At 32.1% G+C, this 65,481-nt stretch overlaps 1 protein-coding gene across 1 annotated transcript; it reads left to right on the forward strand.

The window, feature by feature from the left end:
* Positions 1-14,868: 14,868 nt before the first annotated feature.
* repo (homeobox domain-containing protein reversed polarity) lies at positions 14,869-36,654 on the forward strand. The gene is made up of 2 exons (XM_072523314.1): positions 14,869-15,373; positions 35,706-36,654. The coding sequence occupies exons 1-2, from the start codon at positions 14,952-14,954 to the stop codon at positions 36,448-36,450; spliced, it is 1,167 nt and encodes a 388-aa protein (XP_072379415.1). The 5' UTR covers positions 14,869-14,951; the 3' UTR covers positions 36,451-36,654.
* Positions 36,655-65,481: the final 28,827 nt, after the last annotated feature.

Below are 65,481 nucleotides of genomic sequence, written 5' to 3' on the forward strand. Positions count from 1 at the left end.
TTAAAGGTTTCTTATATGACTATATTTTTCTTCGTTTTTTATTATGCACAATACGTTTTATATATTACCATACAATATATAAAAATAACTGCTATATGAATTAATTTTATTTAACTTTTGACTTAAGAAACCCTCCGTCAATATATTTTTGCTCTAAGCGTTTTCTTTGCATAATTTATGAACTTTTAAGACCATTTGGGCAAAATTTTTTAAACGTTTTGGTCTCCATATAATATCTATTTACGCTCGAACCTAGTCACTACGGTACATTATCATTTACTTAGTTCGCTTTCATTTCTAAGCGGAGCTGGCTCTTCTAATTATATTTCTACATAGACATCTCCATTATAGACTCATATAATATGCTGATTCCTAATATTCTCCTTTTTCATATTATTTCACATACCCATGAAAATATTTTCATTTCCACCACATTTTTTTTCTTGGTGTTTTTCTTTTTATGTTTCCAATATTCGGTGCCGTACGTCATATCTAGTCTTCAGGCGGTTTTAAAGAAGCTGTCTTTTTTCACTTCCTTCTATTTCTTCACTCTAACACTACTGCATTCAATCCCATTTATTTCCCCATTGCTTCGTAATACTGATCGTAGATTTACAAGTAATTTACTGAATTAGTAAAGTTATCATCTTATTTGTAGTAGTAACACTATTTTTAAATGAACTAACTTTATACTGTTTTTTTCCACTATTTAGATCTTTTTCTTTAAGAGGTCTTGTTTTTCTTTTAAGAGGACTCTATCGTTGGTATGTCTAAATTTATATGAGCATTCTTGTTTGTAAGGTAACACTCTTCTTCGTGATTATCCGTGGCGAATGTGGGCTATTATTGCAATCTTTATGTTCACTGCAGCAGCGCGTAAAAGCTGCACTGACCTTGTGTTAAACTAGGTTCTGAGGTTCTTCGACCAGGATGTTTTTCTTCTTTCTTGACCTCGTTTTACAAATATTTTTCCTTGCAGAATGGCTTGTAGGAGGGCATATCTGGATTCATTTCGCATCATGTGTCCGAAGTATTGTAACTTTCGAGATTTGATGGTGGTCAGTACTTCTCGGTTCTTCTTCATTCTTCAGAGGACATTCTTATTTGTAATTCGGTCAGTCCACGGGATTTTAAGTATTCTCCGATATAGCCACATCTTAAATGCTTCCAATCTTCTGCACATATCTTCGTTCAAGGTCCACGATTCGACGCAATAAAAAAGGACAAAGAAGATGTATCGTCTTAGCATTCTTACTTTTATACCAAGAGAGAGGTTCCTGGCTCTTGAAGAAGGCCCCCTTTCGGTTGAAGGTGAATCTAGCTATCGAGGTAGTTCTAGTTCTTCACTCTTTCTACTGGGGTTTGGTTGACATAGAGTTGATCTTCTGTAATTTTTTTTTCTTGCTAAGTCAACATGCTATAATCATATTGTTTCGACTGCTTTTCATTGTAGTCTATGATATTGCCATTCTAGTTGCTATTATGCCCATAACTTAATACTGTAAGTCTATCACGTTTAGTAGTTAGTTTAAAAAGAAAGATTTAGTTAGATAAAGCTATAATCATATTGTTTCGACTGCTTTTCATTGTAGTCTATGATATTGCCATTCTAGTTGCTATTATGCCCATAACTTAATACTGTAAGTCTATCACGTTTAGTAGTTAGTTTAAAAAGAAAGATTTAGTTTTCTACTGAGAGCTAAGAATTGCTTTCTAAGTACCAGTACTTTTCTTTCATTTTAATGGCAATTTGTTTACGCTTTTTACTTATGTTATTTTAAAGCATGTGAATCCTCAAACAAAAATATTTTCGTATTTATGATTTGAAGTACTTTATTAGCGAAATTTTCTATGAATGATCAATTCATTTATATATTTCAACCTAGTTTTTTTTTATTAAACTCCTAAGCTGTATTTATACCACTGAAAACTGGTCATAGTTTAAATATCAATTCTTCTTTGACTTAAATTACCAAATGATACTTAAATTCTAAGACCTAATTCTTAACCCTATGGTATCCTCTTATTTTATCTAACAACTACACACTATAGCTAATATACAACACAGGACTATGCTGTGCTATTACACTAGTTAATAATTTACACTAACTAAAATGATTTTCTTTGTTTTAGTTTTCTTTCTAATCCAATATTATCGAAGAGCTAGATGGCCTCAATGTTAACATGACAATGGAGCTGTTGTTCGTGACTACCTGCCATCTTGATAACTGTATCTACATCTTTCATCTCAAGGTCCTTGTGGTGGTCGACATTTCTAATATACTAAATAGTATCAACAATATTCCTTAATACTTGTTTCTGGAATCTCTGGATGATCTGGATATTAATTAAATTAGCACAGCCCCAGAGTTGACAACCATACGTCCACACCGGTTTTCGTATTTGTATAGAAGTTGTTTGTTATGTATGAACAATGCTGAAATGTTTTCCCATCAGCCAATACATTTTCTTGTAACGGATACCTAGTTCTTCTCTTTTCTTTTTAATATAGACTTTCCAGCGAAGTCTTGCACCGATACCTAAGTATTTTGCGGAAGATGTATATGGTATTTGGGTATCACAATTGGAATGTTTTGAAATTTTTTACTTGTAAAATTAACTTAAATTAATTCAGATTTATTTATTTATATACAGTTGTAATTTTTCTGTTGCTTATTCGCTAGTATAACCTACTGTTAGGATAGTAATATCACTTGAAAAGATGGCTATATTATCATTTTCTAGTTCAGGTATGCCGTATGTGTATAACAGGTAGAGGATCAGAAATAATATTCTTCCTTGAGGGACTCCAGCTTTGATTTCTTTTAGATCTGTGTACACGTTTACTTGCTTAATTCTGAAATATCTGTCATATATGTATGACTGTGATATTTCTGAATATTATTTAGGCAACGGATTATGAATTTGTAGATTAAATATTCATGCCATACTTTGTCTAACGCCTCAGCTACGTATAAAAAGATTGTAGAACAGACTTTCTTTTCTTCTAATGATTTTTCATTTATGTTGATAACTCTGTGTGCGTGGTGGATCAATTAAGTGACAAATTTATTTTATCAGTTTTTGGTTCAGTTATCTAAGTCTTTTGTTAATACATTGTTAATATATTTTATTCTATTGTGTTATTAAATTTACGGGGTCCAATGTTAACATTGACCTTTACTTTACTTTTTCTTGCTATATTTGACAATCCATCTTCAACCTATATGTTCCATTAAATCGTATGCTTATTTGCTTTAGTTTTTTGAGCATTTTCTTGTTCCTTCCATTGCTCGATCTGGTTACCACATGTACTAGTAGTTCTTAAACGCATTGTATGGAAATAAGCTATAATTTTTCTTTATCTAGTATATATTTTAATTTGGTAATACCTCTAAATAGTTTATTTCGTAAGTTTTCTTCTAAATGTATATATAACGCATAATACGCGTAGATATTCACTCAGCTGCTTAACTTAACATTTTTGTTTCAAACCCTAAATTGTTCTTTTTACTACACGGAAAAGCCTTGATCTTGGTCAGAATTCATGCGTGCTTTTATTTCTGGTATGCTTTAATTTCCGATCGGTAATTATTGATCTATCGTTTCGATGATTCAACTGCCCTAATAGTTATATTACCTTACTTTATTTTTAAGTGTGTTGTCTGCAGTAAGCGTTCCTTGCAAATACGCTTTTTTATGATTATCATAAAGAAGTGTCTTTTGTGTTTTAAAAAATATAAAAGTTCTTTTAAGACGCGTTTTTAGATCTTTAAAATTATATATTTTAATGATGGTATCACCGCGAATCGCATGTTGTTCAAACCTTGACCAATGATTCTAATATCTTCTTTTCGCGTCTTTTAAAAAATCGACTCGCTCTATAAATTTAACTCTAATCCGTTTTGTTTGTAAAGGTTTGTTATAATTCTAATATCTCGACTGCCGAGGTTCTTACCAATAAGTAACTTAACAAGTTTTTGCTCTTGAACCTTGTCGAATGATTTCTCAAAGTATATAAAGAATAGATCCTCTTGTATATCCGAACATCTGTTAAACTCTTAAAAAAACTTTTAGACTGTGACTTATTGGTGCAACAGTTTGATTATCGGAACACTATGGTGTTTGGTTTTTGGGCAATGTGACAAATATATCATTGACCTGGAAACAGACCAATGGACCAAACAAGCAATACGGCCAGAAAGAAACCAGAAGTCTTCTAGGTTCGACGATCTTCCCTCCGAACTGTTCAAATTAGCTAACAATACCTAGCAATACAGAAGCATGCCCGAAGCATGTATATAGCGATTGGAAACTATACTAAAACAAGTTTTAATTGAAAACGATTAATTGGCAACATCGCACTTAACGAAGCACTTAACGATAACTTAGCAACGAAATCATATTCCACTTATCGATTTTACAGAGGCGTACCAAAAAAATTTGAAGTAGTTATTTAAACACAGAAGTAATTACGTAAAAATTAAATCTTAGACCGTAGACCGATATAATTATTAAATTATCATGTGTACTTTGACAGGTATCTTATAGTTGTCTAACAAAATAAAATAAAATTTTATTGTTATTATAGAGTACCTAATACAGTACCTCAAAAAACAGAAACCTTTGCAAAATTCTTAGTTTTTCATTAGATTAAATCTGAAATTTTAAAATACGATCTTGTCGTTACACTTCATTTTCTATTTATAGAATTGCTATCTGCTGTAAACGTTATATTTGCTTTTTTTTTAATTTGATTTGAATGGATTTAATTATTTATTTAAACACATAAGTAATTACGTAAAAACTAAATCTAAGATCGATATAATTATTAAATTATGTGTCTTTTGACAGCTATCTTATAGTTGTCTAACAAATTAAAGTAAAATTTTATTCTTATTATAGAGTACTTAATACAGAACTTCAAAAAACAGAAAACTTTGGAAAATACTTATTTTTTCGTTAGACTATACAATCTTAAATTTTAACATACGATCTCGTCATTACACTTCATTCTCTATTTACAGAATCGCTGTGTGCTGTAAACGTTATATTTGTTTTTTTTGTAACTTGATTTGAAAGTTTCCTTGTGTTTACTTGTTTTATACTCCAAATAAATTAAAATGAAGTAAGCTAAACTATTATCATGTGAGTACCTGTATATAGTAGTGCATTTGTTTATTTGAGTAAATTTTTGAAATATGAAATGAAGATGGCACTAACTACTAAAGAGTTAATAGCTTTGTTAGAAGAAGGCTCAGATTGTGAAAATGCTGACTCACCTAATGTGGGTTAGTTGCCGCTGGAATTAGATGAAGTTTCCGATGTAGAAGACATTGATGATAATACTATTTGTGAATAATAAATAAAATCGGATATTGCAGGTTCATATGAAATACAAGTAATTGACGATTCTGATTATAATATTCTTCTGAATCACAGATAAAACGTCCAAAGAAAAAACCAGGCAAAAATAGTAAATCCAAATTTGTCTCAAGTTATTATTATCAACAACAGATACTTCTTCGTACTCAGTAGTAATTCAACATCAGTCTGATTAATATTTAGTTAGACAATAAGCAACAACCATCATCCAAGACAGCCAACCATGGAGGCAAGTCATATATTGAAGTTTTTTCACTCTTTTTTGATAAACAAGTAATTGAGAACATTCTACATTTTACGAATATTTATGCATCGCAGAATAACCGTCACGATTTTGGAATGAATGACATAGATTTAAAAAAATTATTGGCATATGTATATTATCTGGTTTACACTCAAGTTTACACGCTTCAAGTTGATATATATTGGTCGAAGGATGAGGATAAAGAAGTGCACATTATAAAAGAAAGCATGAGCCGACATAGATTTATATTTATAATTTATAATAGTGAAGAAACATGTAGTACATGGACATTAATCTAAATTTGTTTTACCAGATGAAACCAGATTCGGCAATATTGGCCACATTACAAAAAGAGACGATAGTGCAAGAATATCGGATGTGCATAAGTAATACATACTATGTATTTATGTAAAAGGTGTAGAGTGCATCTACATCCCGAATGTTTTGAAAATTTTCAGCTTAAAATTTAATAAACATTTAAGATACAATATGTTCCTTCATTAAAAATTGTACTATTTTTCCTTGAAAATGAGACAAAAAATCTTTTTTGTTGTAAATTAGTCTTAATTTATGTGTTTTTAATCCAATCTAATAAATTAATTGTCAAATTTCTCTTTGTTTATTTATCGCCCTAATGGGTTAATACTATAAAAAGAATAAACTTACCCTAAATTTACTTTACTTACCTTAATACTATTTTAAAGTTAATAATAAAGTCTATTTAATAAATACATTCCCAATAAATAGAACACGCTACGCCTATGCACATATTGAATGTTGGAACGAATAAACTAAAATATCAAATTTCTCTCATTCCCATTCTTTCTAAGAACGTAAATATATATAGACCTGCGAAATGTTGATAAGTTTTCTATGTTTCAAACTATTAAATGAACTTGTCTAACTATACGCTCGTGAATCGCACCAATTGGTATTGTTACGGGGACAAATTTTATGGGACTATCTTACTTTTTCTATTATTTATATGGGCGAATCATAGATAATAAAAATGACCCCGGTAAGAATTTACTTCTGAGATTTCGCATGGTTGCCGTTAGCTCTTAGTTCAATTTGTAGATTAGTCACCTTTAATTGAAAATTGTCGGACTATAGGGATTATTTGCTCAATCCACAGAAATGAGGATTAACTTAAATGTGAAAATAATTACTATTTAAATGGGAATAAGCAACAATTAAAGGTTAAAGTAAGTTTATTGACGTTGCAATTTCCACTTCGGAAATCGTTCTCAATACAAATATTGTGAAAATTATCGAGGTATAAATTGAAAATTAAATAACTTATTTATTTGTTACGTTAATTTTCATAATTTACTTTTATCTGTGTAACGTATAATGATAGTTTAGACATATTATATACTTACACTTTAAAGTAGAATATTTTCTTATTTATTTTTGGATACTTTGGATTTTAATATATAAAATTAACTTTCACCCAATACTCTTTATTCGACAAATAGTGATAACATGGATCCAATTTTTCATCAATTTTCGGTGAACATTTTGCCTTGCATCTGTGTAGGTGTAGGTGGTCTTCCTCTGTTCCATTTACTATTCTTAGTCTCCATTTGGTTAATTTCGTATCCACCTTCCATCCTTCATCCTTGACACGTGGCCAGTTTATCTCCATTTCAATCTGCAAGCTCTCTCCATAATTTCACAACATCTGTAACTCTGGTTTTTTTCTATTCCGGTAGAACAGTATCGATAAAAATAAATAAACATTGGACCCTAAAATTGCCAATATTGGGTTACTACTAGGAAATATACTAAGTCCTATACTATACTTATATACAGTAGATCTGGAAAGTAATGTTAAATGTAGTGAAACTATTTTTACACAGTAAAACCCCGATTTCCCGTACGCGAGAAATGTTTTAACAATGTTGATCTAATAAAGTTTTGGAAATCGTTCACCATATTGCGCAATTCTTACAGTGGCAAATGCATAAAGTGGAATAAAAGAGAAGACTTTCAAAAAAGCTTTTTACAAAATAATGACGTTAGAAAAAGATGAAAGCCTTATGAAATATGAATATAAAGAAACTACCATAGCTGAACGAACTGCATTAGTGCGCAACACCGATGAGTTTGAAGAAATTGATGAAACCGAAGTTGAGACATGAACACAGTGTGCCAAAGATGAGCCAGGTTATTAACTCCCCAGCAACGACGATATTGTGGAAGGAGTTTTGAATCAGACCGGTACGTCACTACCTGATTTATTTGAAAATAAGAATTAAGACGAAGAAAATTATGGGAAGGTATCAATAAAACAACTAACAAGGAGGCTTAGGAAGCTGCCAATGTTTTACTAGACTATTTTGTGCAATACAAACCTTCAGGCCTTGTCGACATTTTGAACTTGAGTAGAATACGTCAAAAGGTTAAAATTATCGAAGACTTTTACCAAATGCCAAAGTGACTGACTATTTCAACAGCAATTCTACATCAAATATATAAACGCTTTATGTAAAGTTAATCAACATACCTACGTTTTTATTTTTCTGTTTGGTGTAAAAATTTATTTACGTGGAATTCTGTTTTTTTGTCGTATATCTTTTTACGCAATAGAGAAGTTAGTTTGAACTTATCAGATTTATAATTTCTGTTTAGATAGTGCAAACACTCCTGACCACGGCGCAGTAGACGAAATTTAGTTTAGTCCCCACTTGCATGCGAAACGCACTGTACTATGCAACGTGAAAGGTAGAACGTTTCAGTTTGGTACAATAGAACATTTCTGCCTTTACGTGAATTTTGACTCCGCCTTCGCGCAGCTCCATGGTCAGGAGTGTTTGCACTATCTCGTACATAATAATATTTAAGAAATTATCCGTGCTTCTGTCAGGTGAGGTCTATTGTGGCTTATCTTCAGATTAAAGTTGTACTTTTATTTCAACCTTTTTAAAAAAGTCTATTATGGTCATTGGTGATACTTCTACGAAGTCGCCATATTAAAAGCTCTACACTCTACAAATAGTCTATATGTCACACTAGCACTATCCAGATAGATGGGTGATTGCACCCGTACCATAACCAAACCTTTTAATGTGTTTTTGTACTGTCTATTTAATGACTTTTTATTTTGACTATTTTGTAGTAATATTTTTTTTTAATTTGGCACAAATTCAAAACACCGTTACATTTAAATAATTACTTACATTAAGGTATTATATTATAGTATAGCTCTGGATATGACTTTGTAAGCCGAAAGCGATCAGCTAGGAATGCTTTACACACTTATAAAGTAAGTAATTTTCTTTCGATTCATTCATTTGTTCATAAGTGTGTACATATCAGTACTCCTTTGCAATTGTAGTAAATAAAAATTAAAAAAAAAAAAACGAAAACTATGTAAAATATTTTGATTTATTTTGATTTATTTATTAAATAACTATCTAAAACCCTACTTAACCCTCAAGCTACCACCACCTTCCCTAACAGACATAACGTTGGGAGGCTTTACTTGTTGGTTTTATATTACTTGCGAAATGGGCCATCCAGTGCCCCACTTCAGCTCATTTTGAGGTTATGCCTCTTTAGTAGGAGAGTATGTGCCTTTCTCCCTTGTTTACGTTTTTTTTTGTGATTCATCTAGAATTGCTTCTTCTCTAAATGTGTCCAACGACCCATTGACCTTGGTTTTTGATTTTGATCACTAGCTCTCCGCACACTGTGATTTTGTGTATGCCAGACGATTGGGTACCAATTTGACAAGCGGTGTTTGCTTACCTCGCCGGCCTACTATCCGGAGGAACTGGCCACCAAACCCCCAGGAAACGCGGTTGTTTCATCTGGGGTACCCGTCGAAAAAATTGCTGTCCTCTTATGCATGATCTAAATTTCACAACTTGGAAAAAAAATTGATTAAACGCCGTGAAGTAGTAGTATTTAACCTAGGGATGAGGCATGCATTCTTAGGTGTATAATGCTTTCACATGCCTCATGTATATGTATTTTTTTTCTCCGTTACCTATCTATTCTATTTTTTTAACTAACCTATTCTAACTACTTCGCGTGACAGGTCCAGAGCAATTCCAATTTTAAGTTTGATTCATATAAAACTTTTCAAAGTTTGTTTCTACTTATCGTGGGCAAAGCAGAATCGTCAGATCTTGTAAAACTTTATTGAAAGTTGGTATTTGCTTGTTAAAAAAAAGATTGGATTATTCTATGAATGGCATTTTTAAAACAATCATTCAGCTCGACTTTTAATAATTTTGGTCTCCCTGGTCTCAGTTGGGGTGAAGCTATACCAGTCAATTTTTCCTATTTTAATCCTTTATATGTAGTTGGTTTTCCATATCCCATTGCTAGAGACGACATTTTAACTATACTCTCAACGGTATTAGAAAGATTCTGTTACCAGAAACAAATGTAAACATAACACTCTATAAGTAAGTATAACACTCTTTTTATTACGTAATAAATGTGTATAATCACAAGATGATTCCATATTCGATAAAAACACTAACTTTTGACTATCACAAAAACTACACTATAAGCGTTCTGATTCTAATTATAATAAACTAGCCCCAACGTAATTTCTTGATGTACATCTATAACCTATCTACATACTTATCTCATCATTTATTATTCTATCAATAGCACGTAAAAGACGATTTAGGGTATACGGGTGATGTACACAATTGTTTACCTATATAGACGACAAAATAGTACCTAAATCTGAAATATTGCTATTTAGGTCAAGCATAGATACTAAATTATTCTTTTCTGAGTTTTTTGAATTTACTCTATGTTACTTTAAGTATAGTATATTTATATATACTATAGTTATTGAGTGGTGAAACAAAAACTTAAGCAGTAGAGCTGAGAGTAGAAAAAACCGTTGTTGATATTGAAGGTTAAAGTCTTCATATTTTATATTACTATACGCATGAGAATATATTTATATGTGCTTGAGAATCAGGTATTTACACAGTTTTCTATTGTTGACTCTATTAAGCGCATTGACCCATATTTTAGAGATGAAACCATGTATTTTTTGATAATATTAATCCTCCACTTTTCATTAACTCGCCTTCGGAAGGCCTGCATATTTTTCTTTCAGATGTTGGTTGTATAGTTCTCCTCTTCTGTATTCTTATGATGTTATAACTCGTGAAAATATTCTTCTTCTTCAAGTGCCATCTTCGTTCCGAAGGTTGGCGATCATCAGGGCTATACGTATTTTCGAAACTGCTGACCGAAACAATTCGTTGCTGCTACAGCTATACCATTCCCGTAGATTCTTTAGCCAGGAGTTTCGTCTTCTTCCTATGGACCTTTTTCCTGCTATTTTCCCTTGCATAATTATTCGAAGCAGTTCATATCTTTCGCCTCTTGTAATGTGTCCCAAGTATTGCAGTTTTCGTTTTTTGATCGTAAATATGACTTCATTTTCTTTATTCATTCTTCTCAAGACCTCGACATTTGTGACTCTCTCGGTCCATGATATTCTCAGGATTCTGCGATACATCCACAGTTCAAATGCCTCTAATTTTTTGGTATCAATCTTTTTCAACGTCCATGACTCCATTCCGTAGAACAGCACAGAAAGTACGTAACATCTCATCAGGCGAAGTTTCATTTCAAGGCTCAAATCTCTTCCGCAGAACACTCTTTTCATTTTAGTGAATATGGATCTGGCTTTTTCTATTCTTATTTTGATTTCTGCTGAGCTATCGTTGTCTTCATTTATATAAGTGCCTAAATATTTGTATTTGCTAACTCGATCGATAATTTCATTGTGTAAATATAAATTTTGGACATTTTGTGTTGATTTCGATATTACCATAAATTTAGTTTTCTTTATGTTCAAAGATAGTCCATATTCTTCGCTGCAGTCTGCTATCTTATTCACCAATGTCTGTAGCTCTTCAAGTGTTTCTGCGATTAGAACGGTGTCGTCGGCAAATCTCAGATTGTTTAATCTAACACCATTTATTTTAATACCTACGGATTGCTCAGAGAGTGTTCTATTCATTACGTCTTCGGAATAGAGATTAAACAGGGTTGGTGACAGTATACACCCTTGTCTCACACCTCGCTTTATTTCAATTTCTTCAGTGGTATTATTCTCTACTCTCACTACTGCTTTCTGATTGTAGTACATATTTGCTATTAGTCGGATGTCTCGTTTATCTGAATTCTTTTCTGTCAGGAGTCTGATTAGGTGATCATGCCGCACTTTATCAAAGACCTTGTTGTAATCTATGAAACACATGAATACATCTTGATTTATGTCAAGACATCTTTGAAACATAACGTTCAGTGCAAACAACGCCTCTCTTGTTCCAAGTCCATTTCGGAAATATTAATATGAAAATATTACTTCCATTTATTTAGAATGCTTTCGTCTGAGAGCTTATTTTTGTCAGGCATCTCTCTAAAATGGTCTGCAGTACCTACTATTCAAATTTTTGAATTGCTCGTTTTTGTCTCTTTTATCTTTAGCTCATACGTTTCCCATTATGTCTTCTGTCCATTTTTGTTTCCACTCTTTTTTTATTGTTGTAGCAGTATTTCGAGTTATTTCCTGCACTCTTTCTGGAATCACTCTATGTGCGTTGTTTCCTATGTTCTCCTATTGACTGTTTTACCGCTTTTATTATTTAGTCCTTGTCAGGTTGCCATCGTTATTACATCTTTGGTTTATATGCCACACTTTTCTAGGTATTGCTTATTTTTTGTTTTAAAGTCTTAAAGAAAAGAAACAAAAACATTGAACTACCTGTCAAACCCTTCACATGAAAAACATACTGCGTTTAACAAGGAGAGAGCCGCAACTGGAAGCACACTAAGTAAAAGGAGAAAATGACTAAAACAATAATTTGAAAAGGTAGAAAGTGACCATAGACACAATTAAGATAGAACATTCTTTAGTAAGTAAGACAACACAAGAGAGGCTCGCATCTAAGGGCACCCAACGTTTTTAGAGATAAAAATGAAAAATTGCTCATCACTCGAAATAAAATATTGGAAAGATAAGCTGAACATTTTAAAAATCTCCTTAATGTTCAAGGTTAGAAGGACTTAGCAATTCTATAAACAATTCATTACATAAATAAAATCCATTAAATAATAGTAAAGACCTAGGAACAGGAAATAATGATGTCTGGCTGGAACCAATGGCGTAAAAAAAGAAAAAAGGAAAAAAAAATACTGTTTTATATTCTATTAAAAAGAACACTAACATATGCCGAAGAAATAGTTTTTGATTAACAATGTGGCTTCAAAACTGAAGACAGACAATTCATTAAATATTTACTATTTCACAAATGCTTGAAAAGTATGGGACATCTAATAAAGCCGTACAGCCGATTTTATAGATTCTAAAGATCCTTATAATTCAATTAATAATCTAAAACTATGGAACGCAATGATTCAGATACCTAGCTAGGTAATGCGAATGTGAAAAATAACCTCTTTGCACAAGTTATAATAGGAGGTAAAACATCAAAGACTTTCTGTGTAAACTCTGGGCTAAGACATTGATATCCGATATCCATATTCTTATTTAATATAGCATTGGAATTTGCCATGAGAAAAATGTATCCGAAGATTAAGTCAGACATTACTTCTTGGGGAGCAAAGATTGTTCTTGCCTCTGGTGATGAGCTAGACGCAGTAACAGAGTCAAATGTAGAAGTTTCAGATGTTTTTCTTTAATTTTGAAGAAGCTGTAGCCAAATATATATTGCCTTGAATATACCAATAAATGCAAATAATAGTCTTTTTTAAATTACAAAATACATGGTCCTTGGAACGACAGCGAAGAAGACATCATATTATCATAAATAACCATAACTTTGAGGTGGTCAAAATATTCAAATACCTAGGGGTAACAATCACCTATGACAATAAAGTAGAACGTGATGTTCAAATAGTAGTAATGTCGAAAAACAGATATTTCTCTACAATACAACTTTTATTGATGTCAAATGTCTCTCAGTAGGTACCAAAAGCAAAATCTATAAGGCCCTAATACGATCCACATTGACATACTGAAGCGAAACATGGACAATAAAAAAGAAATAAATAAATTACTGATCTGGAAACACAAAATGCTTAGAATTATAAATGGATCTTGTAGAGACATCATAATAAATGAATGGAGGTCCAGATACTTCAACGAATTAGAAAGCTAATATAAACATAAGATAGTTACCTAAGATAGTTCAATAGACTTAACGGAAAGGACATGTGATACGGACTATGGGCAGCAGATTAATAAGCAATGTGTTTAGGAAAAAATATATGGGAAAAGAGCTGTAGGATGGTCTAGAAAAAGGTGGGAAAAGATGGAAAGATCTCAGAGTGTATCTGTAGAAAATGGGTGTGAGATGGTAGGAAATAGTGTAAGAGTGACACAAAAAATATTAACGTCATAAACGATTCTGGAAGGGCAATAAAAGATCAACACGCATGTGATGTATATTTCAATTTAAACAAAAAATTTAAAATCTCTTTACAAAAAAGAGTTATGACTACTTTCTCTTAAAAATGTTATAAAATTTTTGACACATTACGAGGAACAAAAAATAAATAAATCATAATAGACGGAAACAGAAATACAAGCACTTGCAAAAGTTTTAACAAAATGAAAGTACCTACATAAAAATCCAAATAAAATTATTTTAAAAATGTCTAAATAATACGAAAATAAACAAAAATAATGAATAAATTTACTTGAAGAATTAAAAATTAGTAGAATATCAATATTTTTTAGATTATGTGTAATCTAAACACAGGTTTGTAAAATCATATAAACAAATTAATAATTTAGTTTCCTAGTGTTCAGTTATTTATAAATAATATTTTTAAAATTCTTTAATTCTTCGACATAAAATTGTACACAGAAATCCTTAAATTATTTTTGAATCACGTTCCCACAAGAAAAAGGCAATTATTTCAAACCCACATCATTGCGATCCACGTGACCACCATCAAATATAACCTAAGAAAATTACAAAAACCAACAATAGGACCTGTGGTGCCCTTATCTCGACATAGTATTCACATGGTTTTCATTCAAACAAAAAGGACCCGACGCCTTGTTTCGCGCGTAAGCCACATCCCTCAACGCTAGAGCCAATAGCGTGAAGTTTGACGCTGAAAACGAGGATTACAATTGGACAGAATTCCTGGTCCTAATTGAGCTTGTTAAATATAAATTGACTAAAATAATAATGTCAGAAGTCAGTTTATCTGCTTAACTGAAGCTCGTAGCAATTGTTTGATTAAAAAATTATCGGTAAATTGAAATAGATTGTTCTGATTATTTCGATTAATTAAAAGTATGGAAGGTGCGCCGTTTGACGATCAAAGTTTTAATGACTTCAACAACCAACCTTTGCCATCTTTGGCATCGACTCTTCTAAACAAGAATCAGGAAAACCTTAATGTGCATTCTATACAGGTGATGCTCGGGATTCAGCAACAGCACGACATGTTTGGAAACATGGGATCACCGATGGAATACAAAGGCTCCCCTCAAAAACTGGACGCGTCTCCCATACACCATCAAGATTTGGGGATGTACTCACCCGGAATGGAAAATATTAACAACAATTCCAATGGTGTAAAGAGAAAAAACGAAGATGTAGTGCTACTTCAGTCGCATAATTTAAGTTCTACTGAAATTGGCAGTACGCAAAATACAAGTACGAAAAAGAATGACAAGAAGAAAAATGATAATGGAGTTAAAAAGAAAAAAACCAGGTAAGTCAGTTAGTTCTACTTTATATATGTTGAGAAATTATAAAAATTTAATGATTTTCTTTAAGTTTATTTAAATTTATATTTTATTTGAATTTGGGGAATATATTTTTCAATTAATTTTTATAGTTGATTTTTTTTTTGGTAATTTGCTTCTTTTGTTCATTTCCGTGTGAAAATGCATGGTTCAAGTTTACTTGAACTGGTTCTTTACTTTAATTAAATTCTATTTATTTGAGTCTATCATCTTACATAAGTAATCGTTTCACCTTTGTTTTGGTCTCATTTTTCTCTGTTGCTTAACGTATATTTTTTATGTTGTTCATTTGTTCGATTTGTGTTTTTATAATCTGTTGTATATTACCTTTATAATCTATTTTGTATTACATTAAATAATATATGGTACATATTAGGTAGTTTCTGATCTTAAGTATTTTCAAAGTGAACTAGAGGTTTGAAGGTAATATATTTTTCGATTAATTTTTTATTCATACCTTTAGTTTTTCGCGCGAAGTCTATTAATTTTGATTATACTACAAATATTCTTTTTCTTTGTTGCATGACATCTTTTTTAGTTTATCCATTTGTGTTTTTATCTAATTTATCTATTAATTTTCTTCACAAAACTTTCTTCATAACGTTTTTAAACTATATAAATACTGTTTCCATAAAAATGTCGATTTCTTGAAGGTCAGCTTTACTTATTCGCTCTTATTTTTATTACGTTTTTGTCCATTTTCTCATTTGATTGTTCCAAATACATATGTATAGGTATCTATGAATTATATAAATTCCGTTATATATACAAGTTATTCTAGTTAGTGTTTGATGTTAGTCATATATTTCTAAATTATTCGAATCATCTGTACCTCTTCTGTTGATTTTTTTGTTTTTAAATTTGTCTAAATGCTGATATAAGTAGATTATCTTTAATATCTTGTGCTAATGCATTATATTTTAAGTCACCTTGTATGATAGAAAAGTATTTATATAATACGCCAATTTTTTAACTAAATTGTTGACATATGTACATTTTTGTAGTTTTTATCTTTTAATAAGTAGAATTTAATACTGATAATTAATTATTTATTAACTACGGTACGTATTATAATATTTTATTTTAAAATCTCTTTTTGTTTTATTTGTATTGCAAAATATTTAGTTTTTTAATTCAAATCATATCTTATTGAATACCTATTATTTAGAATTGTTTAATAATATATAATTTTCGTTTTCTGCCTTTCTAGCATCCGCTAATTATATAGATTTGTATAGGGCAATATAGCAAATATCGAATTCTTCTATTTTGGACTAGATTAGACTACCTCTTTGTCTTATGCTTGTTTCCTGTTGTGTTCGTTTGTTAATTATCTTCTTTTTTTTATCATCGCCAATTTATTTTTGCTGATATTTTTCATTTTATATTTACAAGATCCACTTATACATTACTCTTATGAGTCATATTTGAGTTTGTTTTATTAGGAAAAATACCTTTGTTAAGATCTTCAATGCTGAATATTTCTGTGTAAACATTTCAGTTATTTTTGTTGTTACCTGTCTTATGTTACCTGTTACCTGTTTATGTTACCTATTATTACTTGTTTTATTTTCTCCCCGTTGTCATGTTTTATCAACAGCTACCTTAATAAACTCTTTACAATGTTCCAGTGGCGGACTAAACCCAAAGCGGGCCTTAGGCAACATTGTAATTCCGGGCCTATTTTTCAGTCATGATACATACTTTGCATTTGGTAACTTGGTTTCAAAGCATATAGTATGCAGTTCTATTTAATTATCAGATTCCAAAAAAAAAACGGAAAAAATAATATACATGTACAAAAATTAATAAAAATATTTTATTAAAACAAACAATAATACTTAAACAAATATACCTAGATTGATTAGTTATATTGCCGTTTTTCTCACTTTTAATTCTGCACACTCGTCAATTAGTTTGTCATAATTAATACAGTTATTTAATAACTCTTTCTATATAAAGTAATGATAACCTAGTTAATTTTTGTAGGCCTAATGTAATTTTATTTTTTTTTATTCTGACTATTACTGAGAATGATCTTTCACTGCTTGCATTGCTTACTGTAAGGGTAAAATAAATTATCAGAATTGTGTTTAAATTTGGGATAATTGCAATAATAGTTTTTTCCCTAATTAATGACTACATGGATACAGGCTAAATAATATTTTCTTTACTTATAAAAGTCTTAAATTGTAATATTTTATTTTTTAGTTCTGCTAGATTTAAATCTTGTTTATACAACAAAAATATTAACTTTAAAATGTTCACTAAATCGTATTTCATGTTCTGAAATTTCACCATGAAATAGTTTTCGTATTTTCTGTCGTTTTTTATCATTAGTATACGCAATATCTTTAACGTTTTCTGCTTCGTTTGAATGAATCTTACTCAATGAATCATATATTAAGGCTGCTGCATTTGTTTTTTTGTTGAAGAGTCTTGTTTAAAACATTTATTTTATCTAAAATCTTTTCCCATATAGTAAGTAACAGTACATACTCAAATGTATGGTTTTTCATGTTTGTTTGAGCAAATATGACTTAAACAATGTTTAATTTCTTCATAAATTACCTTTAAACATGTCACAGTATCGGAACGAGCAGACCACCTGGTAATACTCAAGTCTTTGAACCTACCTAATTTTTGTAATGCATTCCACCTATGTGTAGAACTTAAAAAAAGTACGTAAAATTCCTGACCGATATTGAAAAAGGTGCAAATTTTCATTTTTAATGTCAGTTGACAGAAAACATATTTTGTTTTATTCTGGATTGGAGTCCGTTATATTTGAATAACGGAATTAAACGTATTATCATAACGCTGTCCCCGCTTCATCATTACTTTGAGATGATTTCACTTTATATTTTTTCCTTTTTTGTTTTATCTTCACAATCAGAATTACTTGGTTATTCCTGCTGGTGTTTTTTCAAAATAGTTTCGTACACAAGTGATGTTCCTGGAGTTTGAGCAGTTGAAATCTGTGAAAATGATAACGATTTTTGTAATTGTTCTCCATTTCCAGTTCAAAAATTTGTCCAACGATCTTTTTATTTGTTTTGTCCCCTTTATCTCGATTTTCCTTTGGTTTTTTTTTCACTTCCATTGAAATGTTTAAACTCATTTTAAAGACTACTTACTAAAAAGAAAGAAGAAAATTATCACAAACCAAATCACAATACACTCGCGAGTATGGATGGATAAGTACGGGAACGCTCATCCAACCTTGTCGACTTTATCAATCAACGATTCGGTATAATTTGGACACGTTTTTCTGTTAAATAAAAACAAAAATTAATTATAAAAATAAAAAATTAAATACCTAATTTTCGGGTCCCAAAAATTACGAGCCCTAGGAACATGCCTAGGTTGCCTAGGACTTAGTCCGCCCCTGCACTGTTCCTATCATATTAAGTTATTAATTATGATAGGTCTTACAGCTATCTGTATATTTTTGATTAGGTCTAATGCTAATGTTTTTATTTTATCATATTGTATCGGTTAGGCATATTTCCACTTTTTCTTCTCTTATTATTCACTTCAACATTGTTAAAACCTTTTATATTTTTATACCTAAATGTTTTATTCATTCTTTGTTTGCTAGTTTTTTTTATTCCGGGCGGCGCGCGCGGCTGTCCAGCAGCCGTTTGTCTGTTATACATCTTCTATTGACTATCATACAAGACATCGAGACAAGGCAGATCTGTTAAATGCTAACCAAGGCTCTAATTACATTTTGAAGTATATTTTTGGCAACACTTTTCTCTCCGTGTGCCATGCATCACATTAACATAATGGAGTTACACTTCATTATGTTAAAAGCTTTTTTTATTGCCTGTTTTATTACATCGGTGTAAAAATCGTTGCAGATAGTTTTCATTGTCTGCTACTAGCACTGCATAGCATAAAATGTTAACCTCGTTTTCTCCCATTCTACACCCTTTTTTTCCGTAATTTTCTAAATATTTCATCCATGGTAATGTTAAACTCTCACTGGCGAAACCAATTATCAGCAGTTATTGTTTGAGTAAATCCCTAGTTTATTCTCACCCTTTTACAAGTTTGTGCAACAAACCACTTGCTTATTGTTAAACATTGTTTAAACATATTGTAACTAACGTTAAATAAAGTGAAACATACAAAAAATTCGATTGGTTTTGGTTTGCTGTATATATGTAGTTCCTATAGGCCGATAATTTGATACAGTATTTATCTATTACAAAGAAATCTTTGAATCGGACATAGTCAAACGTTCTCGCTAAGTCAGTGATATTTTATTTCGATCGGTTTTTTATACTTAGTTAATCTTACAATTATTTTTATGTATCTGAGGAATAAAATAGCGTCTATATAGGAGGTGATTAAAAAATCTTATTGTTGACGATAGTGATGCCACCGTTCCAGTCCTTAGTAGCTGTCCGCATTATCCATTCACTATAAGTATATGTTGAATTGAATTGGGCTTAGTATGCAGCCTTGTCTCACACCCTTGGTGACACTGAAACTTTTGGTTAGTTCCCCATTTATTCCAACTCTGGCGTAATTGTTATTGTATGGGCTTTTAATTAGCAGTATCAGATAGACGTCTAAAAGTGGTCGTACGTTTCAAATGTCTTCCCTATTACCACGTCCGGGGACGAAATCTGTTATTCCTCCGCAATTTCAGGAAGTAGAAAGGACTTTATCCTCTCTAGAATTATGTGTAAAAGTATCTATTAGTAAGTTTACATCTATGTAATTTGAGGCTATTTTCTTATAGTTTTTCTTAGGGGTAAGAATGGTAGAACTAGTCCGCCATTCGTTTGAGATTTTATGGTAAAAAATTATATTATGTTTCACTAAACTTTTTGTCTCTTAGCTCAGTAATTCATTTGGAATGCCGTCCTCTCCGAGTCTTTTTCTATTAACGACTGTTGGTTTTTGTTTTATGTAGGGCATTTCAATTTCAATTTTTTATTAACTACGGTTTTATTCTGCTACCTTATTTCTTCTATTTCTTTTGCTCTATATAAGCCATTTAAAATATTTAAATGGGAACCAATACATTCGAGACCTCGAGGGGCAAAGGTGCAGATGGGAAGACCGTGACAGCGATGATATGAAAGAAAGACCATTCTAAACTGAAGGGACAGTCCTACTGGATTACAAATCATGCGAAATTCGTTCGATAATAATAGTTTTATATAATCTACAGTTCCAGTACCAAGTATTTCGCAAGCTTCTTATTTTACGTTTTCTGTAATTTTTTGCAAACAGAAGAAATGATATCTAGACCGATATTATGTTCTTTGTTAATAATTTCGTTTCTATAATCCTCTTATTATTTACTTATTCAGTTTTTTTATTGTTGGATTTCAAAACTTCTACGTTCATTTTTCTACTTTAACTGCTGGTTTGGGTTCTATGTCGACTTAAATTTATTGGCGACTGCAAATATTATGAAGGACACAATATTTGCAGCGCAGGAAAATATTTGTAATTAAAAATTATAATGTCAAAATAAGTGTTATTAATATACATTGTACTCACTGCGCACGTATTAACTGTAAGTTCTCTCTTAATATTATGTTTGCGTTGAACTGTTGCTTAATTCCTGGCCCATCTTATTGCTTATGCAGGCATTAAAACGTATTAAGACGACGATAGTTTGTTAATTTGTGTTTGTATTAGTTGCAATATTTTTCTATTTTAATACACATTTTTTATTTCCTCTTCTGACTCTCAAATCTTTATTTTTTCTTGTTTTCCTGTTTGTTTCTATTATTTCTGTTTTGTCAGCCCTTCTGACTTAAATAATATCTCAAATAATCTTTTTTATATTTTAATAAATACTCAAAAATCTAAGATTTTTTATAGAGTCCCGTTTTGTACTATTATTTATGCTATACGTTGCTCACTATTAATAAAATGCTTAAAGCCTTCTTAGCTAACAATTACGATATAATATAAAAAGTTTTTTTTGTGCGGTAGTTCTTAGCTCAATAAAAAAATTAAAAATTCTTTAAATGGATAGAGAATGCCTGTGCGACGATCAGACCAATAATAAAATTTAATTTGTAAATATATTAAATAATAATAACACGATGAAAGAAACAATGATAATCGAAAAGTCAAAAATTCAATATTAAAAAAATCATATGCAGAGATATACAATTAGAAGTGCGAATTCCTGAAATATATCGTAATTAAAGAAATTCAAATTAACAAGTTTATATTATACCTTAGATTAAAACTACCCTGTGTTATATATATATATATATATATATATATATATATATATATATATATATATATATATATATATATATATCAATGTAAAATGGAAAAATCATAACGCTATAACAATCCCTATCTTCACATATACGAATAAAAACTTAAAAGGAATACACTTTAAAAACAGTGTTTATACTTGAAGAAGGGTACATGAAAGATGATGAAGAGAAATAACAAAATAGAACATACAAACGAAACAAGATCTCAAAAAACTTAATTTGGTGTAGACAAACAGAAAAGTTATCAAGTTGACAAAAAAATTCTAGAGCTGAAGGAGAAAGCGGAATGTGAAGCTAAAAAAAGTAGAAAGATCAAGATCAAATAAGTAAATAAGCAAAAAAAAAGAGGAAAACATGAAAAAAAAAAAATAAATAAATGACAAGAGACAGGAAAGTGCTGGATCGAATAGAGCACAAAAATCTGGCGATTGGAAAAGCATTAAGGATTAAGAATAACAAGGACATAATTTTAAATAAATTTTTACAGTCCTTATACAATTTTTTAATTTTAACACTAATTACCATTAAAACGCTGATAAAAGTGATTCGACTTTCTGTTATTTGCCTAAAAAGGACGCGTGCTAAATTATTAAGGGTTTTTATAAAAAGGGGAATAGTTGAGGAATTTCTTAATATATGCAGGCACTTTAGTCACGCTTATCGTACAACTGACGCCCTGAACTTCACAACTGGTGGTATAAATGAATTGGAGCATTTGGTGAAAATCAATTGACCATGTAAATATTTCGCATTAATTACATTACAGTTCAAAACTAATTTATTAGGCATAATTTTTACAATTCACGATTAGGGATGGAATTGTATTACCATGTTCTGTTGATTTCTTGATACTAATTGAAACGGCTTTACTGTTTTATTAGATTATGAATGTCCATCTTAAACTATTCCTAAAAATTTATTTAGGATTTCCTATTAAAAAATGATTAAGAATTTTTTTGGGATATTAATCTAGCTAGAGCTGAGAAAGTAAGTGGGAAATACTCTTTTTTTTCTAATTTTTTTGTTAAGCCTTAATTTATCTGAATATACATAGACAGAAAAAGTTAGCAACTAATTTGAAATATTGCTGCTCCGCATAAGATGAACTACTTTGAAATAAGCTCTTTATTTAGAATCAGGATAAATTAAAAAATAACAGAATTACGTCATGACTAATGGCGTAAACATGTATTAAAAATAACAGAATAACATCATATTAGAACCAAAGATCTAAAAAAAGATGGTGCAGTAGACGGTACAGTAGACTAGCGCGAAGCTTCATGCTATATTTTCTTTATTTTTAAAATTCAACTAATATTTTTAAAACTAACTAAAGTGCATTTATTATTTATTTATTAGCTATATTTTACACAAATTATATTATGATAATTATGTGTGCTCCTAATGCCACCTGCTAACGTGTTAACAAAGCATACGATGTTTATTTTTGACAGAGCTGTCAAATTCAGACGAAACATTAAACTAATAATAAAATACAAATAAATATCTTTTGATAGTAAACTTAATTAGCATATAAACTAAATACGATGTTTAAGTGTCATAAAAATTTAAACAGATGATTCAATATTGTTATTGATTGGATGATATTTAGGATTTTTAAATTTTGCCAATCGTTACCAATCGAATATTTTATTGACAGTTAATCTTTTAACTTTTTACTTCAATTTTTATTTTAAACCTTCTTCTTCTTCTTCTTTTTATATAGATATGACTCTGTCTATTTTCCAATGTGCCTCCACTAAGTTGTCGTTCCATCGTTTTCGTGGTCTTCCTACTGATCGTCTTCCTATTGGGGAATCGTCTCTTGCCGTCTTCACTACTCTATTTGTTGTCATTCGGCTTATATGATCGTTTCATTGTACTCTTCTATTTCTCAACCAGTTCTTAATGTTCTCCATCTCCACCTTGCATCTACGTTGTATATTTGTACTTTTAGCTTTGTCACATAATGTCTTACCATCAATTTTTCTAATTGTTTTTATCTCTGCTGTTTCTAACATCCTTTTTGTCCTCTCTGTGTCAGGTCTTGTTTCTGCCTAGTATGTTATTATTGATCTGATGACTTTTTTGTAATTTCTGCCTTTCATTTCTTTCCCGATATTTTTATTTCTCCATATTGTTTCATTCAGGCAGCCTGTAGATCTGTTTGTCTATTCATTAGATATTTAAACTCCTATCACTTGTTCTATTATCTGACCTTCCAGCTCCAATTTACATCTTAGTAAATTTGCTGTTATAACCATGCATTTTGTCTTTTTTGGGGAAATTAACATGTTAAATTTTCTAGCGGTTATATTAAATTGGTGCAGCATATGTTATAAATCATCTTCACTTTGAGAGAGTAGTATTGCGTCGTCTGCGTAGCAGATTATTTTAAGTTATTTTTCTCCCATTTGGTATCCTTTTTTAGTTCTTACTTTTTTTATTATTTCATCCATAATCAGGTTAAATAATAGAGGATTAGGGGAATCTACCTGTCTTATCCCATTGCCAGCTTTAATAGGGTCGGTTAGTTCTTTTTCTACTTTTACTTTTATTGTGTTCTTTTGGTAGACATTTTCGATCGTTTCGATTATTCCTAGAGGTATCTCTCTTGCGTACAGTAAGTGGATAATATAGATATGTCGGTTTGTTGTATTCTAGTGATTTCTCTTGCACTTTCCTCATTATAAATATAGCGTCGGTGCATGATCTTCCCGACCTAAAACCTTGTTGTTCTTCTGCTAGTGTTATAATTTCATTCAGTTTATTTGTTATCACTTTGGTTGTTAATTTTAGTGTTGTGTTTAATAAATTAATTCCTCTGTAATTTTCCGGATCTGATTTGTCTCCCTGTTTGAAGAGAGGTATTAGAATGCTTGATCTCCATTCTTGAGGAATTCTGTTTTGTTCTATTATTTTTTGGATTAGTTTTAATCGTTGTTTGGTCAGATCTGGTCCTCCGTACTTTAGGAGTTCGTTCGGTATTCTGTCCTCTCCTGGTAATTTTCTATTTTATAATTTCCTTAATGTTTTCTTTATCTCTTCCTCCTCAATAATTATTTCTTCGTTTGTCGTCACCTCTGGTGTTGGTGGTCCATTATCGTCACCTTTAGCAAATAGGGATCGAAAGTAGTCTACCCATGTTTCCTTCTAAATGTGTTTCGTTTTATTAGTTCGTTCATCTCTTTTCTTTGTCCTCTGATCATTCTCCATATTTCTTTTTGTGTTCCGTAGAAGTCGTGTTCCATCAGTTTTGAGAAGCTCGGCCAGTGTTCCCTTTTTATTTATCTAACTAAAGTATTCGTTTCATTTCTGATTGGTTTATAGTGGTTGTATGCCTGTTGTGTTTGTTGTGTTCTGTATTGTAGAAAGGCTTTCTTCTTTTCTTCACATTTTGTCTTCACTTCCTCTCTAAACCATGGCGTTTTCTTTTTTGATATGTTAGTGTTCGTTACTTTTCTCTCTCCAAGTGATTCTATTACTGAGTGAATTATGTTATTTTTGAGTTTTTCCCAGCTTTCCTTGATGTTATCGTTTTCTAATATTTTATTCCCAGCGATCTTCTCTGATATTCTTTTCCTGTATAAGTATTCCGTGGATTCCGTAGTTAGTCCTTCGACTTTGATTTTTGTGTTGGCGCCGCTTTCTTGGATGGGAAGTATTTCAGGATGATTCTTATCTTACATAATACTAGGATATGGTCGCTACCTACATGTGCTGAGTTGAGGCATCTTACGTCGATTATTTTCGATGGATGTATATCTCTGTTGGTTATAACATAATCTATCATAGATCTTTGTCCACAGGTGTTATTAAATGTATATTTGTGTTGGTCTTTGTGGTCAAAAAATGTGTTGTTTATTCTTAGTTCGTCTTAGTTCGTTATTCGTGCAGAAGTTTATCATCAGTTCTCTATTTTCGTTTTTACATCCTTGTTATGTTTTTGCTTAATTCCGGGTATTACTTGATTACCTATTCGAGCGTTAAAATCCCCCAATATTATCATCTTCCCTCTGACTTGATCCACTACTTGTTGTAGTTGGTCATAAAACGCTTCCGTTATTGTTTGAGGCTTGTTATTTTCTGCGCCGTATACTCCGATGATGTTCAGGTCTTTCTTCTCCATTATTATCTTTGCTGTTACTATTCTTTCTGATATGTATTGACACTCTTTGATGTGCTTTTGGTACCTTTGGTGTATTAGTAAGGCTACACCTCCTTTGGCCGTGTTTTCTTTTGCTACTCCACTGTAGATTAGTATGTATTCACCTAATTTTGATTGTCGTTTTCCTTTCTTTTTTGTTTTCTGTAGAGCACAAATGTCTATTTCTTTCTCTTTCAGCACTTGAGTTATTTCTTGGTCCCTTGACTTGAGCGATCTGATATTCCAAGTAGTAGTTCTCATCTGGGCTTTGGATGTTTTTCGCAGTTTCTGTTGTTTCTTTGAGCAGTATTTGTTTTTACGATTGCTAGGTTGCTAACTTTGCCAATCACCCTCCACATTTTATCCGGGTTTGGGACCGGCTGTGGTATCCGCAGAGCTACTCAATCCACCCCCGCAATCACCCCAGGCAGTGTTTAATTTAAACCTGCTTAGAATAAATATATGACGACTAGGAACAAATTGCTCGTAAGTAGTGAATCGATGTGAAGAACCGCTATTTCGTGATGCTACCCGCGACGCCTTCTCGTGTCGCTAATTCAGTGATGCTTGCCTCAGCATTTTACTATATATAAAAAAGTAATACAACTCCACTATAGAAGCTTTACTTCAATAAGGATGGTACTGAAATAAGAATTACTGAACGACATAGACCAAAAATATTTAATCTGGTATTGCACGTAAAAGGAGCTGATCAAATGGATGATCAGATGGATAGTAAAAAGGGAATCCTAATGAGTAGAAGAAGACGCAGATTACAAATATCATGCAAAGACGATGTGAATAAGACCCTTTGAAATATTGGACCTCAGAGAATGTGAATGGAGGCGTTGGTTGAAATAAGTAAAGCAGCGACATCTGTATTTGGTTGGCAAGAATTTTGAACGAAAAGTCAGAAATAACAAAAAAAATTTGGATGATTATTAGCACAAGAGCAAAAATTTAAAAGGTTATGTTTCTGGCAACCTTTTTCAAACTTTTGTCACAATCTGAAAGAGTATTTTGCATAATTTCAAAATGCTTTCATCATTACACTCCTGAAATCAATGAGCACTCTTTATAATCATTGAAGTACAAAGATCCTTTGGAATTAATGCAATTTTATTGATTGACGATTATTTGATTAAAAAATTGTATAAACCGCCTCCAACTAAAACACAAAACCTTATAACACAATACAATTAAAAATGTAATTTAAAAAGAAAATGTAATTATTATTACAATCGATTGTAAACTAATCTCATATAAAAATATCTATAATATAATTACCCAGTTCTAAAGACCACAAAGATGCAAAATCGGTGAAAAACAATCAGATTATTTTTTTTTCTGTTTTTGATGAATTTATTTTATAACTAATTGTGGGAAGTACCAACAAATTTATATTTATATAGTACATTCGTTTACCAAATTCCCATCTTTAAACATGAGCACGTGTTGATATTCGCCGTCTCATTCGTCAAGAGGCTATTAAATATAATTTATTACCTTAAGCCAGACAGATTCTCATGTTACAGATCCAAACTTGCCAGCATTTTAAATTCAAATTGTATCGTGTTGATTTTTAAGTTAATATATTGTGATATATTTATGTTATAGTTATTGTTAAATTATTTACTGGTCGTGTTATTTTTTAGAGTTTAATTGTGATATAATGATTAAATTTCAAGAAATTCTGACACTAACAGTTTCAAAAGTAAATATTTTTAAAAATCATATGATACACATCAGTACGACCCTATTTGGCTTTCACGTGCTTCTATTGACAATTGGGAATTTGTAAAATGAATTAAAAGAAAAATTTTCGGGAGAAATCATCTCCGTTTGGTCATCATACACAATGAAATGAACACTTTTTGCCAATTCTGAACGAATTAAATCATTTCTACAACAATAAAATAAAGATAAATTTTCTTTTATATTACGGTTTTATAACAGGTTGGATGATATGACTACAAGTGCACTGTTTTTGATTATACAGGAAATAAGTTTATGCGACTATTAATACCTAGTACCGTGAAAATAGAATAATTAGTACAATTCCGTGTATATTAGAATTTCCGACAATATATTTCATCAAAATGAAGTAAATATGAAATATAAATTTTTATACGGACTTTTATAATTTGAATATTAAACATAAGCAGATGGTACTTTCAAAATCAATCATTTCTCTCAAACTGTAATAATTCGCTTGGTTTCTCCTGTGAAAAAGGTGGTAAATAAATCTACCATTACAGGCCAATAAAAACGATCCATAAATAGCAATGTGTTTGAATTTTCAAACCCCATTGCTCGAATATGTTCCAAAGAAAAGAAAGTCAGTTAGTCAGTAGTAGTCAAAAAAATGGCACAGTAGGTGGTACAGTAGATTTGCGCGAAGCTTTATACTATGTTTTCTCTATTTTTTAAATTTAAATAATTATTTAAAATGAGAAATCACCATTTCCTCTGTCCGTTATTTTAACCAATTAGTGTTGTTTAACACTAGCTATTATTTTAGCTATTAGCTACTACTTTCACCAAATTATGGTTAAGAGAACACATTAGGCACGGTCGATGTGAACATCGCTCTTGGAAAAATTGCATTTAAAGTGGTTTAATTAAACATATAATTAGAGAAAACATTAGATTCTGGACAAAAATAGTGACTAAAGTATCTTGTGATAAAAGTAAATCAAAAACCATAAATAGTTGTGCATATAGTTAATAAAAACTGGTGTCAGTTTGTTTACGGTAATGGGCTACGAGTTTGGTACTTATACAAAAACTGGAAACAAGGCTGAGTATAAAAATAGTTAAGACAACAAACCTAAGGTAAATATTTATAATAACAATTAATTTAAATTTAAATAATAGGGATAATAGGGAAAATAATTTAAATTAAGAGAAAAGTTTAAAATTCTTAAATTATTGTTTAAAGTTAAAGTAAAAGTTTTAGTATTATCAACCTTAACATATTAACTTTTTATATTTTAACTTTTTGTGCCAAACAGTAATTACGGTTCGCTATAACAAAGATGTCCACACACTAAAATCGACGGCAAAGTGGCGTTGGTGAATAAATATCGTTTTAATTTTCGGCTGTAAGAAAACTCGGAAAACGGGACTTACAACGAAAAGTAACTCGGTAGAAGTGACCCACATATAAACACCGATAAGGGTCGGAGATTCGACGGGTTGACTGGTCGACGACTCTTTTCGCGGTGTAGGACAGGGAAGGAGATAAACAGCGAAATAACAAGAAAAGGCCAAAGAAAATATTGTAAGAATGGACAGCGACGAATACTCTACAGATGAAGGAAGAAAAAGAAAAGGAGAAAATATAGATTTTTTTGTAAACAGCAAAAAAACACCAAGAACTCCTACAAAACGCCAAACAACTGAATCTGAGAAATTAGACCAGTTATTAATAATGTTGAAAGAAATGAACACAACTCAAAAAGATATGAAGCAAGAACAGAAAGAAATAAAAACTGAAATAAGAGAAATTAAAGACCAACAAAACAAAACAAACGAAGCTCTACTAAAACTGACAGTAGAAAACGAACAATTAAAAAAAGAAAATCAGGATATAAGAAAAGAGAATTCAGAAATAAGGAGAGAGTTACAAGAAATGAAAAAAGCAGTCGAAATAATCGAAAAAAATAGAAGAAAAAACAACATTGTAATAAATGGTCTAAAAATGGATACAAATGAACCAAGCAGCCTAAAAGAAAGAATAAACGGACTTTTTAATAAACATCTTCAAATTGATATTACACCTACAACAGTAAAAAAAATAGGCGAGAATACATGCGTAATAAAACTAAGAAATGAAGAGGAAAAACACGAGATTATGGCAAAAAAATATAAACTAAAAAACGTCGTAGGAGAGAAAGTATTCATCAATGATGACTTGACCAGAGAAGAGAAAGAAAAGCAGAAACACCTAAGAAATTTTGCAAAAAACGAAAAAGAAAAAGGCAAAGACGTCAAAATTGGTTACAACAAGGTGTTAGTAAACCAAGAAGAATGGAGATGGAACAAAATAAAAAAGGAACTTGAAAAACATCCAAAAAACTAGAAAACTACACCCACACGAGGAACATTGATAACGACCAAAGCAACGGAAAGGATCTGACAATGACGACCAGGGCGACGAATAGGAATAACGATAGGAAAAAGCACGATGCAAAGGTAAACAAGGATGAGAATATAAAGAAGATGAAAGATATACCGCAGAAAAAAGGAGAGATAAAAATGGGAACATGGAACGTAAGAAGCATCAATGGAAAAGAGGTAGAACTTGTAGAAGAAATGATCAGACAAAAAATAGAAATATTAGGAATAACGGAAACGAAAATGAAAGGAAGAGGTTTTAAGAAGATACACAAAGGATATTGGTTATTTTGGGTAGGAGCTGATGCAAAGGAGAGAGCAAAAGAAGGCGTAGGGATAATAATTGCACCGAATAGTCTACAATACGTTATAGAAGAAACATATGTTAACCAGAGAATATTATCGCTGAAAATGAAACTGATAGACGAGGAAATATGGACAATAATAACAGCCTACGGAGTAAATGAAGATGCAAAAAAGGAAGAGAAGGATAAATTTTTCGAGGAGCTCCAAATGCAAATTGACAATGGGGAAGAAAATATAATTGTAATGGGAGATCTAAACGGTAGAGTCGGAAATAATAACAATGGAATTGAGGAATGCATGGGAAAAGAAGGAGAAGAAATACTAAACAAAAATGGCGAAAGAATAATAGAAATATGTATGGAGAATAAACTTGTTATAACAAATACAAAATTTAAACATAAAAAAGTACACAAATACACGAGAGTACAAGAAAGTAGAAATGAAAAATCAATCATAGATTACTTTTTGGTAAGTAGCAACAAATGGAAAAGAGTACAAGACACGAAAGTCAAAAGAGGCTCAGAGATTGGCAGTGATCATCATCTAGTAATAATGAGAATGAGAACAGCAAAAGAAAATGAAGAAAAGAGGAGAAAGGTAGTAAATGAAAAAGTAAAAAGCTACAAATTAAAAGAAGAAAGATATAAGCAGATATTCCAAGAAAAATTAGACAATATTTTGAAAGGTAGGGCAAAAACTGCTAGTATAGAGGAAAAGTGGGAAAATCTCAAGACCAGCTTAATCATAGCTGCTGAGGAAACTTGCGGGAAGACAAAAATAGCAAATAATAGCATGAGGAGAACTGAATGGTGGACGGACGAAATACGAAGGAAAGTAAAGAACAAAAAAGAAAAATGGAAGAGATATCTAAGTACAAAGCGCCCTGAAGATTATGAGGCATATAAAGAAAAAAGAAAAGAGGTTAAAATAGCTGTAAAAGCAGAAAAAGAAAGGTCATGGGAAAAGTTTGGACTAAAAATGACAAATAATTATAGAGAAAACCAAAAACTCTTCTATGGCGCATTAAAACAGCTCAGACAAAAGAAAGAACACATGATGCCGAATATAAAAGACAAGAATGGAAAGGTAATAACAGAAGAAAACCAAACAATGGAAAGATGGAGAGAACATTTCAAAGAGCTAACTCATACAGACGTAGACAACATAGTGGAGATACAAGAAATTAATGAAGAACAAAAAGTAGAACCCATAACAACAGAGGAACTAGAAAAGGCAATTGAAAGAGTTAAATTAGGCAAAGCACCAGGCAAGGATGATATCACCCCGGAAATGATAAAATTCATGGGAATAGAGGGAGTGGACAGCATGAAAGAACTAATGAATGATATCATAAAAAGAGCAGAAATACCACAGGACTGGAAGAAAGACATTATACTACCAATACACAAAAAGGGCGACAAGAGAAACTGTAATAATTACCGAGGTATTACTATATCAAGTATTCCTGGGAAGGTATTCGCAAGAATAATAGAAACAAGAATAAAAACCCAAATAGAACCAACTATGGAAGATACACAATGTGGATTCAGGAAGGACAGAAGCACGCAAGACCACATATTCACAATAAGACAAATAAGTGAGAAAGTAATCAATAAAAATAGAGAAATACATATATGCTTTATTGATCTGGAAAAGGCGTTTGACAGAATACAAAGAAAGGACGTATGGAGGACATTAAAGGAAAGAGGAGTTGACAGGATAACAATTGATGTAATAAAGGATATGTACAATAATAATACAAATACGGTAAGAACCAACAACGAGGAATCCGAAGAATTTACTACAAGTCAAGGCCTCAAACAGGGATGCGTGTTGAGCCCACTGCTGTTCTCAGTGGTACTGGATACAGCAATAAAGAAAGCCAAGAGAAGAATGAGAAAACTAATATTAGGATACTGGCAAATGAAACAGACTCAACTATCAGAGCTTCTATTCGCAGACGACATGGTTTTGATAGCAGAAAACAGAGAAGACCTTCAGAACAACCTTGAAATCCTAGAAGAAGAACTGTCAAACATAAATATGAAAATAAATACAGAGAAAACAAAAACAATGATAATTTCAAATAAGAGAAAGACACACGCAATACAATTAAACGGAAAACAACTAGAACAAGTGGAACATTTTAAATACCTAGGAGCAATAATTGAATCAAACGGTAAACAAGACATGGAAATAAATGAGAGAATGGGACGAACAGGAAGCTTATTTAACACTATGAAAACAACATTTTTGGGAAAAAAAGAAATACCGGAGAAGGTAAAAACGGCAGTCGTTAAATCAGTAGTTAGACCTACAATCATGTATAATAGCGAGTCATGGACATTGACTGGGAGACAAAAATCTCGAGTCAATGCTATGGAAATGAGGTTCCTGAGGAAAATAGCAAACAGAAAGAGGACAGACAAAATACGAAACGAAACAATCAGACAAAACCTAAAACTAGAACCAATAAACGAAAAAATAGTAGAGGGGCAACTAAGATGGTTCGGACACGTGTGTAGAATGTCGAATGAAAGATTAACAAAACGAGTGTTTGAAACGAGAATGCAAGGGAAAAACAAACGAGGAAGACCAAGAGTTAGGTGGGTAGACGAAATCAGAAAAGAAGTTGAGAAGAAAGGATTGACATGGGAAAGTGCACGAAATCTAACACAAGACCGGATAGCATGGAGACAACAGTGCAAATCTTAACCCCACCAGCCTTACACCTAACGGTAGAAAGGCTTAGGACTAAGTAAGTAAGTAAGTTATTTAAAATTCACAAGGAAAATAAAATTCCTGTAATTGGCTGTATACCATGAATTAAAAAAAAAATTTAGCCACAATTAAAGGTTAAAGTAAGTTTATTAACGTTTCAATTTCCACTTCGGAAATCATTCTCAAAATACAAACATTAGTAAATTGTATTTTGAGAGCGATTTCCGAAGTGGAAATTGAAACGTCAATAAACTTACTTTAACCTTTAATTGTGGCTTATTTCCAATTAAATAGTAATTACTTCATAATGCCACAAGAAAATAGCTTCAGAACAATTACAAAAAATTTTATTTAAAAAAATCCTTTATAAAAGAACATATAGTCTAAAAAGACCCTTTCGGGCTATATCACAAAAGTTCTCGGACTATTAAGTTGATCATCAGTGCAGATGCCAGGTATACATGAGCAAAGCCAAAATGTGGCTATGTAGCATATGTGGCTAAAACCCTTTAAATAATATTAAATGTGTTAATGATTACATATTTGTTGATAAGTTCAAATAATGTTAAAGTTTCAAATAGAATTACTGCATGGCAACGCAGCACTCCCAGACTTGCTGACCCTTAGACAACTCCTCTCTATAAGTCCTAGCAACTTGCTACTCTAGGAATAATCAAAACAATCGAAAATATCTATCAAAACAACACGATAAAAGTATAAGTAGAAGAACTAACTGACCCTATTAAAGCTGGCAATGGGATAAGACAGGGAGATTCCCTGAGTCCTCTATTATTCGACCTGATTATGGATGAAATAATAAAGAAGTAAGAATTAAAAAAGGGTACCAAATGGGAAAAAATACCTTAAAATAATCTGCTATTCACACGACGCAATACTACTCTCTCAAAGTGAAGATGATTTATAAGGTATGCTTCACCAACTTAATATAACCGCCAGAAAATGTAACATGAATGAAACAGAAGTGGAGAATTAAGTAAATAAAGAGAAAAAAAATAGAGCCAACAGAACCGCACGTTGCCTGAATAAAACAATATGGAGAAAGAAAAATATCCGGTATGAAATGAATGGCAAAATTTACAAAACAGTTATCAGACCAATAATAATATACGCGACAGAAACACGACCTGACTCAGAGAGAACAAAACGGATGTCAGAAACAGCCCATATAAAAATATTTTAAAAATATTGATGATAAAACACTATGGAACAGAGCTAGAAGTAGAGATATACGACGTAGATGCAAGGTGGAGAACATCAAACACTGGATAAGAAGTAGAAGAGTAGAATATAACGATTATAAATTAAATGACGACAAATACAGTAGTAAAGACGGCAAGAGACGGTTCCCCAATAGGAAGATGATCAGTAGGAAGATCACGATAACGATGGAACAACTTTTACTGGAGGCACATTGAAAAATAGACAGTCATGTCTACATAAAACGAGAAGAGAACAAAAGAAAAAAGAAGAAGACCTACTTCGTCAGATACTCGGGCTGATAAAAAATTAAACACAAAAAGGCCAAAGAATGTCTCCGGCTTATTTTCCACTTCTTTTGAGCTCCAACACCATATATTTAGCTATTCAATTCATCAAAGTGATAGCTTGTTCAAAGATGTAAACCTATCAAAGTAGTTATACGCTAACCACTTAAAGTAATAAATAAGCATAAGATATTCGCTGGCCTTTCCATGTTTGATTTTGTTTCCACCCGAGTGTCTGACAAAGCAGATATGCCGAAATGACGTCATAATACTTCATTGATACCGATTCAAACACACGGGAGGATTGACGAATTGTGCTCTTACGCCATATATATATATATATATATATATATATATATATATATATATATATATATATATATATATATACACTTCATCTAATTTACACACCGTTGCACGTCATCCGCGTCATAGCCCGTGAGGTCACATGATACCAACACGCAATATTTAGGCGGTAGGTGTGTTCTTTTTTAGAATCACTTTGCCGAGTACACTGGCAATACAGCCACTAGACATATTTTATTATATAAACGTAGAAATAATATTTAAAGATTTGTAATAATGTTAACTTAAAGAAATACGCAATAATATGTTCATTTAATTTGTATAAATGCATTATAAAGCGTTTTTATGAAAAACATTTGTTCGGAATACACTGTAACTGTAATCGAACGAAGGTGATATTTTGACATAAATTATTGGGGCTGATACAAAGTCATAGCTGCCAAAGCAGGTGGCGCCTCTGTACGCTAACTACTGCAGTGGTGAAGTTTTAGGAGACATTCATTGGACTTTTTGAGATTAAATTTGTATCAGCTTAAGTGTCTGATGGGGCTGAGATAGGCCGAAATGATTCATAACACTTTATTGATACCGATTCGAGCACGGGAAGTTTAACGAATTTGTCCTCCTATTCCATATATTTGGCCATTTAATTCAACAAAGCGATAGCAACTTTTGCTAGAAGATTTATTCTTTTACATATATATATATATATATATATATATATATATATATATATATATTAAATATATGTATATATATTAAATTACAATTGTGATTTACTCCCATTAAAGGAAATAGTTAATATAAAGGTGCCACAACAAAATAGTTTCCAAGCCATTTTAATATTTATATTTATTGCAATTTGTCATTTCTAAAAATATTTAATTTATATTTTCCAAATTGATTTTTTTTCTTTTTTTTTTAGAACTACCTTCACTGCTTTTCAATTAGAAGAATTGGAAAGGGCTTTTGAGCGTGCCCCATATCCAGACGTCTTCGCGAGAGAAGAACTAGCATTAAAATTAAATTTGAGTGAATCTAGGGTCCAAGTTTGGTTTCAGAATAGACGAGCAAAATGGAGAAAGCGTGAACCACCACGAAAAACCGGATATATTAGCTCAGCATCACCAAGTCCAAATATTGCTACAAACTTCAATAACACCATTCCTTTCACACAAGCCAATACGCTGAGTACTTCAGCACCAGTAGATTCTTGGAGTTACCAGTCATATGAATTAGGTCCTCATTTAAACTTACTTAATAGTGGCTCGGGAACGTATTCGAGCTTCGGCTCACCAGCCTCCTATTCAAGTTTTGGCTCAGCTCAAAATAGTTATTCTTATATGTTAAATTCACACGAAAGTCAACTATTTAGTGCTCCTATGCGTAGCCATGAATATTCAGCAGCCCCAGCAAACCCAAGTCCACCTTTAGGTCGCGAATATTCCATGCTGCAGACCCATTCACCAAGTGCCGATGAAAACTCGATAGGTGTTAAAATAGAATATGTAGACCACAATGCTGCGCTTAGCCAATCACCTGACTGGTATGAAAATGGATCTCCCAAACATGAACAAACTTATCATGATGACGGGAGAATTAAAGAATTAAAACCCGAAGCAGGAAACGGAAATCAAACATACGTTACCTTGCCCCCTTTTCGGAATTAGCAAAAATTGTAAATAGACACTATTTTTAAATAATTTCAGATTTTACATTATTGTATATATTTTCTTGGCGAGAGCAATGTAGTCAAAATATTAATTAGTATTATGAGCAATTTAAAATACCTCTTGATCTAAACAATTATGTTTTTATTGTAAAAAGTACTAGCAAATGTTTTTATTTCGGTTAACAGTTTTGAATATTATATTTTAAATTAAAATAAATTTAATCAAGCAATTTATAATAAAAAGTAAAAATTATAAGGCGACGGTGATATATAAAATGTAGATTTTGTCATCTTCGTGATTAAGAAAAAAGTTTTATGTTATAATATTACAAGAGGATGATAAATATGATAAGTTACTTTTAACTTCGCTTCGTCGCTTTCACCAAACGATCTAGTTCATTGTAGTACCTATTCGTATTTTTTCTGGTATCTGCATATATTCTTTGTCGCTGGGTTACTCCTCAATCTCTATGGTCAATGTCAATGGACTTAATATTAAAAAAATCTTCCGTTCAGTATTACAACACTAATTCTAAAATTGCGTTTGCAAGGCTTGTATAACTTTCCATGATGTCATTATACTATTCAGAAAAGGCAAACGAGATGGTCCCAGTAATCGTAAAAGAATTAATTTACTCGATTCCGGGTACAAAATATATGCTAAAATAATCAATAAACGACTGCAAACTATATGCGAGGTTATAATTTGGAACGAAAAATGTTTCGAGTTTCGTAAAAGAGATTTCAAATATAACTTTGAAAATCATATCGCCTTAATTATAGTTAAGGAACACTATTATGGAACATATTAAAAAGAAAGTGTACCGGAAATATCTTAGAGTAAACTGTCCTACAGTGAACCACTTTTTGTATAGATGTTTAGTAGGTACTACTTTATGTTAATTGTAATAACTATTTAAATGGGAATAAGCTACAATTAACGGTTAAAGTACGTTTATTGACGTTTCAATTTCCACTTCGGAAATCGTTCTCAAAATACAAACATACAAACAAAAACATGTTTGTATTTTGAAAACGATTTGCGAAGTGGAAATTGAAACGTCAATAAACGTACTTTAACCTTTAATTGTGGCTTATTCCCATTTAAATAGTAATTACTTTAAAATGCCACAAGAAACTAGCTTCAGAACGTTAATTGTAATATTTCAGAAAACTTATTAAACAGAAAGATAACATATTAATTTTGTATCTGTATTATGCTTTTACTACTTAACAATTATTTTTATGTACGTAACAGCCTGAATGGTTCACTGTCCACTATGTTGTGGACACAGTGGACCACTAGCTAGTACACAGTGAATCATATACCCAAATAAAACAAATATATAAGCAAAAAGATATTTCTCGTAAATTTACAAACAATTTGTAATATACTTCGATGCTAATCATATTATTAACAAAACCAAACAAAATTATTTAACATAACATAACATTCTTCTACATTTTGTATCTAATATGAACAAAAAAAGAAATATTTTACTTAACATTAAAAAAGAAAATGCACAGTTGCACGTTACCGACCATTAAGATCTGTAAAGTCTATTTTTAAAGAATAAAAAGAAGTCTTGCTCCTTGAGGTGCTACCATGATTCAAAGGTTTTGGTAATATTATTTTCAAGTCACATTCCAAAACGGTTGATATATCAGGAATATCAGGCATAACGAAACAATATTGTGATGAACTGTTCTTTCTCAAGAAACTAACTTCGCAATATGTATCATCGATTGTTGAAACTTTTGCAATGTAGTAAATTATATCCTTTTTTCTCTGGAATTGTACCAAAATAAACTCTCCCTCAACAGGATCTCTGGTAAGATGTCCCAACCCTTCTATAGCGCTTTGCATATTGTACTCATCTGAAATTTCGACAGACAACATCATCACTTTCCAAGATCATATAACCATCAGATTCGGACTCGGAAGCGTCTTGTAACACTTTTCTCACTACTACTTTGTTACATTTCTTTTTTACCCTTTTCTCTATTCTTCCTTAAAGTTTTCCTTAGTCGAGCTTTTAAAGGTGGGCGGAATTGTGCTGGTGGTATAAATTCTTTGCTATTTCTTAAAGTATTTTGAGAGTCGGCGTTTTCTATATCTTGACTATAATGAGTTTCATTGAATTGCGGACCGCGATTTCCTTTCTCAACTTGTGGACCAACGACATCCTTATCTTGTAAATGTTGAACGTCTTCAACTTGTAAACTGTCAACTTCCTTAATTTGGGGATGATCAGTTACTGTGCTCGGTAAGAAGGCAATTTCAGTAAAAATCATTTTATCAAATTGATATATTTCTGTTTTTCTGAAACTATTTGTTATCGATGTAGGTGTCATGACCTTGAGATATGCTTCGCCGATGAATTCTCCCACAACATAAATGGATACCGGTTGACCTGGATTTCTCATCATCCAAGAATCCATGCTAGCATTGTAAAAACTTTTAAATGGTTTAAATAATCCCACATCAAGAGGTTGTGTTTTTTTTTTGGGCCGAATATGGGGGTAAAGTTAGAATTGTAACACCGTTTGCTTTTGATAATTCTAAAGATTCTACAGACAGGTGTGATTTATGATTATCAAGTATCAGTAAGGAAGGATTGTCTCTTGAAGATGAAGTACATTTTGTGAAATGTTTTAAAACATTAATATTCTTCAACTTATTATGATGGGTAAAATCGAAGGACGCAGAGGAATTGGTAGAAAGCAGGCCTCTTGGTTGAACAATATCAGGGAGTGGACAGGAATGAGGAAAGCTGAGCAACTCTTTAGAATAGCTCAAGACAGAGACAGTTTCGCTATGTTAATCGCCAACGTCAAGGGGACTTGATAGGGCACGTTAAGAAGAAGGAATAATTCTGAATTCCTCCAGCCACTTGGAGCGGCCAATATCTATATTAAAGTGGTACACAGTGAATATATGATAGTATAGAGTGAACCATGGTTCACTGTGTACTACTTGACTTCGGTTCACTGTTGGACATTCGACCCATAATTATTTAAGGTTAGAAATGAAACCTATTTATTTTTGTTAATCAGTTATACGCTATTAAATAATGTTCCAAATAGAATACAAAAAGAAACAGTTATATAAAGTTAAATTTTTTTGTTACTCACGTTATAAAATTCCTTGGGCTGAGACACACAATATCACGTCTAGCGTTCGGAATGCACTGATTGCTCGATAGAGGCGGTTATGGAAGACGTTTGTTTTGTTACTAGAGTGGAAAATTTAATTGTGGATTCTAAAGGTTTACTGTGGGACAGTTTACCCTATACAAAATTTAAAAAATAAAAACAGGAAAATATCAAAAGCAATGGCCTTTAAAGGACACAAGCCTGTAAGATCATAAATACTAAACAAAATTAATTACTTGGCAATAGCAATACTGCTGCTTTAAAAATCTGGTTAGACAAACAACTTAACCACTCTCGATTGCACAGCCGTAACAGTCGTCGTCTTCCAATGCTACGCTTTCCTAAAATCTTTCCCGGTGTGATATTCTGCAGAAGATGGTATATTGTTCCTCTCACCGTGTGGCCAAGAAATTGTAGTTTTAGTATCTTTATTTCATTATTTGGTTTTCTTTCTTTTGAAAGTCTTCGCTTTTACTAGATACTGTAAGATTATATTGTATCATGATATAATTCCTCGTATACGTACCCATCTTGATTTTTTCTTAAAGATACTGCTCTTCTTTGAATAATGTTTTATTATAGAACATTTTGGGTCTATAAGTAAATAAGTGAATAGTAGGTATGAGTGCATTAATACATGAAGAAGGAGTTTTTTAGACTGATAAACATGATTAATCAAATTTGTTTTTTTAGAATTTGTACAGGCTGGTATTCTTGCTATTTTTCTAGGCACATGTTGATTTTTTTATAATATATCTTCCTTTTTTCCGCCGTACTTGATTTTAATAACCTATTAAAGACTGGTATTTATTACATATTATTGAGAAAACCACTGTCTTAGTTAACGTGGTCTTCAGATTTTTCTTTTTTCTTATTTACAGGAATTATTTCTGTTGTTTCTTCTGTTCATTTAGGTGATTTATATAAAACCCTCTTTTTATATTCAGAGAATATATGAGATACCCTAGCAATTTAAAGTTTAAACACCATCCATCATATATTTCATATAAGTCATGCTCTTTAAATTGCATATTATTAGCTCAAATAGGGATTAGTAATATCACGTACTCATTCTAAGAATTATTAATTCAGTATTCTAACATAATTTGGACAATAATGCTAGATACATACAAGAAAGTTATCTACTTAATTTTTAATCTTTTTAAACTGTTTGTACTTAACGTTGTATTAAATAATTTAATTTCATTTTATTATAATAACAATGTGGTATTTTAGATAACTCATATTTAAATTTATTTTTTAAAAACTGAGTTAGGTGACCGATCTAGTCCAATTCGGTAACATTGGCGTGGCTTTAATTATTGTATGGACAGAAATAACAATATGATCCAAATCATATTTAATCAATTTCTTGATAATAATACTTAGTTCAGAAAATATATAAAATATTTTTCAAATGATAAATAATTAGTTAAGATAAATTATACTTTATTTAATACGGTTTTATTTTTGTAAATACTTTTCGCTCTTTGCTCTGCTTATAATTCGTGTCTTTAAGGTGCCAATTTAATAACAAAAAGTGCCCGTTCATTTTACTATTACCATTTTTTTTTACTATTATCAACAAATCTCGAATACAGGGATGTTGCGAGAGACTGTTCTAATTACCCTGCCATTAAGCAAATATTTCCTCTTGCAATGCTATATGTATTTCCTCTATCTTTACTGTATAATATGTATTTATTTACGGTATTGTTGATTATATTGGTTGTAATAATTTTGGAAATTTCAGAAACAGGTCATGGGCCTCTTCTTTTGATCTAAACTAAAAATCCATGAAAATGTTGTGTATTACATATTAGGTTTTTTGATTTTATAGACTTGTCAGTTATTTTTAAGATTTTAAACTAATTTTTCGTTACACGTTTAACACATCATATTTATCTGTATAGCATACTTTTACATTATATCTTTTTCTTCCATTTTAATAATGCGTATTCTATAGAAAAGAGTATCCTTATGACAAAATTTTATGATGCATTTCCCATTTGGTTCTTTTTATGAATTCGAGATTGGATATTTTGTTTTCTCTTTTGATGTCATTTATAAATTGTCATGTTTATGAGCATCATATCCCTCATAGATATATTTATATTTCTATGCATACTTTATTGCGTATTTCGTGTTGGTTTCTTTTCCTGACTACTTCTGTCTGCCTTGTGTTATTATTATGTTTATAATAATTGCTACTATTTTATTTCTTTTTCCTTTATGAAGGAAAGCATTGACTATTCTAGAAACTATTGGAAAAAATTCAAGTACCTATAAATACTTTTTACCTTTATTATCTGCAACCTATTATTTAATTGTTTTTTGTTAGACTTGAATAAGGAATACCTTTTGATTGGGGAAGTACTTATAGCTATCTTGGAAATACCGTTCTCAGTATTATAGAGAGTGTTAAAATCATTATTTATTTAGCCTTGAAACATATTGCCATTTCTTTTTGTATTGTAATTTGTGTTTTTGTCTTACGCAAATATATGTCCAAGAATTTTATATTAAAAACTTTGCAATGATCAATTTCATCACGTCTAAGCTATCCTGTATTCGTTAAAAGTGAACAGTTTTATACACGGATGGGAAGTTTTGAAAAAAATGTTATATTTTTAATTTATTAAACAACGAATTTCATTAAAATTCTAATACAAATAGTTTATTTTTCTGTATAAAAGCAATGTTATAGATATGGTGTAATTTGATTAAAACATTTCTCGAATTTGCCATGTAGCAAATCATGCAAATGTGTATTGGTCACTTTATTCTCATCTATTAGATGCAAAATATTTATTATAAATAATCTTCCAGTTTTTAGTTTAATAGATTTTAATTCTTTATGATGACCTTTATAGAGATATTGTAATCATAAATCGTTGCCTGAAAAATAGTTTGATCTTAAAAAAGTGCACAATTTTACACAAGGTTAGATGTTCAACTAGCATGTAGGCCCTAAGCCGATTTCTTGCGAATCTCATGTCTGTACGACACTTTGGGCCGTTAAAGCAAGTACATTTAAAAAATATTGCTACGTCAATGTTACTCTTGCCTTCTATAATGTGCCTATATTATTAAATGTGAATCTAAGTGCCATATAATATTATTTGTACTAGGTTAAGTTGAAATTGATATATTTTGTACAGTGAATCGAATCTCGTGCTGAACGGCATACACCAAACAAGTGCCATATATTTCCAAAATTTTGTAATATTTTTGTAAGTAGCAAATACATTTTTAAAATAATTTAAAAGGTTTTTGTATGAGTATATCCTTTAGTATTAAGAAAATAACCAAGCTGCTGGATTTCAAACGATCATAGAAAAATAAGAATCGGAAAACATAAATAGCTATCCAAAGAATTGTCAAAAAATTCAATAGGAAGAAAAAAAGAATAGAGGAAATACGGAATACCGTTTTGTCTTTGGCTTTTAATTTGTTGTTTATTCTTTAACTTTCTTTCCATTCTTTACAGAAAATCCATTATTCTCTCTCCTCCAACTTCTCTCCTTTTCTGTCCTCCAAGAATTTTCCATCGCAATAAAAACAAGTCTTCTTCCTTAGAATTGTCTGCTGCAATATATATCATGTCCTCATCATCGGAAGAATCATCTTTGAAACTTACTGATTTGGATTCTGAAGAGGAATCCTGAAAGATTGCCTTCTTCTTGGTCTAACGTAGATGCTGGTAACTACAGAATTGTCGTTGGTTATTTAATGATTCCGTTAGTACTTTCCGCTTTACTGTTTTGGTTTGTTTTAAAGAGGAATTTATTAAAGTTTCTAAAGTAAGACAATGTAATAATTGCTGCTTTTACAGGTGCCCTATCCCTTCGAGGTCCTTTCTTTTTTTGAAAAGTTGGTACGGCTGTAATATTTTCGGCTCCAACAAATTCTTTTTCATCTCAACTATTGTCATCAATATTTTCAACTACTGCAGATTGGTCTTTTTCAATATTTTCTTGTTCTGCAGCAAGAAAATCGTTTTCGTTAGAGGCATGGCGATTTATAGGAAATATTCCGGTCTTTCTCAAGCAATTAATGGCAATTGTCCCAGTTTGCACCTTAAGATATGCCTTTCCAAATAGTTCAGCAGTGTTATAATGTGTAATTCGTCATTGATTTGACCTTAAAAATAATCTTAACATTTCACTCTAATGAGCTTTCATGGAACCGATTAACGTTTTATTTAAGGGATGCATGTGGTAAGTAGAATGAAGGGGCAAGCACTTTATGCCAACAAAATTTCTCCTTGCCAAATGATCATTTCTAAATTTCGACAATGCGTTCTTCTAACACTAGCAATACAGGATGTTTTTGTGATGGTTTCACTTTTTCTGTGAAAAAGTATGAGTTTGAATCCACCCACTTGGATGATACACAAATTTTAAACCACTAGGAGCATCCCTTTCCAATAAAACATTGCAGTTTTTTCTGGAAAAAATCCGATATGGGGGAACAAAAGTTCCTACAGCACTCATACACAAGACTGCTGTGACTAAAGAACCTCTTTCTGCAGAGGTTAGTGCTCCTACCTGCTTCGAGCCTCTATGCACAAGAACGTTATGGTTTTAGACTGAACAATACTTAATCCAGTGTCATCCACGTTGAATACTCTATCAGCTGAATAATTATGATTTTCAAATGCTGCTTCCAAAATATCAAAGAAATGTGTCATACTTTCCTTATTAAAGCCTTTGGCTCTATGGATGGACATTCTAGTTGGCTTTCTGACAGAAATGCTATCCATGTGCGTGAAACATTGAATATATCTGCGGCTTTTTTATATCTTATTGCCTGACTTTGCACAGGTTGGATTGCACGAACCATATCTTCTTTTCTCCATTTTTTACGACCCATGGTATTACTCTAAAAAAATGTTAATAATTAATGTAGACAGTATTTATTTTGACAGAAATCATATGTAGCTTTGCTTTTTCTTTACTTTTTTACTTTTATGTAAAATTTTCAAAAATGAAGTGTACTTAATATGGAATGTTCCATAACAGGGGCAATATAGTATTCCATACAAGGTCCATGGCCATCTTATTTCCGTTTTCCAAATTAAAGTGTTAAGCAACACTTTAACAACAGGTTAATAGATATTAAATTGCAAAATCAGAAAACTAAACTTGAACCTTCTAAACGTGCAATACATAATCGAATATTTCTATGCCTATTTCAAATAGGTGTAACAAAATGTAGAATACATACCTTAAATAATTTTCGAGATGGCGTAAAAAAAATCGAACTACGAAATTAGACCTGTTACTTTAAACGGTTTAATGATGACTGTCTACATGCACAACTAGCACTAGCTGCACGTCGTGCTAGTCGTGCTTGTAGACAGTCATCTAGGATTAATCATTTACAACGGTTACCCATTAAGTAGTCGAAAGGTTAGTGTACTGCAAATCTGAGATATCCCATGAAAACAGCTTATAAACAAGGTAATCATGTCGGAATCATAAAACTATGAGCGAACAATTATTAAAATTATATAGACCTACTTTTATATGTAACTGCGCCCTAAACTATAACTCCTCGAGTAAGAGCTGTCACATATTACAATAAAATTAAATCTTTTTCCTTACCATTCGCAATAAACTTTTCTTCGTTCATCATGAGTCCATAAACAAAAATGAAACTCTACTGGACACATTCTCTACACCACTATAATCTCGTAGCTTGTGTTTTTTGTCAATGATAAGAAGGAATCGCTAGCAGCCTTATTTCTCTGCCACTGGCCTAGAAATAGAAAATCAATCTCTAGGGGCGTTTACTTGGTTCTTGGTTCTTGGTTCTAAGACGGGTTCTTCATGGTACCTTTAGGATGTCGTTGCCTTTGCTCTATGGTCCATATATTTTAAGCTCGAAGTACAGGTAATGTATTGATATGAATTATATTGCTTATTTCTCGAATTCCTGCGTTTACGTAAAATTCTAGACAAAATTTGTATAAAGGCATCATCAAAACTTCATATTTTTTGAGTTACTTATATTTTTTCAAAAATGTTGTAAGATAAAGACAAACTTTTCAAAATTCTTTTCATTTACAAACATAATGTCCTGAAAACTTTTGCACACAAAGTGCAAACGTAGATAACGTTCTTTCAGAAATTTACATCGAAATCAACTTTTAAAACACAGAGTGTTCACAAATGATACGCCATTTCTTTAAACTTCAAGCCACAGTAAGTCAATAATTTTAAATAAAACACCCTGTATACCATAATTTTAGTTAGCAAAGAAGTCCATTGTCTTACAAATAGTACCGGTTCATATTCCTAAAGTTAATAGTTTTGGCTAAACATAATATTGTGGTTTAATGTTAAAGGTAAGATATTTATTGTTTTATTTTAGCAGGCCATGCATGAAGATGTCATAATTGCCATAATTGTAGTTATTTCTGGTTACTGTAACATTTACAAAGTGATAAAAATAGCACATTTAGAAATAAACAATGAGTATTACATAAATTAACTTTTTATATACTAGAACATGCGCTTTATTTGCTACAAGGTATTCAGATAGACCCGACCTACGCGTTACATCCTGAAGAGGATAATTAAAAATTTAACACATTTTGGTTATTTTTAACAAGAAAATAAAAACGTGAAACACTCAATTTTCTTTTATTTAATTTATACACATATATTTAATTAAATTGATGGTAAAATACTATGGGACAGAGTTATAAGTACAGATATACGATGTAGATGCAAGGTGAAGAACCTCAAGGACTGGGTAAGAAATAGAAAAGTAGAATAGAACGATTATATCGCTGCTTTAGAACAGAACTCGTCTATGTCCGAAATCACAACTTTTCAGGAGAGCAATTTGAAGTTTTTGAGAAGTTTAGTTTTCCATTATTTTGTTTTTCAAAGATTAAGGTTTACTCTGTGCATACTTTTCAATTCATTCAGAAACTTTTACATTACTATAAAACTATTTTTTTTTTGTTTCATTGTTTTAATAAAAAATTAGGGGGACATAAACGAGGGCTGCATCAGAATTATTAGTGCAGAAGTAGTTTATCTGCACTAACAATATTCTTCATTTTTACAAAAACACGCAGTTGCTATTTAAGTAAAACCGAATAAAGGAATGATTAAATAAATTACTACTGTTCATAAAAATACAAATATGTTATTAATATGTCGCTGATTACAAAATAAATTATAAAAACAGTGATTTCTTAAATTAAGTTCCCTTATGACTTTAAATTCAAATAGAAGTCATGGTACATGGTCGGAATGACCAATGATTTACATAGATATTTCAAATCCTCTAATTTCTTTGTACTAATAGATAAACTTTCAGCATTCAACATTTGCAGATTATTATATACTGACAAAGTTTTACTTCTTGTCCTACGCTCAGTATTAATTCTGATAAAATTCACATCACACACAAAAACCATTATGACACGTACTTTCTGCCACTTGACCTTTTCTCCATTTTCATTTTTGTCCTTTTCGGTACAAGTATGTTTTCTGAATTCCACAAAATCATAAAATTCATTCATTTCGGTAACATTGTATGGAATCTTTACATGCTGTTCGTGTAATAAGGTACCACTGACTTGGCATGTACTCGATAGCAACATTTTTTGAAGCCCTCTCAATATTACTATTTATACTATCACCTTTGTTTTGGGTATGTCCCTTTTCCAAGTAAAAGTGGGAAATTTTAATCGTATATTTAGCAGCTAAATCTTTATACATTACGACAATATTTATGTTGACATTTTGTCCCCCACAGTTAAAAAAACACATTTCTTGTTTTCCTTTCAGAGCCTTTTCTTCTATTAATTTTTTAACACAGGAAGCTACTTCATTGGATCCTCTCTGTCCTTTTGTCTTATCCCACATGTAGCAATAACCTTTTTTTATGAAGATCATAAATACTCAGATTGTAAACAGAAAGCTTTCTACAATAATACAACTGAGATACATCTAAATGTGGCGTTTGAAGAACTTGTTGCATATCAAAAGCTGCTGCAAAATAGGTATCATCATTTTCACATCTCTTCTTTGATTTTTCTTTTGTTTCTCTTGCAAGAATCTTGTTCTTTAAATGGTCTTCAAATAAATCTCTCATTTCATTTCTCTGTTCTTCATAGTTTTTTTTATGTTTTTCGCTTAGGTCACACAAATCCTTTTTGGTTAGAAGAATCCAAGGTTAAAATTTGTGTTGAATAAAGATCTATACATTGACAACTTAGCGAATTGTTGAATATTTTTATTCACACAGTCCTCTTTATATAAATCATAATTTTTTTTATATTTAGATTTGAATCTAAATATTGCCTCTGTGTATCTGTTCGGCAATAATGGCTTTCTACCCTCGGAAACATATTGATATGATTGATCACTGACTGTTTTATTTTGTCAGATAATTTTGTAGCACAGACATTTTTTCCTCTTTGATCTTCGCCAACTGTATTCAGTATTTTATCTCTTTTGGAAAATGCATTTTTTACCATTTGATATGAAAGACACAATGTATTCAGGAAAAACATTTTACAAAATTTTTCTTTCTTTTCAGAAGTACAAAGATAATAGAAATAAGACATAGACCTACGTGATTGTTTTCTACTACTACCCGTCAACGTTTTTTATCATCCTTATCGTCAACATCATTAGTGTAGTCATCAGTTTTATTATTCCTTACTCTCGAGCGCATAATAGGCTTCTCCTCTACATTATTTATAATAAAATCCCTCTGACGGTTAATGTTGCCTAGGTTCCAGAAAGTATCCAATGTCATAGTACGTTCTTCTTCTGTAAATTTTGAAACACAATTAAACCTACAAATATTGCACGGGGCTTTCTTTGCTCTTACTTGCAGTCTGTTGCCTCTCCAGTTTATATACTCTGTTTCCCTATTCCTCTTACTTTTAATCTCATTCCTACGCCATGATTCTTCTGACCTTCTTTTCTTTCTGGACTTTATGTTTTCAGAATTAGATGTAGTCGTCAAGTTATGAACATGTCCATCTACAAATTCAGTTTCAGTCACAGTCAGTGGTCTGGAAATGGTAATTATAGAACCGTTGTTGGCAATATATTTACAAAAACCAGACTAGCGTTGCCACGATCTGACGAGTGCAGAACTAGTCTATCTCCAGATAGGCTAGTTCTGCAGTTAGTATATTTGATTTAAATCAACTAAGATCAAAAGAGAACTAATAAATGTTGACATACACTACTTCTTCACCAACAAAATTAAGATAATGGACATAGACTACTTCAGTATTATTTGAAATGCTTAAATAATTTTAAACCTGGACTTATAATATTTCAGCAGTAAGTACCCAGTGTAACAAGAAAAATTTTGGTCAAGAAAACAGCAAACAGCCAATTCTGGACATAGACTAGTTTTGTTCTAAGGTAGCGATATAAGCCCAATAACAACAAATATAGTAGTAAAGACGACAAGAGACGGTTCCCCAATAGGAAGACGATCACGTTATCTAGTACCAAAGGTTTTCAAGACATTATGTTTGTAAATGGATCTGAATAGTTTGAAAAACTTCGAAAAGTTTGTCTCTATCTGTCAAAATCTTTCAAAAAAGGTGAACAGCCTAAAAATATAAAGTTTTAACCTATGGTATCTTAATTCAAATTTGATCTAAAACTTTACGTAAAATCTAAAAATGCAATAATATACAGGATATTTATTGTATTTAAAATACCATAGTTTTTGTTCATTTCCGGTATAACCAGAAGATGCATGTCTGTCAAAATATTGTTTTAAATTTGTCCTACCTTGTAGTTCTCATATTCTCATAAACCAATTTTTATAAATATCCATAAGTAGTTTCCGGTATATAGATAGTGAAGCTCGTCCTGAAACACCATGTATCCCATATGTAGTACAGGCAACAAGAAACTAACTGGCAGAGCATAACTTAACAATTTACAAATGATACTTCTAACTTCTGATTCTGAATGATGTCTTCTTCTGAACTGATGTCTTCTTCTGAGGTAAAGTATTACGGAACCAAACAGAGCCTCCGTTTATTTTTTCAGGACGAAACTATTTTCGAAGGAACACCACTACAGGTTATAAAAATCAGAACAAAGTCTTAGAAGCTTAGAATTTTTACATATGGCATCTTGCACTTCAATCTTATTTTGCAGTAACTTATGAAGTTAGTTGGGTTTCCAACCACTTTCTTTTTGTTTGTAGATATATTTTAATAATCTGTTAGTATGTTCTCTTCAATACAAATTAAAAAATTATTTAAGAAAGAAGAGTATTAACATTCTTCTTTCACATGTAAGGGTCCACGGTTATCCGTTAATTTAGGATAACTGTGGACCCTGACGGGGAGACTGTGTTCTGCTTGGTAAACTTCATTTTGTAGTTATTATAATGAAAGGTATAACTGTGGTTTAAAATAATAGCAACATTTAAAATGTTGAAGTGAAAATTTTTATTTAAAATCATGAAGTAGCAAAACACCTAGGCAATATTTTTGAATCTCCTTAAATCTTCACAAAACGTAACGATGTTTTCATCTACTGATTTTGGGTCTTAAAGTATTCCTAATCAAAAAAATTACACCGGATGATACAATGGATATTTTAGAAAGCCATAAATGGAGAACAGCTCACAAAGGAATGGACGGAGCCATGTATGACATCTATATTTAAGAAAGGATATAGAAAACGATGCGAAAACTACAGAGGAATAAGCGTAATATCATCAATAGGAAGATTATATGGGAAGATACTGCGAGAAAAGATAGAGCAAGCGATAAAAGGTAAAATCGGGGAGGATCAGGCAGGCTTCATGGCAGGAAGATCATGCATAGACCACATATACACACTGGAACAACTGTTGGAAAAGAAAAAAGCAAAAAATAGAGATATACATTTGGCATTTGTGGACCTGAGAAAGGCGTATGACTCTGTACCAAGGTCAGAACTATGGGAGGCAATGTACAAATTAGAAATACAGACGGAACTCATAGAAGCTACAAAAGCTCTGTATAAAGAAAATAAAGTGTCCATTAAAATGGGAACAATAATCATAGAAGACTTCACCACAACAAAAGGGCTCCTGTAGGGTTGTTCCACATCCCCAACCCTATTTAAAATATAATTAGAGAAAGCCTTGACTACATGGAAAAGAAAATGCGAAGGCATGGGAGTACCGGTACGGAACGAATACCTATATACGTTAAGCTTTGCAGACGATCAAGTAGTGATTGTACAAGACCAAGACGACCTCAGCTACATGATAAAGAAACTACAAGAAGGATATACCAAGGCTGGCCTAGATATTAACCTCGCGAAAACAGAGTACCTATCTACAAGTGAAGAAGACATAGAAGATCTACAGATTGATGACAACGTAACAATCAAAGGAAAGAATAAATTCAAATACTTGGGGTTTATAATCATGAAAAAGGCAACAACAGAGGAAGAAATTACACAACGATTAGGACAAATAAGAACAGCAATCCGACAACTTAACTCAGTATGGTGGGATAGACACCTAAATATGAAGACAAAAACACAGATTTGTAAAACATTAGTGCGAAGTATTATGACATATGGGGCTGAAAATTAAATCATAAACAAAAAAAGCAGCAGTAAGATAGTAGCACCAGAGATGGAATGCCTGCGAAGATGCTGCAGAGTAACATGAATGGATAGGAGAAGTAATGACGAAATAAAGCAAAGAACATCAATAGAAACAGACTTACAAACATACATAGAACAAAAAAGACTAAAGTGGTATGGACATGTAAGAAAAACTAGTGACAGCAGATGGATAAAGAGAATAACCGAATGGAGCCCTATAGGAAGGAAGAAGAAAGAGGACGGCCCCGAAAATCCTGGAGGAACGAAGTAGACGACGCCATGAGTAAGAGAGGCCTAAACGATGGAGAATGGAACAACAGAGAGATATGGAAACGGTTGAGCGAGGGAAGGCAGTGAATTCTGTAGAATCCCTGAATATATATATATATATATATATATATATATATATATATATATATATATATATATATATATATGTATATATATATATGTGTTCCTAAAACTAATTAAACTTTTCTTTGCAAACGGAACCTCAATTTAGAGGAAAAATACCTGTTTTTTTAAGCTATTCATCACAACAGGTTCTCGAATACTGCGTCAAGCTTTTCCCAAAAGGTTGGAAAATTCGCATTTTGTTAGTTGTTTTCCTAAATTTTTGCGCTGCCAATCTGTTAACAAGACTTAAAGACTTATGCTCCTTGAAGACAGATACATTCAAAGGCTGTAATATTGCGGAAATATGGCGGTAATTTATGAATAGTCACATATTCTGCCATAGCTAACGCAATAAGTTCTGGTAAAATGTGCGATAAATGGCCATTGTAAATCAAAAGAGAAGGCCACTCAACGCAATTTTTCAAAAAACATTTTTGAACCATAGAAAAAATACTTGTTCAGTCATCCAACCATTTTCGGATACGTATTAAGATGTCTCTGGATACTCATATGTACCAAACATATTGGTCCATAACCTTTTGCCCTTGTGGAGTATCATAGATGGCAATATGGATCCGTTGGCATTATCGCACGCCAAAACTATTGTTGTTTTCCGTCCTGAGCCTGCAGTTTTGTGCTATTTCCCCAATTCCATTCTGCATTCAATATCCTATCAGGGTATTGATGCAGTTCCAAACTATTCATAATAAATTCCAGTTGATCAAAGAAATCGTAAACAATAAATGGGTCACTTTGCTGTCTTACACGTGGTGATTTAATTATCTCAGGTTTCTTAATAAAAAGTCGGTTGCGTTTTAAAAAATTCAGAAACCAATCTTCACCAGGCTTCCCCTCTTCAAATGGTGTTTGCAGATTATTTTGCTGAACGTGTAACTGTACAGTATTCAGTATTTCTTTGCGAGAAAGACCAAACCCCCTATTACTTATAGTTTTTATCTGAGAAGCCAAAATGTTTTCATCTTCTTTAGAAGAAAGGGTAGTTTTATCACCTCCAGTCACACCTGTTTAATTAGAATTTAATTTTTTTAAAAAGTAATATCTAGTAGGTATTTTATTTTGTTATTACTTTGTGCATGTCCTGCCGCTGCTGTACCTTTCCACCCATTCACTTTTAATATAAGTGTCGATTTCGGTAGCCTTCTTTAGAGAAGATTTTCCTGATTTCACATCTCTTATTGCCAGTTCTAATGCTTCTTGATATGACATGAATAGCTACTTCATGACATGAATAGCTAGTTCTAACACCACGATTGGTAGTCTTTTTAATTTATTTTCTTGTAATTGTGGATTGTGGGTAATTGTGGATACCCTCTTAATTACCATCTATTATTTTCATACTCCGGTTACCTAACGCTAGATGGCGCCACGAGATTACTTTTAGAAGCATTTATTGAAAATTAGCACTGCTTCTGTACTGAACCAAGTTTTTGAAATTTAACTCAACTACGACGCAATTTACCTAAATAAAAACATGTCGGTCAGACTTTTATTTGCTAACTAAATTTTTGTTTTGATAGCTGAATGTATCAAAAATGTGTCACTAGTTACAACCAGAGAGATTAAACAAGCATGTACTGTAAATTTTATAATATCGTGTTAATTAAAAAAAACATTAATGTACCACAGTTACCAATATATATTAGACATTAGAGAGAAAATAGGTATGTTTATTGTTAACACATTCTTTCGAAAGAGATAAAGTAAACATATCACATACAAAAATAGACAGAATTATTATCAAAGAGACTAATTTATGACAAGATAAGAAGATAATCCGTGAAAATAAGGACTGCAAGGTAATGATCAGCAGTTTTACTGTACGCCAAGAACTACTACTGGGTCATTTATCTTGCATCCATTTCGTTTCTGTTCCCAACATTTTTAAGGTGTCATCAGATCATGAAAAAAGCTGTCCTTTTCAGTTGCTACGACATCGTCAGTTGGGACATACGCTGCTGTGATTACCAAATAATGATTTCTTATATCAATATTATAATGTTTTTATGGGATTATGCCACAATTATTCGTTGTGATTGTGATGAAAATCACATTTTTAATTAACTGATACGCCATCTGTCAAATAAACGTCAAAGTGTAAATACGAACTTAAAAGTTCTCTGCATTTTAAAGTTTAATTTCAGATAGTTTTAGGTATAAACTCAAGTTAAATTACACATTTTAAAGTTCTCTGCGATTTAGGAAGTCCTAAACACAGTTACATTCTATTACTATAGTTTAATACATATATATTAGTACTAATTTAGTTGTCGAAGCAATCGTCGAAGGCTCCATTTATGGAGTCTTCTAACGGGGGCGAGCCCCCCGATAAATTGCCAAGGGATCAGGATGCGATGGATGATTGCAGTTATGGTTCCCATGGATTTTTATCCCATCAGCTAGAAAACTCGATAAGTAGTCTTAATAATATTAATCATTTAAAAACCGATAAACAAATTAACTCATTAACTTCTAATGAGCCAGAAAAAAGCAGACCTGTATATTTGTATGATAAAACTGATTTAGGGCCATTTCACATTTTTATTGAAAACAATAATAAAAATTTTACAGGCAAATTAAATGCAGTTCAGATAGGTGAAATATTATTTACCGTACACCCAGAAATTGATAATTATATTAAAAAAATTGATTCAATTGGACGCAATCGGATTAGGATAACATTTAAAAACTATGCTAGTGCAAATACCTTAATTACTTCTAAATTGCTTATTCAAAAAAATCTAATTGCATATATTCCGAAATTTCAATTATTTAAATTAGGTGTAGTTAGGGATATAGAATCAGATATATCAGAAGAATATCTCAAAGATAAAATAAAAGAATTTGATCACCATTGTAAATTCTCGGTGGATTATGTAAAAAGAATAAAGAGAAAAATAGTAACAGATGATAAAGTAGTTTTTAAACCTACAAAATCGGTAATTGTATCATTCAAATGTCAAAGTTTACCAAAATATATCGTAATTAACCATGTTTTACATAATGTAGAAAAATACCAACAAAAAGTAATTATTTGCTACAACTGTTATAGGTATGGACACATGAGTAAGCAGTGTAAAAGCAACCCTAGATGTCTTAAATGTCATGAGTCTCACCCTTCCGATTCTTGTTCTTTATCATCCTTTAATAAAAAAATGTCTTTCCTGTGAAGGTGAACACTTCACTAATGAATGGGAGATATGTCCAGAATTCGACCGTCAAAAAAAAAATAAAACATTACATGTCTGAAAACAGCTTGTCTTTCAAAGAAACGCTTAAATTATTTCCTAAAGTAACCTATGCATCGATAACAGCTAATAATTCCTCAATAAATTCACATCAAATTCCAATTATGAACCCTCCATCCTTTTCATATTCCTCTACTCAATTGTCCACACCCCCTCACCCCCCAATCAGCTCGCCCTCCCTACAGTTTCAAACAGATATACAATAATAAAACCTCCAAAATCCAAACGACCCCTCCCTTCCTCACAAGACCCAATAGCAATAGAACATCAAAAAATAATAAAGTTAAACCCCATGTCCACCAGACCTGGCGGCATTTTCAATTCATCTTCTTATCAATCTACATTTAATACAGAACAAGGATCCAAAGTACATGAATCTCCTAAAAAAATTAACAGAACTAATATTAAATATAGTTATAAGTATTATTTCTAATATGAATCACAAAAATTTTGAAATCCCAGAAAAATCAGTTTTAATAAATTTAATTCAAACAGTTTTAAGTTCTCTCTCATATAATAATGAATAGTTTGGTAATTTGTCAATGGAATTGTAGATCGGCTAACTCTAATAGAGAAAATCTTCTCCACCTACTAGAAGACCAGAAAGTTGATATCGCATTATTATCAGAAACTAGATTTAAACCAGAAAAGTATATTAACTTTCATGGATATAATATTGTCAGAGACGACCGCTTTTCAGCAACTGTCGGTGGTGGCTCGGCAATTTTAATAAACTCAAATCTGTATTATGAGGAAGTCACCATGAAAGTCGAATTATTAAACATCAATAATGTAGCAATTAAAATTAAGTTTAAATCATTCACTGTCACATTTATATCGATGTATGTTCCCCCAGGAGAAAAGCTATCGTTACAACAGTGGAACAATTTCATAACATCTATAGAAAGACCGTTCATAATAGGAGGCGACTTTAATGCTCATCACATTGCCTGGGGCTTGGACAATCATACAGATATAAAAGGCAAAATCTTAATGGACTGTATAGATGATAATAATTTGATATACAAAAATGATGGCTCTCCTACTTTCTTTAGGAACTTTTCGAAATCGGCAATAGATCTGACCATTTGTACTCCTGACTTAAGTCATCTGATCACTTGGAAAACACTTCAAGACCTATTCGGTTCAGACCATGCACCTATAAGGATCGAATTAGAGGATCAACCAACTCATATATATTTATATATATATATATATATATATATATATATATATATATATATATATATATATATAATCCGTATTCACAAAAGTGGAATTTAAAGAAAGCCGGCTGGAAATTATATGAACAATTTTCCGAAGATATCTTCTCTCAATCTGAAGATATAAATTCCTATGAAAATTTTTTGCACAATATAAATACAACTGCATCCCCAAATTTAAAATAAAAAAACCAACTTCCAGAGGAAAATACTGGTGGGATTGGTGGAATAGTGGGAGAAGACGGGAAAGTTTTTGTATATTCAAAGATCATCCAAACCAAGAAAACCTACTTAAGTATAAAAAAGATGATGCCCACGTGAAGAAGATCACTAAACAAGCTAAAAGAAATAGCTGGAGAGATTATGTCAGGTCCTTAAATAGGTCGGTCCCTATTAAAGATGTATGGTCAAAAGTTAATAGACTAAAAAATAGAAAAACTAAGAACAAAGTCCCTATAATACTATCGGAAGCTTCATGGATAGAAGAGTTCCACTAAAATATCACTCCACTGTCTGCAGAATTAGTAATTCCTGACCTACAAGTGAATGCGCAATACGACTATCCAGAACAAATCCGCTTCTTAATCAAACCATTTTCTGGCACTGAACTTTACTTTTCGTTAAAGAAAAATTCAAATTCAGCACCAGGTGCTGATGAAATCCATTACTCGATGCTATCAAATCTTTCAAAAATTGGTAAGACTGTGCTTCTGAATATATACAATGAAATTTGGTCACGCCGCATAAAGATTCCTGACGATTGGCACGTTTATACTATTCTCCCGATCTTAAAACCCGGAAAATCGTTAAATAATTGTGATTCTTACCGTCCAATAGGACTGGCTTCATGTATACTTAAAACATATGAGAGACTAATTAAAAACCGTTTGGAATTTTGGTTAGAAAAGGACGACCTATTACCAAAAACTCAGTTTGGTTTTAGAAAAGGTAAATCCAAACAAGAAAGCCTGAGTCACTTATTGATAGACATTTATGGTTCCTTTACTGATAAGAAAGCAGTTAGTGCTTTGTTTTTAGATATAAAAGGGGCTTATGACAATGTTAATCTCCACATTCTATATGCGAAAATGTTGGAAATAGGAATACCTGAAACTGTAACATGGAATATCATTAATTTGTATGTTAATCGATCAGTACACGTTAGATTAAATGGAGATAAGTCTAACACACGGTACACATCTTTGGGACTACCACAAGGTAGCATCTTGAGTCCTCTATTATATATTCTGTATACTGCTGATTTAGAAAATAAACTTCCTCAACATATAAAAATCTTACAGTATGCTGATGATGTTGCAATTTATGTAGAAAATAAGTCAATAGATAAATGTAATGAGTACCTTAAATCGGGATTGAATATTATAAAAAAATGGGCGACGGATAAGAATTTAACAATCTCGGAGAGTAAATCAACCATTGTTACTTTTACCAGAAAACGATATTCTCCTCCAAACCACCTACAATTTGATAATTATAAAATTCATTATAAAACTTCAATAAAATTTCTTGGCGTATTCTTAGACTCAAAATTAAATTGGAAAGAACACACAAATTATATATTGCGAAGAACGGAAAACGCAATGAATATCATCAAGACTGTAAGTGTCAGTAACTGGGGAGCTGACCCAAACATCTCAATATTACTATACAGAAATTTAATGAGATCGATCCTAGATTACGGATCTATATTCTATGGCTCAGCATCAAACGCTGTACTCCAAAAAATCAAAAGTATAAAAAATAAAGCACTTAGATTAAGCACTGGTTATCTTCGTAGTACTCCCATATTGGTCATGGAATGTGAGCTTAATGAACCTCCACTTTCATTACGCAGAGAATTCTTAAGTGAGAAATTTATAGTTAAAGTGGCAGTTAACAATAAACTGTTGTTGACTAAAATTGTACAACTAACCACTACATACCTAACTCATCATTACTGGAAAAAAAAGAAGCAGCTTTTAGTTGTGGAAAGTTTTCTCAACGTTTCTAGTTACATTGATGACATACACCAAATGGAACAAACCTCATGTCGAAAATTAAACTATGAAGATTATTTATCTCCATTTAACTGTCATTTAAGTAATATTCTTGCCACAGATTTTCTTACTAAAATAGATCACCTTCAGTATGTACAACATCATTGGGGGAGTTATCAAAAATTATATACAGATGGTTCAAAAATGGACGGCAAAGTTGGATATGCTATATTCTACCCCCAAAAAAGTATAAAGATAAACAACAGATTACCTGACAAAATGACAACTTTCACAGCTGAACTCGTAGCAGTCAAAGAAGCCTACAAAATATGTATGAATCAAAAAGAACTAAACTATGTTATATTTACAGACTGCCAAAGCATTGTACATAAACTGAAATATAATTTACATAATTTTGAAGAAAATTATATCATCAGTGATATCATAGCACTGAATAGTGAAGCTTTAAAATCGGGCAAAAATATCATATTGTGCTGGATAAAAGCACATATTGGTATAAAAAATAACGAAATAGTAGATGATCTGGCTAAAAAAGCAACAATGAAAGAATCCACTCTGCAAACCTATCAACTTCCTATGGGTGATTTAATATCTGTAATCAGATCTCTTAAACGCACAAAATGGCAGGGACACTACAACAATTCAGACAAAGGCAAATTTTATAAAAGAATACAACCGAAAATTTCCGTCAAGACATGGTTTAAACAAGTTTCCAACAGAGGCTTCATCAAAACTATTTGTAGAATAAGAAGCAATCATTGTATGACTCCAGTATACAAAAGAAAAATAGGACTGACAAATAATAATGAATGTATATGTGGAGAGCTAGCTGATCTACAACATATATTGTTAGAATGTCCTTTACATTTTATTGAAATATCAAATTTTTTTACCAAGCTTGTTCAAGTTAATGTTCAATTACCTTCTAATCTAACACATTTTTTAGAGTCAAAGAATCTAGATGTATATAAAATTTTATATGGTCATATTAATTGTTTAAAATTAAAGCTCTGACAAAAAAAAAACAATAAAAAAAATAATAAAGAATAAAAAAAAATGGAGAACAAAATAAAAAAAAAAGTCACTAAGAAGATGTAAACCTCCGAGGTGTCGAATCGGGTTTAGATCTTAGCGTAGTAATAAAAAAAAATAAAACAAAATAAAAAAAAAGTAAAAAAAAGTAAAAAAAAAAAAAATTAAAAAAAAATAAAAAAAAAAAGATACAAAAAATAAAACAGCAAAAACAGAGTAAACTAGTAAGTAAGTTTCTAACATTCCATGTCTTAACTGTCAATACAATAGTTTTAAATTTAAATACTAACAATATCTTGTGTAAAAAGAGAACTCAAAACAAATTGACTGGCCAGTTGGTTGTCAAAACCAGTGCCAATAAAACAAACACACACACACACAATTAACTGATATTTGACGTTTCGAGTTCCGTCGTTTTTTGTAAAAATTATTTGAAAATGTGTATAACCAAAGATTTTGTTATTGATTATATCATTTTAAAGTTGACTGCTTGACGTAGATCTTGTAGGCCAACAGCCCATGGTGACTGTTTTTTTTTGTTTTGTGTGTTCCATGTTATATGTTTGTGTAAAAAAAGATATCTGTGGCCTCGGGCCGATTTGTAACAGCATGGGTTCTCCTTGTAGCAAACTATAAATGTTCGTCCTAGTCATAATAGAACTACTAGCACACAACACAACATCTTTCGTCAAAAACTCACAACATTTCAATTGTGAATCATTTCAGAATCAATCATTTTCTCTCCTGATGCCAACCATAATGTAGCTTCGCCTATTTTTAAAAATGTTAAACTATTTGTCCTTGTATGGTGTAGTGTAATGTAAAATGTTATGTTTATGACATTCTATGATTGTTGAATAGGCCAAAATTGAAGAAATGCCCCTGAAGATGCTCTAGGAAGCGAAAGTACTTGGGCAAGATTTAATTAATAAACTGTGCTTGATACCTGCCTTTCATTTGATCAAAATAATAGTGAATTAAAAATGTGATTTTCATTACAATCTCAACCAATAATTGTGGCTTAATCCTATTAAAACATAATATTTAACTTAACCATGCCACAAGAAAGTAGTTTGTGGAGAACCATCCTTACAATATAGACTCACACTTCTAACACTTACGCATGCCATATCCAACCAGCAAATAAAAACCCTCCCCTCTCTCCAAATACATTTACACAAAAGTATCAACATCTTTACGAGGTAAACACCGCACAGCAAAACCTTATTATAAGCTGGTGAGGATAGCACTCATTTGTCTAGACATTAGTTTCCCAATTGTTCTTTCAACAAACCTTGACCATCCTCCTCCCTGAATAGTAAAAATACTGGAGTGTGTATCTTTTCTTACTCAATTCGATAAACGAAATACTCCAATTACTTTAATTAAAAGCTCACTAAATAAGTTCTTAGAAGCACATAAAAACTCACGTCATAAAAACGTTAGTTCTATCCATTGCCAACTGTTGCCAGTTTGCTGCGCCTATTTTTCTACCATCCTCATCTACACTATCCATCCATCTGAGTTTTGGCCTACCCCTACTTTTTCTTCCTACAGGTTGTGACATAAGGATTCTTCTAAAAAATAATGATGATTTAAAAATGTCTCAAGAAGAAGTTTCTACTAAATCTAGCTCATGGTTTGCTGCAAACAAACTAAAACTTAACTCTGATAAAACGCAAAATTTGGTTATATCTGCAAGTAATTTACACAATAATCTAGTTAACAAAGAGACTGTTAAACTATTGGAAATAACCATAGATAATCGACTCAACTGGTCGGCTCATATCTCACAACTTAAGAAAAAGCTATCAAGTTCATTATTTGTTATTCGCCAACTAGCAAGGGTTGTCAACTTTGAAACATTAAAAATGACATATTTTTCCTTATTTCATTCTCATCTAAACTATGGTGTAATCATATGGGGCAATTCAACAAATGCACTTCAAATTTTTAGAATGCAAAAGAAAGCTGTCAGGATTTTAGCAGGGGTTAGTTATCTAGAACACTGCCGACCTTTCTTTATCAAATTCAAAATTATGCCGCTACCTACTCTGTTGATATTTCAAGTTCTAACTGAAATTTACAGAAATCGTGCCCATTTAATAAAGCAGTCTGATGTCCATGTTCACAATACGCGAAACTGTCACTACCTACGAACAAATCGCTGTAGATTAAGTCTTTCAGAAAAAAATAGTCTTAATTATAACTATTACAATATTTTACCAAAAGGTATAAAACAGCTAAGCTGTAATAGTTTCGATAAAGTCATAAAAAATATCTTCTAAAACATTGTTTTTACTGCTCAGAAGAATATATGACTCATTGCAGAACATCCACTGAACTGCTTACCGTAACTTTGACATGTTTGACATGAAATGTGTTCTTGTTTGTATATTTATATTATTTAAGTTACGTTTTATATTTCTTTTTTAATACTATATATGTTCTTTTTGACTTGCTACCAACAATATTTGTATATGTTATGTAGTTAAATAAATACTCTACTCTACTCTACTCTACATTCTAGGAGGGTTGTTCTGCTGTGATCTTGCCAGATGTCCTGTCCATTTTAGTCTTCCTATTTTTATAAGAGATACTACTTCTTTACCACCAAATATATGTTTATATCTGTGATATATCTCGTAGTTGTACCTCCTTCTTCAAACACCATTTTCACAGATGCCACCGAATATTCTTCTCAGGATCCTTCGTTTAAATATAAGCAGGAGGTTTTCATCTGCCTTGGAAATGGTCCATGTTGTCTCCGATCCATATGTCAACACTGGTTGTATAAGAGTTTTGTATATGGTTATTTTTGTTTTTTGGCTTAAGTTTCTGCTTCTCATATGTCTACTCAGTCCAAAATAGCATTTTTTTGCTAGGATTATTCTTCGCTTGATTTCTTTCGTCATGACGTTCTCCTTGGTGATCAGGGAGTCTAAGTATGTGAATTTGTCCACCACTTCAAAGGTAGAGTTATCAACCGTGAATTGGTGGCCGATGTTTCTTGCTCTATTGTTGGGTGTTGATGCCATTATCTTAGTTTTCTCCTCATTTACTTGCAGGCCCATATTTTTTGAGGCATTTGACAAGGTGGTATACATTTCCTCTAGCTTGCGTATTGTGCGGGCAACTAGGTCAACATCATCTGCATATGCCAAAATTTGGGATGATTTATTAAAAATGTTTCCTTTGTTGTCTATTTGGGCATCCTTGACCGCCTTTTCTAGAGCTATGTTGAAAAGGAGACACGCCAGCGCATCTCCCTGTCGCAGCCCAACATGCTTTTCAAATGCCTGTGATTGTTCGCCCTGTATTTCGACTTTGCAAACAACTTTACGCATTGTAGCCTTAACCAATCTTATCAGTTTATCGGGGATGTGGAATTCATCCATGGCTTCATACAATTTATTTCTTAGGATACTATCATAGGCCGATTTAAAATCTACGAAAAGATGGTATGTGTCGATATTGAATTCATTGGTTTTTTCCAATATTTACTTAGCACTAAGATCTGGTCTGTTGCTGATCGACCAGGCCTAATAAAAGCACTTTGATATTCGCCAAGAAACTTCTCTGAATATGCACTCAGGCGACCATATAAAATACTCGAAAATATTTTGTATGCTGTATTAAGGAGGGTTATTCCCCTGTAGTTTCTGCATTCCAATTGATCACATTTTTTGTGTTGCGGGCAAACGAGCCCAATACATCACTCTTCCGGGATTTGTTCCTCATTCCAGGCTATATATATATATATATATATATATATATATATATATATATATATATATATATATATATATATATATATATATATATATGTTCGGATAAGTTTCCGCGGTCAGATAAATGAAAATTACTGAGTTCTCGGGAAGAACCGCGTTGAGAATTTAAAACTCGACGTTTCGGCACCCATTTTGGAGTCATTATCAAGAGGGATACGGTTCGGTTCGAGTTCGGGGTCTCAATCTGCCTACTCCCCTCACTCGAGACGTACCAGTATCGTGTTCTATATTGCAAGAACTGTCTCTCGGCACTGAGGTCTCAATCTGCCTACTCCCCAGTGTCGAGTGACAACCGGTCTTACCCTGTGTGGCTGCTTTTATACTCGCTGTATGCGCGGGAACGGTATGCGCTGACGTGGTCTGAACTGACGTGGCCTGAGCGGTGTGGGCGGGAGGTCGCTGAAGAAGGGGTCGCCATGTTGCCGGCTACACGGAATAGTACACTATTCCGTGTACCGGAAACCCACTCATACAAACCGCTATCTCAATGCCCAGTCACATCATCACCCCGCCCAACTTAATTCAGTCATCAACACTCTTATTTCCCGTTCCATAAGACTTAGCGACAACAATCACAGGTCATCCGAAATCAATTCAATAAGACAAACACTCCTACAAAACGGCTACCACAAAACCCAAATCAATAGAAGCATTCAAAAACTTCTAAACCCCATTCCATCCAAAAAAGAAACCTTGCCGCCGGATCAACCCAAAATCTTTCTACCTTTTATTAAAGGTGTCACTGACAAGATCAGTAGAACTCTTATCCCTCTTAATATCAAAACCATCTTCACCACTCACTCCAAATTGTCCAATCTCGTTAGATCCGTAAAAGACCAAATCCCCAATGAAGACCATGGTGTCTACGAGATACCTTGTTCCAGTTGCCCACGTACATACGTAGGACAGACAAACCGACGAATCCATAACCGTATTTACGAACATTCTCTATCAGTCAAACATTCCGATACCACTTCAGCCCTAGCCCAACATCATATTCAGACAGGCCACAAAATAGATTTCGAAAAAGCAAAAACCATCGCTCCCATCCGCTCATTAAAAGCGAGAATCATTCGTGAAGCTATCGAAATCGAAAAACGGCCTCACAGCTTGAACACGCGCGATGACGCGAAACGATTGCCGGCAACATGGCGACCCCTTCTTCAGCGACCTCCCGCCCACACCGCTCAGGCCACGTCAGTTCAGACCACGTCAGCGCATACCGTTCCCGCGCATACAGCGAGTATAAAAGCAGCCACACAGGGTAAGACCGGTTGTCACTCGACACTGGGGAGTAGGCAGATTGAGACCTCAGTGCCGAGAGACAGTTCTTGCAATATAGAACACGATACTGGTACGTCTCGAGTGAGGGGAGTAGGCAGATTGAGACCCCGAACTCGAACCGAACCGTAACCCTCTTGATAATGGCTCCAAAATGGGTGCCGAAACGTCGAGTTTTAAATTCTCAACGCGGTTCTTCCCGAGAACTCAGTAATTTTCATATATATATATATATATATATATATATATATATATATATATATATATATATATATATATATATATATATATATATATATATATATATATATATATATATATATATATATATATATATATATATATATATATATGCACGAACACATATCTTTCCTCCGTTTTTTTCCCTTTTTTATTTGTTACTGGTAGAGCTACTATATCCATATCGAACCGTTTGTTTTTTTTAATGCTTCACTTTTTGTTGGTAACCCTTGAATATTCCACGTTCCTATTTATTTTAGTCTACTTTTCTAAGAGTACATGTCCGAGGCTTTGTTCAAATGTTAAGATTGTAATTTTTTACAAGTGATGAAATGCAAACCCACCGCTTCAACCCTTAACCAGGAGGACCAGATACATTTTAATCAAGGCTTTCTTCCTCTAGCATTTAACGATCCAACGCCAAACTACACGGCAGCATCTTCGCCTGTACCTTAGGCAGGGGCCCTTAAAGGATGCTATCATCCAGGCCAGATAAACTCTCGTTTTTTTATAGAACTGTTACTCCTATATTTCTCCTCCTTCCTCATCTCTTGATGGTGGCCCAGGCTTGGGACTAGCATAGCAGAGTTATTTTTTTATTTAAATAATTATTTTATTCTTGTTTCTGTTGATTTTATTCATTTGTTAATCTTCTGTTTTGTTTTACTATTTTTAATCTGAAAGTAGTTGGCGCTCAACTTTCTATCTAAGTACTAAATATTCTGTCGAATCATTATTCTTCAATTTCAATTTTTATTTATTTTAATTCTATTCTACCCATATTATCCCATTTACTCTTCGTATATCACACTTGTGCATATCCTATATATTACATTTCTGCTACTTGCATCTAGTCATATAAAATTCTTTATGTTGGCAACTCTTGACTTTCGAGTTCTGCCATGTCAGTTTCGCTTCTGAGTAATAGAAGTAGCAATGTTTGTTTTATATTTTTCGTCTATTTAAAGTGGGATTTTTGTTCCAAAATTCATTTATATTGTTTAAATTTCT

Source organism: Diabrotica undecimpunctata, chromosome 2 (genome assembly GCF_040954645.1).
Source record: "Diabrotica undecimpunctata isolate CICGRU chromosome 2, icDiaUnde3, whole genome shotgun sequence".
Lineage (NCBI taxonomy): Eukaryota > Metazoa > Arthropoda > Insecta > Coleoptera > Chrysomelidae > Diabrotica > Diabrotica undecimpunctata.

Bases quoted from the DNA above. Each gene is read 5' to 3' on its own strand.
- repo (XM_072523314.1), top strand. From the start codon at position 14,952: ATGGAAGGTGCGCCGTTTGACGATCAAAGTTTTAATGACTTCAACAAC. The intron at 15,374-35,705 runs GTAAGTCAGTTA...TTTTTTTTTTAG, and splicing joins GTTAAAAAGAAAAAAACCAG to AACTACCTTCACTGCTTTTC.